At 37.7% G+C, this 57,367-nt stretch overlaps 11 protein-coding genes across 12 annotated transcripts; 4 read left to right on the top strand and 7 right to left on the bottom strand.

The window, feature by feature from the left end:
• Positions 1–4,354: 4,354 nt before the first annotated feature.
• Positions 4,355–9,809, bottom strand: LOC118435791. The gene is made up of 8 exons (XM_035852212.1): positions 8,451–9,809; positions 7,714–8,366; positions 7,508–7,640; positions 7,294–7,407; positions 7,139–7,201; positions 6,872–7,062; positions 6,632–6,791; positions 4,355–6,530 (listed from the first exon to the last, which is right to left on the bottom strand). The coding sequence occupies exons 2-8, from the start codon at positions 7,714–7,716 to the stop codon at positions 6,310–6,312; spliced, it is 885 nt and encodes a 294-aa protein (XP_035708105.1). The 5' UTR covers positions 7,717–8,366; positions 8,451–9,809; the 3' UTR covers positions 4,355–6,309.
• A 590-nt stretch (positions 9,810–10,399) lies between these two features.
• LOC118435790 (mycocerosic acid synthase-like polyketide synthase) lies at positions 10,400–11,964 on the bottom strand. Its single transcript, XM_035852211.1, has one exon. It carries the CDS (start codon positions 11,793–11,795, stop codon positions 10,542–10,544), a length of 1,254 nt encoding a protein of 417 aa, XP_035708104.1. The 5' UTR covers positions 11,796–11,964; the 3' UTR covers positions 10,400–10,541.
• On the bottom strand, positions 11,934–14,489 carry LOC118435789 (phenolphthiocerol synthesis polyketide synthase type I Pks15/1-like). The gene is made up of 3 exons (XM_035852210.1): positions 13,905–14,489; positions 13,316–13,813; positions 11,934–13,248 (listed from the first exon to the last, which is right to left on the bottom strand). Exons 1-3 carry the CDS (start codon positions 14,454–14,456, stop codon positions 11,971–11,973), a joined length of 2,328 nt encoding a protein of 775 aa, XP_035708103.1. The 5' UTR covers positions 14,457–14,489; the 3' UTR covers positions 11,934–11,970.
• A 63-nt stretch (positions 14,490–14,552) lies between these two features.
• Positions 14,553–18,705, bottom strand: LOC118435908 (6-deoxyerythronolide-B synthase EryA2, modules 3 and 4-like). Its single transcript, XM_035852426.1, has 6 exons — positions 18,550–18,705; positions 18,144–18,463; positions 16,922–17,000; positions 16,668–16,848; positions 15,713–16,600; positions 14,553–15,470 (listed from the first exon to the last, which is right to left on the bottom strand). The coding sequence occupies exons 1-6, from the start codon at positions 18,699–18,701 to the stop codon at positions 14,553–14,555; spliced, it is 2,538 nt and encodes an 845-aa protein (XP_035708319.1). The 5' UTR covers positions 18,702–18,705.
• A 5,723-nt stretch (positions 18,706–24,428) lies between these two features.
• On the top strand, positions 24,429–25,584 carry LOC110850447 (myb/SANT-like DNA-binding domain-containing protein 3). Its single transcript, XM_022097877.2, has 3 exons — positions 24,429–24,728; positions 24,802–25,045; positions 25,123–25,584. Exons 1-3 carry the CDS (start codon positions 24,429–24,431, stop codon positions 25,350–25,352), a joined length of 774 nt encoding a protein of 257 aa, XP_021953569.1. The 3' UTR covers positions 25,353–25,584.
• A 169-nt stretch (positions 25,585–25,753) lies between these two features.
• LOC110850448 (putative nuclease HARBI1) lies at positions 25,754–26,283 on the bottom strand. The gene is made up of 2 exons (XM_022097878.1): positions 25,839–26,283; positions 25,754–25,776 (listed from the first exon to the last, which is right to left on the bottom strand). The coding sequence occupies exons 1-2, from the start codon at positions 26,281–26,283 to the stop codon at positions 25,754–25,756; spliced, it is 468 nt and encodes a 155-aa protein (XP_021953570.1).
• Positions 26,284–27,479: 1,196 nt separating this feature from the next.
• Positions 27,480–28,193, bottom strand: LOC110850449 (ATP-dependent DNA helicase pif1-like). Its single transcript, XM_022097879.1, has one exon. It carries the CDS (start codon positions 28,191–28,193, stop codon positions 27,480–27,482), a length of 714 nt encoding a protein of 237 aa, XP_021953571.1.
• A 5-nt stretch (positions 28,194–28,198) lies between these two features.
• Positions 28,199–30,181, bottom strand: LOC110850450. Its single transcript, XM_022097880.1, has one exon. The coding sequence runs from the start codon at positions 30,179–30,181 to the stop codon at positions 28,199–28,201; it is 1,983 nt and encodes a 660-aa protein (XP_021953572.1).
• Positions 30,182–44,670: 14,489 nt separating this feature from the next.
• LOC118435816 (bone morphogenetic protein 1-like) lies at positions 44,671–45,752 on the top strand. Of its 2 annotated transcripts, XM_035852254.1 has the most exons (5): positions 44,671–44,790; positions 44,871–45,069; positions 45,143–45,260; positions 45,342–45,451; positions 45,523–45,752. In XM_035852254.1, the coding sequence occupies exons 3-5, from the start codon at positions 45,168–45,170 to the stop codon at positions 45,704–45,706; spliced, it is 387 nt and encodes a 128-aa protein (XP_035708147.1). In that variant the 5' UTR covers positions 44,671–44,790; positions 44,871–45,069; positions 45,143–45,167; the 3' UTR covers positions 45,707–45,752. The 2 variants fall into 2 exon arrangements, with proteins under 2 accessions (XP_035708147.1, XP_035708146.1); XM_035852253.1 differs by having other exon boundaries at positions 44,871–45,260.
• A 1,591-nt stretch (positions 45,753–47,343) lies between these two features.
• On the top strand, positions 47,344–49,604 carry LOC110850451 (interferon-induced, double-stranded RNA-activated protein kinase). The gene is made up of 2 exons (XM_035852387.1): positions 47,344–48,906; positions 48,980–49,604. Exon 1 carries the CDS (start codon positions 47,474–47,476, stop codon positions 48,581–48,583), a length of 1,110 nt encoding a protein of 369 aa, XP_035708280.1. The 5' UTR covers positions 47,344–47,473; the 3' UTR covers positions 48,584–48,906; positions 48,980–49,604.
• A 5,889-nt stretch (positions 49,605–55,493) lies between these two features.
• Positions 55,494–57,112, top strand: LOC110850452 (chymotrypsinogen A). Its single transcript, XM_035852428.1, has 3 exons — positions 55,494–55,502; positions 56,079–56,811; positions 56,939–57,112. Exons 1-3 carry the CDS (start codon positions 55,494–55,496, stop codon positions 56,977–56,979), a joined length of 783 nt encoding a protein of 260 aa, XP_035708321.1. The 3' UTR covers positions 56,980–57,112.
• The last annotated feature ends 255 nt before the right edge of the window (positions 57,113–57,367 follow it).

Consider the following 57,367-nt stretch of genomic DNA (forward strand, 5'->3'; position numbering starts at 1 on the left):
CCATAACTCAAAAACCAGATAGATTTTGAAAAAGTTTTACAGGGAAGAAATGTAAGTTGGACCGTCTGCGAGAGAGTTCTGCTTAGTTTTAGTCGCTAAAATGTAATGGCTCCGCTGCAGCTCCGGTTAGAGAATGACAGCGGAAATTTCGAAAAGTTTCATAGATTTGAAATTGGCACCAAAACCAAGCCATATATCGAAAAATGATTTATGAGACGAAATACCGCATACCTCTCAGGAATATCAATCAAATTATAATTTCTCGAAAACATCAATTTCGTTCGTGTTACCCCTGTCAGAATGAAACGACCCAAAAGTCGACATTTTTAATTTTCCCGCCTTTGCGAGGCGCTTTATGAAAAAATTTTCGACCAAAATTTGTAGCTACTACACCTTTGGATATAACCCTCTTGACCGTTTTTCTTTATCATACACCCAAATCATTTACGGTGCTATTTAGTGATTAATTTGCGTCAAGACCTCCAACGTCGATATTTCTAAAAGTTTTAAAAATTTCGAAAAACCGTATGCGTGCCCTATACCTATATTTTGGAGACCGTCATAAAGTTCATTGACAATATACTCCTATCTTGTAAGGTTTCGCCACACGACCAGCTTTTATTTAACATTGGAGTGTCTGCTAACATACTATACCTTTCACATACACATCCAGCTAGTGGACGTGAATGGAAAAAATAGAAAAATTAGTTGTCAAGTAACTACCTAGTTTCCATATTTAGTCGGGAAACTAATCTCTTGAAACTTTTCAAATTAAAACCTTTCCAAAATTACGACCATTGCAAAGCAAGCTAATCATTATTATTTAATAGTCCTTTCCGTATTCCGCCACCTTGTCGGATACCCTTACACTTACAGGGATATCCGCCCGGATTGAAAGCACCGCATTAACGCCAAAAATCCCAACGCCGACGGCACCACAGATTCTGCACAGGTACAAAATTTCTTCTATTGATGTCAGAATTCCGCAAAATTTACGTCTATAATCAGCACCATTTTCACTTATTTGCTTAAATTCTATGGAAAAGTTCCCAGTATGTCTGGAATTATGGAATCGGGCCGTCACATAATCTTCGAGGGCAGGGAAAACTTGGGTTTTCCGTCTATACTTAGCCGCCATGTAAGGTCCGAGGCTGAAAATATAAATCAGTAATTTACAAACTTACAAATTTACAAACTTATGGTACGCAAAACACTTATTTACAATTCTTCCGTCCAAATGGCCAACCATCTCAAATTCGGCGCCCACTTCAAAACCTCGCCAAACACCGAGCTCGCTTTAATCTCTAAAACCCTCAGATTTTCCAGCCATCTCGAAACACCAATTTCCACCTGCTCCTCCTTACGCGTTACATAAATTCGTAAAACTTTCAAAATCGAACTTAAAATCTCGTTTAATTCAGTGATTTCGAATTCCACGCGGAATCCAAAATCAATTCTTTTATTTCTCCCGCACCAAACGTCTTTAGCAGCGTGGTCACGAGATTTCTCGGGTGGTCCTTTGAAACGATTCGAAAATTAGTCCACAGTGTAGTCGAATCATTCTTAATTTTGTCAATATCGTCAATATCCCGTATGCAAATCTGGATCTTCTCCACCGCCGCACGACTATTAGTAAGTCCATACATCTCGCTTGATACGGAGCGCAACTGGACAATTGAATCGCCATCCAAATAATTTAGCAAATATATTTTCACCTAAACAACCCAGAAATTCTTTAGTCCCCATTTTTTAAATTACTTCCCAATATTTTCTAAAATCCCTAACATTTATCAATTCTGGCATACTATTCCAGTCGCAGGACCCACTCGACGCCATGTTAAATTCGTAACCCTGGTTGGCTCAAATTAAATTAAATTTAAATTTAAATTAAATAAAAAAATGAACCCATTAATTTAAATAAGATACAGAATGTGACTTTACAAACCCCAAAAATTGCGGGATGGAAATTATGTGACAAATATTCAAATTTAAATTACTTACTTATCAAAAATCAAAATACAATTTATTTACCGGTTTACACTAAAGCTCTTATAAATAAGACTTATAAATAAATAAGCTCTTATGCCCACTGTATAATCTGACGAGGACGACTGGTTCATCCTGACTGGCAATCTGCCTACTTCTTTTCTAACAATTCACTCTCGATTATGTTAAGAAGGCCTTCAGCCATGCACACATCAAGTAACGACCCCTCAGAAGTTCCCATAACAAGGTTCCTTTTCTCAACTCCAAGAAAAAGATTACCCAACAATGATTCCTTTCAAAGGAATCCTTTGTTTCGGCCATCAACGCAAGGTTCACCTTTTCCTTTGAGCCGAGCTATATGTAAACATACATTACCCAAGAAAAGGTCTAGCAAAGTTTTTCCGTTTATCTTATTTCGGAGCAGCATACACAGATATGGTCGGAGACTTACTTCAAAATATTTCGATAGATTTTCCTTTTCAAGGGGTGCTGCCGTGGTCGATAGGTTATGGTCCCTTCTTAATTCCTAATTTTCTGCAATTGTAAGCACTAAATTGTTTTGAATAAAGTATGTCAAAAAAATGTATGTAGTATTTGTCTATTTAGCCCGAGTCAGGGCTGTCACGTCCGTCGGTCTGTCTTTCTAACGATAACTCTCTCTTTAAACTTATCCGATCGGGTTGAAATTTTCACCATACGTTTATGGGATGAAAGGACGGGCCAAGTTCGCACATGAGCCAAATTGGTCCGGTGGTTGACCGGTGGGGTCATATAGGTGGTGTTGCCCCCACCGTGGGGGTATGTTACACCAAAATTTCAAAATAATCGTAAAAAGCTAAAATTCAGGTCAGAGGTCATTAATTAGTTCTTGAAAATATTTTCATCCCGAGGCACCATACGTGGTCATCCGTACTGATTTTTCAATTGAGCTCAAATTTGGTTTTTAGATTGCTAATGACTTGCAGATAAATAGGACAAAGTCAAAATCGATCCCAGTTGTCCTGGTGTGCGACCCATACCGATTACGAGAATTTGTTACAAAAAATAAAATTTGTTACATACTCGTCAAATGGATTCTCATGAAGGAACAGGAAGCTTAACTTGCAAAAATGTAGCGTTTAACAGTTGTCTGATGCAAAATTATCGGACTAGTCGATGAGATACACTCCCTGATTCTGCCTATCTAGACACTGCACCTTGTAGGTTTTTAAATTTATTTTTATATTTACATGCAGGACAAGTGTTCTGCTTTCAAGAATATTTACTTACCAGGGCAACTTTTAATTCATAATTTTATCTTTCATAATAATTTTATTTTGATTTCAGAGATATATTTCATTACGGTTCTACATCCCAATCCCTACCTCATTCTTCTTCCAATTCTTTATCTCCATCGTAATCAGCACTCCCATATTTACCATCACATCGTCCAACCATCGACCTTACGTCTACTGAATCCAAATAGGACTCGTGCATTTGATATATACCTCTCAAGTTTCAGGAAAAATCATCGTTCGCAAAAATAGTCCAATTGGACCATCCAGTTGTCGAGATATATGTATTTCGGAACAAATCTATGGACCAATTTCTTTTTGTCCATGGTCCATGGAACAGAATTAGTTTAGATGAACCAAAATTGGTCCATGCGAACTATGCACGTCTCAACTAATCACGTATTGCATTGATAAGGGAAAGAATTCCCGTTAAAAAACTATCCATTATTTTATATCGCACCAGAAACTGCCATTTTGTCACATCGCGAAACAATTTAATAAATTGAAAATTAATAATATTGCGTAGAGAATAGACATAATTGAAATTTTCTCCCAATTATCGGATCTGGAAATCAAGTAGGTCCGTGGAATGAGTTTATCTTGTCCAATTTACAGCTTCTACTCTGGCTTCGGCCGTATCTGCTAAATGGGAGACAGTCGCTTTTGAAAGCGAACTTGTTGTTTAGGGGTCGAATATTTCTGCTTTACTAAAAATTTCCAAACTTTTTAAATATTTAGAATATCTTTACAAACCTTTCTTCCCCGAGGAATTTCTTGGTATCACCTCCCCCTGACCTGATATATAAGGACAAAGCTGAATGCATGACCCCATCCTTCCCTACCAGCAAAAACGTGAAGGTTTCTTAACCAGTCGGTACTGGCACACTGGCGAAGGTAAACTACCGATTTGCCCCATTTGCCAGTACCGTTTGTGTGCCAATGATCGGTGAAGTTTCGGTGCCGCTATGCCATCACTTCAACCAACGCCGATGCACCGGTACCTGCTCGGAACTTCCAAATCATTACATATATGCACCAATTTCCAGATATCGTTACGGTGCAATAACATGGGTGTGAAATAATGCACAATTTTAAATGGTTTACATATTTATTATGTTAAAGAACAAATTCACAATTTATAGAGTATAAATATATAATCTACTTACAACAATCAGAATTGCATAACGGAACAATATACCCTAGATCACTATCTACTTTCCTTAAAAACATACATTTTCTCCTTAATTTTATAATATGAATTTCCACAGTTTCACATAATTTAAAAACTTTACAAACGCCTAATTTAGAACTTTGAGTTTTATACCACTTAATATCGCATACATCTAAATACTGTACACATAAAGGGTTAAGGCATTTAATAATACAATATCTGCCATCGTCTGTTAAATAGCAGTTATCTCTATCATTAATTGATAGAGATTTGCCTCGCGTAAAATTACCAGCAGCAGTTGTGTGATTAAAATTATTTCGAGTAATTTCTTCCAGACGCTTGACCACCTGGGATAAATGACAAGAATTGCTTCTTAAAAGACGCTTAATTTTTTGCATGAAACTCTCAAATTCGAAAGCACTAAATCTATCTAAACAGCCATGAATTCTAACTTCGTCAGTGATATGAGTTAAACTGTGAAAATTGTACACCATCATTTCTTTATAATATAGCTTTGGAATTAGTGAAACAAATTTATCTATTAATTGTTCTGCAAAGTTAAGCCATTCATTAGATTGGGTTTCAGTTGCTAATATATACATAGCTGTATGTAAATGTAGAAAATGATCGAATTTTTCTGTAGTCAAAACCCTTTTTAATGAAAATGGCCCTATGTACAATAAAAATGTTCGATATTCTGTAGCTTTGAAATGACGAAGTTGATCCAAACCTCTACATTTCCTACTAAAATTTGATGGAATATATTTTCTAAATGCCTCAAGTTTATTTGAAATCAACCTTACTTGTTTAACGGAAAGTTTGTGAGGAAGCGGTCCTTCCACCCAAACAGTTAACAATTTTTTCATGATTCCTAAGCAAACTAAATGCATGTAGTCGAGTGGAATCTGAAAAATCATGTCCAGTTTTAAAATCTCTAAAGGCGAGGTGCCCTTATGGTGAGATTGGTACCACCGTTGCCTGTACGAATCATTTGTATACGCATCAGCCTTATTTTTAATTGGATATGTTACTCTATTTCGATACCATTTCCCACGCCGGTAACATCGTTCGCATCCAAAATATGCGTTGTGCGTTTTTATGTTTTTCACAAAACTACGAGCAGGAGCATCGGCAACAATGCAGCGAATTCTAATATTAAAGAGTGTATTGTTAAATTGTAATCCGTTTTGTTCTAAACTATTCATTTCATTAACAAAGGGGCCCAAAAAACTTTCGATATTGTCTGGTTTTTTAAGTCCACAATATAAACTAATCACAAAAACTTGTGATGTTTTATCTTGGTCAATTCGTCCAAGAATGGGCCAAAATTCGTACGTTGAGCTCTTTGAAATAGGAAGCCCATCGATGCCAATAGTTATGGTCAATAGATTAGAACAATTTAAGCTATCAAATTTTGGCAGTGAAAAGCTGAACAAATTTTGTTGGTTCAGAAAGGAATTTATATGGGGAGTTATACCGAAGTGGAAAAATTCCCCAGCACCGAGAGGGACTAAAGTTATTTGTTTAGGGGATTGGAGAAGTGTTCTGGGGTCAACTGGAAAATTATCATTAGGAAGCCAATTTCTAATTAAACCTAATAAATCAGATAGAGCTGAGTGGGTAACATTATGTGTCAATGCCCAATTCACTAGTTGCGACTTTTTTGATACAGTTATAGAGCGGTATGCCTCTAATTCTATTCCTAATACTGGGCCATCAACTAAATCATCTGTAATTTGTTGGCTAATTAAATAATTAGGAGGTGAATCAGTTACACTACTACTACTTGAATCGTTAAAAACATCCACGCTATCTAAATTATTTTCGTGTGAGTCGATAACCTCCATACTGTCTAAATTATTTTCATGTGCGTCAACACTACAACAAGTTGCCTGCCTGATTTTCAGAAGTGACGCCTGCACCTTCTTCTGTATTTTCCTCTCCATGGTTCTCCTCGGTGTTTCCATCGCTGCTAACGTTTCTCCTAGATCCGCTGCCTCCTTTCCGATCAGGGGATTGTCGGAACCATTTTGCAATTATTGAGTTAATGTTCTTGTCGGTCGCGTCTTGGTCCTCCTCTCGAGTAAACTTTACCGCCTCTGTGAATTTACATGAATATAAATACTTTCATAAATACAAATACACAACACGTACAAATTTACAGAAAAACGCTAAACTATGACAAGATTATACTAATTACCTCTAACAAGTCTCGCCAATTCTGACCCTTGGAGTTGAACTTTTCCCGAAGCATCAGTCCACCTTATCTGAAGTGCTAACTCATGAGCAAATATCGAACCCAGTGTCGAATAGATATGGTTTAATAAAGATCCTCCACGAATCTTTGTCAATGCTTTGAACTAAAAACGTATGAAGGAAGTAAAATTAAATTTTTAATCTGATTGTAATTTTGTGTATAAATCGAATCAATGTAAGTAACCTCGGCAGCAAAATTTTTCGGATCTTTAATTAATTCGTCCACAGTTTTAAAATCCTCCAATGTTCTTAATGGCCATGTTGAAGGGGACGGAACAGTACCAGTTGCCGAAAGTACTTGCTTAACTAATTTTGTTAAATCGTTAATTCGAACCAACAATTCGGCTTGGTTATGAAGAGATTCCTCTTGGAATCCTAAAAGCAAATACACATTTAATGTATTGTTGATTCGAGGGATAATTATACGATTAACATTTTAAGAATTACTTACGACGAAATTCTTCTTGGAGTTGCGTAACATCCGGATTGTGGACTTGCAGAAAGAGTTTCTGACCTAAATATTGTATATAAATAATCGAATCTAAAAATTAAGATTTTCATACTGTACGTTTTGACAACAACAATTATTATGATAGTAAATTCTACCTGATCCGGGTGCTTCACTTAGAGACTGAGGATTATCGTGAACCTCACGTCGTTCATGCTGTCGACCTTCTTCCTGGTCTGATGTCAGGAAATTATTTAGTTTGGCCGATTCTCCTGAAATTTATTTAGTTAAATTAATAGAAAATCATATTATATAAAAATTATTTAATAAGCCTTAATTAATGTTAATATAATTATGAAGTTGCTGTCTTACCTAAATTTGAATCCGGTTCGATTATTTGTTCCGACGGTAATTGTGGTGGAATGTTACGTCGAGACTTCCTCACCTGTTCAATGTCACTAGTTTCGAGTCCTTTGACCACACTTCCAGCCTTCTTGTTATTTGTCTGTGTATAAAAAATTAGTAATTAAATACCAAAAATAACTAGATTACATGATTATGTGGATTTACGTTTTTACCATAAGTCTTGATTATCTTTATGTTCCACAATGGCCAAGCAGAATTGTAAGGAGAGTCAGGTGTAGATTGTAATTTTTGCAGCCCTTTCGGTTTATTTGACGGAAACGAACCACGCGTTTGGTCCGGGGTTATCCAAGTCGACGGGATAACTTCATAACTGTTTTCGTCGACGAAATGGACAACAGAGAACTTTTTTAAATCCATATTTATGGTTTTTATTCGCAACGTGCAATCTAACTCGTCACTGCAGATGATGGATTGAGACCCCCGCCAATTTACAGTCTCATCAATCCCTGATCGGTAACTGGCCGGTACGTGACAGGTACTCTTGTTATGTGTACAAAAATCAAGCTGCCGAGCCAGTACCGATTGGGTGACTTAAAAATCGTCACCGATATTTACCAGTACTAGATAGGTACCATATGAACGGTGTAGGCTGTATACCAACAAACCGGTGCCGAATTTATACTGAAGGTGTGTCAGTATTGGAGGTACAACCAAATATAGTACTTATTCGGTACCGAAGCGGTGTAAGTTTTGTTGCACCCATGACATCGGCAAGAAATCGGAATTTGCCAGCACGTTTGCCTTCATGAAATCGTCACTTGTGCGCGTAGGGTTTGATAATGCCTAATACAAGGTAGGGGATATCCTAGATAATATTTTTACAAACATTTTTTTGACCCGATTCTTTTTCGTATATCCTCCCTCTGATAAGCAAGGAAAATGCGATTACCTTAGGGTAAGACCTACTCCAATCCATTCAGTGGGCCTTGGGTTACCGGTAATTACAGCCATTATGGTAATTCACACTCGGACGCCACAGTAGAATTCTGTAGAACAGAAAATAATTATTATTATATTACAAATCAATTAATTTATAAGAGGAGGAAGATATCGCTTTGAATATATGTATAAGTCGTTATCTACAAACACTTACAGAATTGACATTTTAAGACAACACAAGCCAATTATGTAAACCTGACCATTACATAATTATTATATTCCATCGCGTATAAATTCCCTAGATATGTTTGTCAATTATCTGAGGTGAACATCAACTCGGTGCATGTATTACCCTGACACAGGTAACACTACACACTGCCCCATCGCAGACGGTATTACGCAATAATAATCCGTATAAAATCCAACCAGTTGTTAACAACGTCATAAGTCCACTAACAGAACAAATATCATCACAATGTTCCTCTTGCGATTATTTTTCTTTGCCACCTATTTCGCAATTGGTTTTATTCAAGAGGTCACATTCTACACGGGAACTAATTCTGGAGGAAATGCGTTTAGACTCCGAACTAAATAGGCCGATCTCACCCCACACTACTCAGAGTTATTGAGGGACGCCAAGTCTTACTGCTTGACTTTATGATAACGAATCCACTTAAATTTGAATTCAGATAACTTAAAAAAATTCAATTGAACTTATGCTCGACATTAATAATTTTCAGTTTTTTTTCAATTGACGTAACAAGATTACAGTTTCCTGCTTTGAACGATTTGGATGAAATTATACTGATTATCAGGGCCATGCAACGAATGAGTTTGTAGATGCCGATACATTCAAGTTGCCGAAAAATAATTTCGTCCACTTGGTGCTTTCCCGACTTTCTAAATGTCTAATTGTAAACATAAATACGACTGTCGTATATTTAAGCATCCATGTCGTCGCTATGTGCATATTATTATGATAAGATGTATGTATCTGTAAAAATTATTTTACCCTCTACCAACCTTAAATTTAAGCACTTCGACTATGAATATTTACAAGTGTACTAAATTTTTATTAAACCACTAGGTTTTATTTGTAATATATGTTTACAATGATTAGTAACGGTTTTACTGTAACACTTTTCTTAAGAAGAGACATTTAATCGCTATATTTATTTATAAGTCACCAAACCTTTCCCCAATATATCTAAAATACCCATGTACCGATAAAGCCCAAAAATGTCAAATTGTATTTAAAATTATTACTTATTAATATCACCTTATAGATGTATACATACTCCAAATTTACAGTTGGAAAAATTAACTCAAATATGAAGATAATCTCGCAATTATGGTTTCAACGATTGATTCCTACTCTCCAGTTGTAGGAGTCAACCCTTCCTTCATTGAGATTGCCTCGATCAGCTTTTCCCCCAGTTCGACAACAGTTTTGCAGTCTTTAACCGCATTAATGGAGATTTTAACACTTTTACCCATCATAGTTTGGAGTCCGTTTTTCATCTCAACTATGAGTAGTGAATCCATTCCAATTTCTTGGAAATTTGAGGAATCTAGAATCTCTTCGTTTTTATCCATTTTTAGCGTGATTCGAATAACTTGTTTGATAAAGGCGATAATAACCATGTTCTTTTCAGCAGGAATTTTACTACCGTCATACTCTGACCAAAAAGTGTTTCCGACAGGTACACCTGAGGTGGAAGAACTATACGATGACTGCTGAATTCCAGCAAGAAGTCCGCTAGTCGAAGGTAAGATGTTCCTTAAATTGGTAAAATCTGCTTCGTACGCAACCATATGGGTGTGACGAGACCTTAGGACGTATTCAAAAGCAGCGATACCTTGATGGAGGGTCATTGGTGTTAAAATGGAGTGCGTCATAGTTGCTGCAATACCCACCTCACCCCATTGACCCCATCTTATGGATGTTACAGGTAAGCCCTGTGAATTCCTATAGTCTGCCAAGCTGTCCAAGTATTGATTTGCGGCAACGTAATTACTTTGCCCAACAAATCCTAAGGTAGCTGATATCGAAGAAAAGAGAACAAAGTGTTCCAGCGGATATCGATTTTGTAAGCTGATTTTATGCAAATTCCAGGCTCCAGTGATTTTTGAACACGTTTTTGTATTTGGTCCATGTCTGATTATCATATGTTGAGTCGTCCAAAACGGCAGCCGCGTGCATAATTCCCCTGATGGGTGGCATTTTTTCAGCGCATTCATCAAAAACTCGAACAACATCTGCAAAGTTTCCAACATCACATTTCTCAACAAGGATTCTAACATCGTTTTCTTGTTTACAAATTCGTTCAATTTTGTCTTGGGCTGCCTTCTTCGGCTGGTTCCTTCCTAGCAGGACAAAATATCTCGCCCCTGAGGTGACCATCCATTTCGCAACTTCCAATCCAATTCCACCCAAACCTCCGGAAATCACGTAGGTCGATTTATTATTGAAAAGTGGGAAGCTAAACTTTTGGAGAGGCGCTGATCCCTTCTGTATTTCTGGCATTGCTACCACAATTTTTCCAATGTGTTTTGTTTCTCTCATGTGCTCAATTGCCTCCCTAATCTCAGTTGCATTAAATGTGGTGTATGGCAAAGGTTTTATGGCAAAGTTAGCCTCCTTAAATAAGTTAGCTTTCAACTTCTTGCCCAACAATGCCCAATTTGCAAGGGGTTGAGCTAAAATATCAACGATTCTGTAGAATACATCGGGCCTTATTTTTCCTACATCTGATTCACTCCAGACGTTCATTTTGCTCATTTCAATAAACCTTGCGCCTTGATCGCATAACTCGAGCGTGGTTTCTTTGAATCCCTCCCCAGTTAAAGAATTAAGAACCACGGTTACTCCCTTCCCGTCCAGTGCTGCCCTGATTTCCCGTCCATAATTAGTGTTTCTAGAATTATAAACATGCTCCAATCCCAGACTTCGCAAATAATTTCGTTTTCTTTCATTTCCTGCAGTGACTACGATGGTGCAACCGATTTGTTGCGCACTCTGTATGGCGCACAAACCCACACCACCAGACGCTGTATGGACAACGTCGTCCCTTGTAATTTTTGCTAATTCGTTTAGACAGGTTTCTACGGTGAAGAATGCCACGGTATATGTAGCAGCATCTGCGAAATTCATATCAACGGGGATCGGGATTGTTAATACTTCCTTGGAAACGACATGGGTCGGTAAAGCGACGCCACTCTTACGAAGCGTGATTACCCGATCCCCTACCTTATGGTTACACTTTGCTCCCACGTTGGTAATAATGCCTGCAATATCCATTCCGAAGTGATTGAATTTTTCGAAAACAGGATCAGGCTTGGTTACCATCAGCATGTCAAGAAAGTTTAGTCCGTAAGCTCTTACTTCTACTTCCACTTCATCATCTGCCAGATGCTCAGGGTCACATGGCTCAAATTTGAGGTCGGATATCAAATGTGAAGGTGGCAGTATGAGCTTGCTTCTCGGCGTGGATGGAATCACAAGTGATTTGTATTTCTTGTTCTGATAATTATATGGCCGAAATCTTGGCGCGCCGTGTCGAAGACCGATATGCTACCGTAACTTCGCCATCTGAAGAAAAAAGTTCGGAAAATATTTCTTTGGCGCAATTTGGTGACGTGATATCTATATCGACACATTTACAGGTTACGTCATGATTTTCATTCGCGACGGCTTTTGTCATTCCAATAAGTGGCGAAGACTTGGGCGAATAGTTCAAAAAATCGGAAGGACCGGTGGAATGGTTTCCAGTAGTTATGGTCATTAGTTTTATCGAACGTTGAAATCTGGCTAGAAATTTACAAATTTGCAGAAAGGGCTTACACATCTCGTCCATGGTAATATTATCCAGTAGACCCCAGAAATATATGATCCCTGAAATATTTCTAATTCCGCTTAATATTGTGTCTACTTCTTCTTTCTTCTCCAGTGTTATTCGTACAATGACGGAGTTAATTTCTTTCAGTCTGTTAATCACATCCAAGCATAATGGAGATTCATCAGAAAATATGATCCAAGTCAATAAGTTTGGCGTTAAGGGCTCACTTATTATTGAAGCCTCCACTAAAATACCTTTCTCCTCGTGTCCACTGCATTCCTTCCACTCCACCCTGGCCATTTTTGGATAGGGATTTCGTTGAGAATTAATTAACCCCATCATATTTGCTAGAGTTGTTTCCATCAGTTCTGCACCCAACATAGTCACTAGGATTTTGCCGTTGTCGTTAAAGAGATACGCTTCATTTCCAGCAGTAGGTTTAACTTTTACGTAGATATATCCGGAACCAGTGAAGCTCTCATGTATTTTATCATGCCAAGTGACAGAATCGATTTGTACTGGTACCACTAAGTGGTTTGTGCCGTTATTGTAATAAGTGTATCTATGGGTGACTGTTTGTGCCTGTAGCATTGCATCCAGTGCCCATGGATGCAACACGAATCGTTCCAAGTTGTCCATAACTTCGTGCATTTGAAACTTGAAAAGATATTCCTTATTTGTATCCTGGTTATCAGTCATGCTTTCTAAAACTTGTTCTTCCAGAATTCTTAATGATGGACCAAAGTTGTAGCCGTCGTGCATAAGGCTATCATACGGATATGTCCGCTTAATTGGCTTAGTGCCTCGAGACTTGATGCATGATAGATCAGGACAATCAGAATTTGAGGAAGCCTTATCGATAAAAATTGCGGTGACATTCTTAACCCATTTTGATTCACTATCTTCGGTTTCCAATTTTGTATTGATTGAGATTGCGACATCTCGTTCATTAGTCGTCGTTAATGAAACCTTAGAAAAGTTCGTTAAATAAGGATAATATCGACTTAAGTTGATATTAAAAAGTTGTTTCACTAACCTGGAATTCTGTTGGATTTGTCTCCGTTAAACATACAGGGACGTGAATAGCAAAATTCTTCACGGTTATTGCAGGATTACTCCTCAGCAAATCCTTCACGTTAGGATTACTAGTTGTGAGCCCGGCAGTGGAACACATATCGAGATATCCCGCACACGGAAAGATTATTTTATCTCCGATCGTGTGGTCTTTCAAAAACGGTATATATCGAATATTCATTTGATTCTTAAACATTGTAACTTCACTTGGATTGAGAAGAAATCCCCCGAGTAGTGGATGAAAAGGGAGACTACCATCGTCTTTGATATTAATCCAGAATCTCGTTTCATCAAAATGATAGCCTGGTAGGGTAACCTTCTTTGCATCGGTGTAACGGTGAAAACTTGACCAGTCAATGGAAACCCCATGTTGGTACAAATTTCCAAGCGATGTAAGCATTGTCTCCCAGTTGGGGGAATTCTTTCTTAGTGACGGGTATGCACCAATGTCGGGAACAAGCTATTATAAAATGCATATATATAGAACACATATATATGTATGTGAATTAAATGATACTCGCATAAGGTGTAAACTTAATAATTGTATGTACCTCTTCCAGGTTAGAAACCACTATGGCAGACAGGACGGGATGGGGTCCTATTTCCAAGAAAAGGTTGTATCCTTTCCTCTCAGCTGTGTGACAAGCTTCCATAAAACGCACCTTGTCCCTAGTATGTCTTATCCAGTAAGCAGCATCCACTTCTGAAATTGCTTTTCCCTCTACGCCCGATATGTAAGTACATTTACTGGCATTTTGAAACCTTACTGTAGACGCTACAGCTAAATATTCATCCAGTATGGAGTCCATCATTACGGAGTGGAAGGCATGGCCTGAATCCAAGAAATGAGTCCTTGTTTTGTTTTTAGCGCAGAACAATTTAAAATCCTGGATAACTCGTGTGGATCCGGCAAGAACTGTTTGATTTCTGGAATTAGTGGCAGCAATCGACAACCAATCCGTCGTTTTAGCAAATGCCATGTTCATCATCTCTGTCGTTGATTCCAAATCTTCTGCTATGACGATCATTGCCGAGTGTGGCAGCTTGTCAATAAGTTTACTTCTTGCAACAACTAATTTCAGGGCATCGAGCGGCTGTAGCATTCCAGCAGCAACAGCAGCACAAAATTCACCCGAGCTGTGCCCAACAACTGCATTCGGAGTTACTCCCCAAGATTCCCACAAACGGAGTAGGCACAGTTAAATGCAAAAAATTGAAGTCTGGCTATGCAGAGTTGATTTGAGCAGGTCGGCATTTTCATGAGACCAGAGAGTTTCCTTTATGGAAAACCCATAATTCTGAAGGAGGACAGAATCACACCAGTCAAAATTTGATCGAAAAACGACACTCTCTTGATAAAGTGTTTTCGCCATTCCAGCATATTGAGAGCCTTGTCCTGTGAAGAGGAAACAGAGGCTGGGTTGATTACTTGTTATTGCTTTAGGTTTTCTGTCCGATAGAGATGAAATTGAACCAAGTAGCTCTTCGTGGGTTGAACCTATTGCAACTTGTCGCAGCTGAAAGTGCGGTCTGCCAGTGTGCATGGTGAACTCAGTATCGTTAAGAGAAGTGTTTTTAACCTGGAGAAGATTGGCATAAGATTGCAGTTGGAGTTCCAAAGATTTTTTAGTTTTTGCAGAGAAAGTGATCTTTGGTGATCTTGAGTCCAGCTTGGTCGTAAGTAATGTTGGGGTTTTGTATTCTGGGGGTTCCTGTAGAATTAGATGAGCCTGTGCTCCCGTGTAACCGAATGAACTTATTCCAGCTATTCTTGGCTTTCCAGATTTCTTCCAGGGAATAGATTCTACTGGAAGTTGAGCAGGGATACATTCCAGATCTATTTCAGGGTTCAGCTTGTTGAAATGCAAATGTTTGGGGATTAGCTCGTTTTTCATTGCCAACACTGTCTTTTGGATGCCGGCAATGCCACAGACAGATTCAGTGTGACCAATGTTTGTCTTTACTGATCCCAATGTTAAAATGTTACTTCTCCCTCCAGATGAATATGCTTGGGCAATCGCAGCAATTTCAATTGGATCACCAACTGGAGTTCCTGTGCCATGTGTTTCGACAAAATCTATGTCATCTGAATTTACTCCAGCTCGTGCTAAAGCGAACTAAAGAACATACAGGGAAACATTATTATTTTCAAGAAAATGAATTGTACAAATTATATTGGAACAACAATAAATATATGCACCGTTAAAAAGTGACACACTTTTTGCCCAATTCCTACATTTAGTAACGTTAACATCATTTGTAGTAATAGCTGCTTCGGATTAAGTTACATAAAATCGGGTAAAAAGTGCACCTTCTTTTGGATAACATCTTTTTAGAGTGTACCATGAATAATGTTTACCTTCATCGCCTTTGCCTCAACATCCACAGTCGGAGTTCCCATGCTTCTGCTTGTCCCTTCTTGTACCACTGCCGAACCACGGATCAGCCCCCAAATTCGGTCCCCGTCAGCCACTGCATTCGAATACCGCTTAAGAATAAGAACTCCAATCCCCTCTGCTCTTCCAAATCCATCAGCAGTTGCATCGAATGCTTTGCATCTCCCATCCGCTGCCAGGAGACCATCAGAGTTTTCAAACATCTCTGTAGTAAGAATGAGATTGGCCCCAACCGCGACAGCTACATCACAGGCTTCGTTCCTCAAACTGTTGCACGCCGTATCCACCCCTATAATGGACGTGGAGCAAGCACCTTCCGCAGATATACAGGGCCCAATAAATTCAAAAAAGTGAGAAATTCTTGCCGTAAGCGGGCCAAGTGCGTTACCCATATAAGTACGAGTCAAGTACCCAGCATGAGTATCTTGTTTCTGCAACATGTCATTGTATTCATTCGTCCATCTACCACCGAACACCCCGGTTAAGGTATTTCTCAGGGAGTCAGGATTAATTCCGGCATCCTCAAATGCCTCCCACACCACGCGTAAGGGTAGTCGATGTTGTGGATCCATGTATGACATATATGTTGTACTCATGGAGAAAAATTTCACATCAAACATATCGATTGGACATGAAAGGTAGCCGGCTTCCATGTTTAGAATATCGTCCATGCGAACTGCTGTATCGGGTGACCATCTTCCATGCGGGGGGCGTCCTACTCCTTCCAAGCCCTTTTCCAATAATGTCCAAAATTCGTTAATTGAGTTTGCCCCAGCATAGCGACAAGCCATTCCGACAATAGCGATGGAATTTTTCAATTCGGTTGGTAGCAGATTGTTTCCAGTAGGATTCTAATATTAATAAGATTCAAATGTTTAAATTTTAAAAAACGTCATAACTGAAAATATAAATCCTTACTTTGCATAAATCAAGAAAAAATTCCGGTACCAGACTTGACACTAAATGAATAGCATCTTCATTAATCCAACCATCCTCCCTTCCCATCAAGCCATTCTTCGCGACCGGATTATCCAATGGATGACCATTAGTAAAACACAGCATTTTTACGTCCTTCCCCAGAAGTGGAGTTGGGTGATTACTTAGATGAAAAAATGTGTATAATTCTTTCAGAATCTGTTTCTAATGTTAATAATTATTTAAAACTTAGTTACCATTTGATATCCAACTCTAGGCAATAAGTGATTTCATCCAAATTTTCCATTTTATTATGATCGTCCAGAAAGTAATCGTCTAAAACCCAACAATTATTTCGAATATTGTAAAAAAAATTTAGATACTATATGTTACATCTTTGAGAGTATTTATGTACGGTTTGCACCTACACATAAGAATAAAAAATATCAGCTAAAATGTTGCTTAAGGACGAATATGTGAGGTTTTTTTCTTAGAAAGTTAAAATTTGGCACATAGATCTATGATATCTACTAGTGAAGGAATGTAAAGTGAAAGAGTAAAAATCTTCACTATACGGGGACCTCCACCGATTTACAAATGTGCCGTAAAAGTATTAAATTTGGTAGAGAGGAACCTATTTGGTTATAATTACAAAATATGATATTAAATGTGAACACATATAAGGAGAGGGACTCCAGAGGGTGACCCATACTGATTTTCAAATATTGTTCTAGAAGGCTGATTGTCTATTCTAACCCTTATATGTAGCAGTGATCCACTTGTCCTTTAGAGGAATTTAAACTTTAAAAATTTGATGCCAAATAATTGAAAGAATTTATTGGCTGATTAATCTGGATACCTAGTGCAAAATATTCCAATCTTTCATATTAGCATATAATCGGAGAATTTGATAGAAAATAGGGGACAAATTCCTTGGTTCAGGCTAAGCAAAGCTATACTGAGGAGGATAGCTTCTACAGTTTCCAACAACAGATCTTGTTGCCATTGGCATATGTTGTAGCTCTGGGTGTATATAGAATTTGTAATCCTAAAACGGTTTGATGCCATGATGCACCCACCACACACCTTTATTCTCAAGGAAATTTTCAAAAAAGTTGAGTTTGCTATAGGATATGATAAAGTAACTGCGTGGGATCAGAAAAATGTAAAAATTATCCCAATCCGAGAAAAATTAGATATTTGGCGACAGTTTAAATATGTGAAAAATGGGCTTTTTTCGTGTTTTTCATATCTTTGAGGAGGTGTGGCGGGCGCAAATGGGGCGATGGCAACCAACCGTTCTGGGATTACATATGATATGCTCACCCAGAGCTACAACGTATGCCAAGGGCATCAAGATCTGTTGTTGACAACTGCGGAAACTCTCCGCCTGCGAAATTTTTACTCTCCTTGTTAATCTTGCCAATTTTTCATGTGCATAACACAGAACATACTATTTATCTAGTTTTATAAGCTCACCGTTTTCACCTTCCACTACCATCCGCATAAGGGTGTCCTCCTCGTCAAATTTTCGTACTGAACTTGGAAGATTTGCAATTATACTTGCGAAAAATTGATTTTTATTGCCCGGGATTCGTACCCATTGCACTCCCCTTTCTCGGAACAGATCATCACAATTTTTGACGGGAACACAATTGCAATCCAAGAAGACCATCTTGTCCCCACCAAACTGCTTGAACATCTCCAGCATTTTGAGCTTCGCAGCTGAACGGAATTTATGATGTTGAGATTCCTCAGAGATAAAATAAAGCTTCTCAACTTCAGTTTGAAGGCGCATACTAAATAGTAAATTTCAGTTAATTATTTTCTGTATTCCATCAAAATTTTTAATAAACGAAATCATTCATTAGTTTCTTTGTCTTACCTCATTTCGCGAGTCACATGATTGCCCAAAATCGCAATTAGTGGTCTGGTGGTAAGAATCCGCCTCAATGCTCGCACAATTACTAAACACTTCCAGGCTTCGGTATCATTCTCGGCAGCAGTAACCCACCTTTGGGGCTTATCGAGACCCATTTCAAATGTGTGAGGATAAATCAGTAAAGAAACTAAAATGAATTAGCCACTATCCGCTCCTTTATATACTAACCGATCTAGTTAGTATATATAAGACAACAATATCAGCATGAAATATATAATCGTGAGGAGCACACATAACCAAAATAAAATATATTGTAAACAAAGTGTAAAGACTACCTCAACATTTTCCACATTGACTTAAGATAATCCAACTCATTCTATCAATACGCAATACATTGTAATAACTTGTTTCAATTTTTATTTTATTGGTGATAAATGTATTTTTATAAAACTCTACATTATGACTGATTTTTGTCTAATTAAATTCCAGATTGTCCCCTGAATGCAATTTATCCTCAGGGATGATGATAAAATGTACCTGAGTGGCAATCAAGTTATTACGTAATGCAAGGTACCTGAAATGGTTGATAAATATTTAATGAGCAAATGACCTGAAATTGGTTGTCCATCTCCAATATTCTATGTACTCCGCAGTAGAAACTCCAGATTTACTAGTGTCCAACCCCAGTATAAATCAAAGATGAAAATCAAGATGAGAAACGCGCTGTAACATAATTTTCACATAAATTTTTCACGTGAACTTCAGCCTGCCTTTAATTTTATAATCAACTTGTACAGAGAATTTATTATATTTCTAGCCTTGTACATGAACGATATTTATCTTCCACTCAAGGGTTTAGTAATCCTGGGTTTTCTTGGGATGATATTTATGAAAAACTGATATGCTCAGTTTATTGGGGTAATTATTTAAAGGAAGGGCATGACATAAATCGTGGAATGGGCAAGCAGGAGTCCATGATTCTGAGAGTAGGTGCTTAAACTTGAAATAAACTAGAAAAAATTTAATGTAAAAGTGATTATCCAGAGTTTACTTTAACCATCTTAAAAATTTGATTTGTAATTAACAGAACTTAGTACGTATAATAATTAAAATAATTAAAATATGTTATTAAAAATAACAATAATCCAGTCTATTCATTAAATGTGTATCCAAGTGAATATGCCCCATAATAAAATATGGTCCATAATGAACAAGGGATAGCTGTTTCCGAAAACAGCAACTGGATGTAATTTTAGATCAAAATGAGACGAAATTTTTCAGTAACAGTTACCCATAAAGGACTTCAGACAAGTTTTCATCGCAATTGGTGAGGAGCGTATCTTTGCAGCAATAAGCTGGTCAATTTATTTATTATTCATAAAATTTAGTATGTTTTTGCATACCTTATAAGTTAAGAAATATTTAATACTAGGTTATTTTCTGGTGCCCGTGGCACCAGAAGCGATCCCGTCATGTCTGCATAACATCTTGTCTACTCCTCCGGTTCACCAAACATATAATTTCGTATTTCATAAACCCCCATAATGTCAGATCCGCCTGTTTCGTCCGGAATATCAGCCCACTCCCATCAGCGTTAGTTTCCGTGTAGAATGCAAGTTCTTGAACCAAACCCAGCGAAAAAGAGAGGCAAAGAGCGAAGGACACCAATTTAAGCAACATTTTGACCAGATTTGTCTTTCAAGTTGACTTAATTTGACCAGAACTGACTCCTTTTTATATCTGACCCTATACCCAAAGTATTTGCGACTTGTACATAATACGTCATACATTTAATGTGTCCATTACCTGATAAGGGGAGGAATTCCTGATTTAAAATTTGTGGTTAGCCCACACACTAACTTGTAATTACAAATAAATCAATCGGGGAAAGCCGATCATCAATTACGTCAAATATGTATACATTTTATTGTAATATTTACCCGTTATTTTAATTGAACACTACGTGGGTTCGTGGAATGAGATTATCTTCTTAATTTATGTACACTGTGAAATGCTCCATTTATATTTATTAAGTTATTAGCTAATATTGTAGATTAGTTTGCCTTACATAGTTTTATTGCTTATTGTGTCATAGATTTCAAAACAGTTTTTGTAAACTGATATCTATTAACACTTTAATAAAGGACGAAATGATATGAAATGAAATCCATCTAAGGACCAAAGGGGATCGGCAAACAAGATAGCAATCGACACGTCTCTATAGCTCGCAAAAAAAGTGTCCACGGTCCTTCGTGGACCAAATATTAGCTCGCCCTGCATGGGAGCTATTTAACTTGTTGTGTCCTGTGCTCCGTATTCGATTCGATTCGGTATAGTTTATCCACGTTAGAAAAACATAAGAGTAAGATTGTTTCGAATCGAATCGTATACGGAGCACTAGTCGTGTCCATCTGTCTGTCCGTCTGTCCGTCTGTCTGTTCCTATGTTTTCTCCGCCAATTGGCGCTTTACAATCTTCCCCGTTTTGATTTTAGACAACTATTTAGCCTCAATGAATAAGAAAAATTGGAAAGAAATTGATGCAAAATAATTGAGAAAATCAATGGACAAATCATCAATAGTGCAAAATAATTGAAAAAACTAGGCATCAAATTTTGTAATTTAAGTCAATACACATTATACAAAATAGTAAAACTATGTATGTATTTTGAGTGGTTCTTCTGCACTGTGGGTGCGAAAGAACCATAACAACATAGCTAAACAATATTGACCCTCTTGCACGAATAGTGCACAAAAATTCTAGAATTCAAGAATTTTATTATAAGAGAGTATAGGGCGAGCTATTTCTAACGCATGCTACGGTTTATTTTTGGTCCACCGTCGATGGACAAAAATTGGTCCAGATGGACCACACGGTCCATGCGAGCTATGCACGTCTCAACTAGCACGCATTAAATTGATAAGTAAAGGAAATCCCGATAAAAACAGTACCTGTTGTCTTATATCGCACCTAAGACTGTCATTTTGTTACATCTCGAATCAATTTAATAAACTCAAAATTAATCATATTGCAAATAGAATAAACATAATTAAAATTATCTCCCAATTGAACATCAAGTGGGTTCGTGGAATTAGTTTATCTTGTCCAATTTACAGTTTATACTGTTCCATCTTACTAGGTATACTTTTTGCCTGATAGCTGAAATATGGGTCGCGAAATATTACGTTCTGTAGATAATATGGATGTTTGTATGGTGAAGTGACATTATTTTTTTGCAAAAGTTAGGTTTGGCCTCACAAATTAAGGACAAAGATTTAGCGAGCGGGCGGTCAGCTGACCGGGCCCCCACTCTCCATGCAGTGGGGGAGTTCAGGAGAAAATGAACTTGAAAAGTTCAATGACACGAGCTACTGGGGTCCCTCTCCGTCCGCTCGCTAAATCTTCGTCCTTAATTTGTGAGGCCAAACCTAACTTTTGCAAAAAAATAATGTCACTTCACCATACAAACATCCATATTATCTACAAAACGTAATATTTCGCGACCCATATTTCAGCTATCAGGCAAAAAGTATACCTAGTTAGAATGACGCAATGAGTATTAGGACAACATACAACCAATTGTGGACTAATTCATTCTCCCTAATATCATCTCCCGTCACAATGTTACCACTGCGATTCTTCCGATTTATTTAAGCCGAGAGGAGTAATATAAGTAATTTTGGTACAATCGAACACCGGCTAGGATTAGGTAATGTTTTAATTAATAGTTAAAAAAACCAAATTAGTTGCATTTAGAAAACTATAGAAATTGAGACAGATACCACGACACAATTCCCTAATTTGATTCGCACACTTCTTAACAGCCATTCATAGTAAGATTTCATATCAACTAACGGTAATTACTACCGGTAATTCACACCCAGTAGAATTTTGCAGAACAAATTTTATTATTATATCACAAAGCAATTAATTTATGAGAGGATATTCGCTTTGCATAAATAAGTCGTTATCTACAAATACCTACTGGATTGACATTTTACGATAACACGAGTCACAATTATATTACATAATTATATTACATCGAGTATAAATTCCATAGATATCTTTGTCAATTATCTCAAGTGAACATCAACTGGTCCAGCTATTATCCTGACAAAACTACGTACTGCTCCATCGCAGACGGTACGGCGCAACAAGAATTCCTATAAAATACAGCCAATTGTAGACGTCATTACATAGTCAACTCACAGAACAAATATCGTCACAATGTTCCTCTTGCAATTATTTTCCTTTGCCACATGCATGTTTTATCCAAGAGGTCACATTTTACACGGAAACTAATTCTGGAGGAAATGCCTTTAGATTCCGAACTAAGGAGGAGGATCTCACCCCACACTACTCAGAGTTAATGAGGGACATCAAGTCTTACTGCTTGACTGGATGGTATGCAATATTTAAAAAAAACGCAATTTTAAAACTTGGGCAAATTTGATTCGGCCCACCCATTTAAGACATAATTTTGCGAAACTTGTTTCCAATTTAATGAACGTCACACAAAATAGAAAAATAAATTCTATAATTTTAACATCTAATACTTTCCTAGGTGGATGGGATTTAATTCGACAAATTATGAAACCTCTCTGCTCTTCAATCAACGTGACCTGGATGGTACCACGGTGTGCCGAAATCTCACCCTTCCTGCTATCAAGTCTTTGCGACATGTCGGTCCTTTGGAAACCTCAACCCCTTCTATTTCCATATACAGCGGAATTAGTAACAACATTGCCGGTGAAGTAGAACTCACATTTACTGGCTTAGCCTCCACAAATTTCGGATTTCTTCCTAGTGGTGCCATCCTTACGGGACGGTCAAGTTGGACTGTGTTTGAAAACGAGGATTTTTCCGGAAACTCGACATGCATTGAAACATTAGAGTTAATTGAATACTTCTATCTAGTTCAGACGCCGGCACGATCTATTGTCAAGGGTTGTAACGTCAATTATCGGGGCGTGCATTTTGATAAATAAGTCCTTAGGCGTCAAGGTTCCAACGGACTTGCGTGTTGGATTTTGACCCAAAGTTACGCATTTACTAATATTTGTTGAAGACATTAAAAGTTATTTGCAATTAGATATGAACACACATTTGTATTTCATTTATATTTATCAAAACCTAATCACTCTTGTAATCATTTTGAGTTGATATTTACGACTAACCCTTAAGATTAATAACACATTTTCAAATTATTTTTCCGCCCAAAAAAATCGATTTTTAACTCGCCATAGCTTTTGGAATTTTGGTAAAAATTAAAGAAGGCTAAAAACAGGTATATGTATTTCGGAAAAATAAAGTAAATTTCACGGTTAGTACTACACGATTATAAAGCCTTTGAGCAAGTAACATATAAAAATGACATGTCTACAAATAAATTTTTAATGTATGTATAAAATTAATATGCATAACATATGTATTCAATACTAGGTGATTTTGTGGTACCCGTGGCACCCCATGGAATTATCGTAATACGTATTAAAATATTGTGATAGCATCGAACCAGTTAATTTATTCATTAACCGAAAATCCTTAAAATAAGAACAATACAGATCATTCACAGATTCCTTACAAATTAAAATTAAATCTAACAAAATAAGTATTGACATACATACTAATGGTCATATTAATAATGTAAAGGAACACCTCGACCTCAAGCCTTCCTCACGGGAGGATGAGTGGAGGACGAGGAGCTCCTTAAACTCAATTCATATAAACAATGAAAATTGCTCCCTTCCTCCGTGGAGGTCGACCTCAACCTTTCCTCAAAGTCAGCTGCTGCATATTTCTCTCCCGTATTCGCTCTCCCATATTTTTTTAAGGATATTTATTTAAATTAACGTTAGTGGATAATTATTTTAACTGCTAAAATGAGCCAAACCAGTCAAAATCTAGAGATTAGCGATACAGAAAGTGGATTTTCTGGTGCAAATTCTGTGAAAACTCGTCAAACCTTCACATCCTTTGAAACCGAGTTGCTGCTTTCTTTGGTAAATTCGGGGAAAAAAGTGCTAGAAGATAAGAGAACGGATTTTTTGAATTCAGACAAGAAACGAAAGGCTTGGGACAGTCTGGTTCAACAATTCAACTCGTCTGCAGAGGTTAAAAAAAGAACACGGGCGCAGTTACAAAAAAAATGGGATAACATGAAACGTCGGGCGAAAAAAGATGTGAGGAGCAACTTGATTTCCAACTGTTTCGATTTCCAAGATTTACATTTAATTTTACCTTACTATTCATTAGGTAACTACTCACAAGAGGAAACATAGAAAAACGGGTGGAGGCGAGCAGCCAACAGATATCCCCAAAATTAGCGAAAAAGTTATTGCAATCGTTCCCACGCAAATGCAGCCATTAGACAACGAGTTTGATTGCGACAAGTGGGTGGAGCAACAAAAGAAAGAAATCAGTGAAATGTTCGAAGCCGAAAATTCAACGAATACGGCTCCACCGAACGAATTGGTCAACACGGCTCCGGCTCCAAAAAGTACTTTTTGATTACATTTTGATTACATTTTTATTCATTGTGCTATATAAATACTTTAACCATGTTATATTTTTCAGAGCCAAGAAATCGTGACGCCCGATCTGCGCTAGTTGACTGGGAGCATGAAGAGCACCAGGTGCGAATGAAAACTTTGGCGTTAACTTTTGAAGCGGAACAAATTAGAGTTAAAAAATCAAGACTTGAATTGGAATTTATACAAGAAAAACATGAACTTGAAAAACAACTACTGCTGGCACAAATTCATAACAGCGCAAATTCTACAGTTTTCATTACAGAATCTACATAACACGGTAATTTGAAAAAAATATACATATATAATTATGCCAATCTTATCTGACTACCGACTAAAATGATTTTGTACAAATGCAGCCCTAAAAACCTTTCCCGATGTTGTGCTTCTTCTATTCGCTGCTGAACTGTCGTTTTGCGTGGGATCATCTCCGTCCTCATTCAATGTTCTGTCGTTGTCGAATATGTCAAGCCGCTTTCTGTACATATATATTTTATTAATGCTTGTCGTTTAATTTCTGCCTTTAAATAAATTTGTTACCTGCAAATATTATGCAAAATTGATACTGCTACAATAACAATTAGGCTTGTTTTTAGCTTTAATCTGAGCTTCCGCATACACTGAAAACGTCTCTTCACCACACCAAATGCCCTCTCTATAGTGTTTCTTGTCCTAATTCAGTCAATGCTTCCAATTACTCCTATAGTTTTATATAAAGATATATATATATTCAATTTTCTATAATTTGATTCGCAGTCAAACCTGGGAATCCTGCCAGTCCAAAGAAATCTCTACGAACTGCGTCTGCTTCATCTTCTGCTGGGAATCGAATGAAACGTCTTCGCAGCTTTGCAATTGAGGCCGAGACACGTTTCACAAGATTGCAGATTGTGGGCTGGGATAATGTGTGCAGATCAGCGTTATCCAACTGGAAGCAGCCAGTTGCATAAAAACGAAGAACAGTCAAAAATTGCACAACAGGGGGGACGTGAATACCCCGGCGAATAGGAGAAGAAAGCTCGTGCTGGATAAGCCCTGTGACGAATATTGCAGTATCTTTATACATGTGGTAGCGGAGTTTGAACTCGACGGCGTTGAACCACTCAACTGGATTTTGTCGATCTCGAAGTCGTCTTAGGGGGATAACCGCCACCCTCCTTTGACGTTCCCGACGATATTCAAAATTAGCAAGTCGCGAGAGTGACATTTTCAAACGTTTTTGAATTTTTTTAACCAAAAAACTGCTCTTAGTAAAGCTAAAGGAAGGTCATGCACCTTCCTCAAATATTGTGAGGAAGCCTCAAGTTTCTGAGGATGAGGTCTTCCTCAAATTTCATTGTTTATACGCTGACTTAAATTTTAGTGTGAGGTCGAGTTTGAGTTGAGGTCAAGGTGAGGTTGAGGTTGAGGAAGTGAAAATTTTCATTGTTTATATGAATTAAGGAGCTCCTCGACCTTTACTCAGGCTGAGGAGGCATTATTTATCGGGCCATACGTATTTACAAATGTCATAATTAAAGATCATTGGAAAATTTCTCTGAAAACAACATTTCGAGTAAACTGACGATCATCATTTAGCAAATTTCCTTGTTGTACGTTTCTCTGCATGAATACTCTCACCTCGTTTGGATTTCTACACCTTGATAATGCAACGTATAACTGTCCGTGTGAAAAGACTGGTGCCCTAAGGTTTATTCCAACGTGATCATACGACTGCCCCTGAGATTTATTGATGGTAATTGCATAAGCTGGGGTAATCGGGAACTGCCTTCGTCTCAATATAAACGGTAGTGTAGTATCCGATGGAGCCAAATCAATCCTTGGAATAAATACGATATCTCCTCGATTACACTCTGAAATAATCTCAGCCGTTATGAAGTTCCTATGCAAATTCCGCACGATAAGTCTTGTTCCGTTGCATAATCCTTTCTTAGGGTTTAAATTTCGCAGCAACATGATGATGACTCCTTTTTTCAGTAAGAGGACATGTGGAGGCATTCCCGATGGTGTCTGCTTATTAAGAAATTCAACTGGATAATTAAGTTCGTCACTGGGATCTTGTGAAGAAACTGAATCAGCACTGTAATATATTGAAGGGTCACCGGGCAATAGATCAATGATCTTCCTGTTTAACTCAAGAGTTTGCTCATTTGTTGGTGAAGTATAACCCGCTTTGCTAATTCCTCAACAGACAATTGATGAATGTTTTCCCCGAAGATTGATGTGATTAAATCGTCTGTCCCAATCATATGCTGAGGAATTTCAATGGTGTCGGTGTACGGTACTTCTTGATTGGGTTCCAAATCCCCAGTTCCAACTTTTAGAAGCCAATCGTTGTGCTCGTTATGCCCATCCGTCCTCATGTTGGTCGAAAGTGTTAGAGGTACGAACTTGTTCCAGATCTTACTCGCTTTTACAACATTCAAGGATTTGGGCGCGGGTACCTCGTGGAACAACAGGAAGGGTTTGACGAAAATCTTCTCCAATAACAATTACCTTCCCACCAAACGGTTTTTCTTTACAATTCGTAACCTCTCGTAGTAATCTGTCGATACACCTGAGTCCATGTTTTGATAACATTGTAATCTCATCGATAAGAATGAGTGAGCTTTGTCGAAGCACATCTGCATCTTTGGAAGAAGGTCGCAACCTAGAAACTGACGTGTCAATCAGTGGAACGTCTAGCTTAAATCCGCTATGAGCAGTTCTTCCCCCTTTTAGCAACGTAGCAGCTATCCCCGTCGTAGCAAACGGCAAGGCAATCTGGGATCTTCCGCGAACAAATGATAATAAGGTGGCGTAAAGGAACTTCTTCCCCGAGCCTCCTGGACCATCAATATAAAAAGCTCGTTCTGGGTCTTCTGGATTGTCGATGGCTCGTACAATTCTATTGAAGGCCTCTCGTTGGTTTTGATTCAGGATAGCAATTCTTTCTTGAGCAATCTGGGCTTCTATAATCGGATTAAATCCTTCCTCTAGAGGCGCGACCCCACTTGGTGGTGGTAAACCAATCTTTTCACACGATGACCCATGTTGCTGTAAAATTTCTTCTATATCGTGAAACGCCATGTTCAACGCAGCATCATGTTGGTGATTTCTTGAGTAGTCAAGAGTCATTTCAACTATAAACTTGCTCCATAAGTCCAAAGGCTTAGCCGGATTGCAAAAACAGCAGATATAGCAAAACGTTGTCGTTTTTCCCAATTTCCTTTCACGTATACGTAGTGGTGAGGAATTTCGGTATACAAATACTGTTGGGCATCATGATCTGTAGAATTAAGATGAAACCAAGATTCCAATTTTGTCCGGCCAGCTTCAGCAGCCATCAGCGCCTCCTCTTCTCGACCTTCTTCAAATTGTATTCTTTGTTGGTTTGGAAGATGAAATGGCAGTTTCATAACAGCATGGGATCGGTCGTGCATTTTAAACTCCAACAGTCTCCATATTGCTTCTGGTGCACTAAGGTAGCGACCGTTTATATAATTGTCAATTTCGTTGTACTGTAGTTGTTGCTGACCGTCCGAAGTTATTCTTATGCACGCACAGTCAAATCCTTTGTAAATGTATTTGTAAATATGTTTGACGGCCAGCAGCGACGTACAAACTTCAACATTGATGTGGGCATTGTATTTTAGAAGCAAATATGGGCTATAGGATACTACATATCTGTTGTCCATTGTAGATCCCCTGACCTGAACTGTTATCCCCCTCCGACGACGGTAGGTGGGGTAGCCTTTGTTGTTTGACTTAGTTACATCGTTGAAGTCTTTGGGAAACTTTTTCTTACATTCTCCGTCTTCCATGCAAGAGGCATTAGGTTTTAGATTGCCGCAAGGTCCATGTAACATACACCTGCTAACGATCTGATGAAGCCGAGGATTTTCTATTGGATCTGGAATCTCTGCTCGTACAAATTGGTCAATATGCTCCCCGCAGGTGAACTTTGCTTCGGATTGTAATGTCACCAAAATATGAGCATGGGGGAGTCCACGTTTCTGAAACTCTATTGTATATGCATGTGCAATAGATTTCCCAAAGATTCCATGGACTGTAACATCATCCAGTAAGGCTTTTAACTTGATTTTGAAAATTCTAGCAACCAAATCCGGACGATCAGATACTTGTTCCCACGAATTCAAGTTTTCTACTATCTCAGGCCAAGTTGGATTTGCCGTAAAAGTTATAAAGAGATCATGAGCTCCCCATTTTGCAAAAATCGCCATAGCGTCCTTGCATCTCTCTGCCATATTTCTTGGTGATCCTTCAAAACTTGATGGCAGGATGGTTGCAACTCCAGCGGGCACGTTAGCGTTGTTTGCTAAATTGGCAATATGATCGACTAATCCTTGGTACAATTCCGCCCGCAGTTTGTTTTGTTGAAATCTGGCAAAATTAAGGTTATTGGCTTCCACTTGGAGGTACGAATCAACTAACCACTGTTGAGTCAATTTCCCTGCACTCATAATAGGGTTAAATTCTCCACGAATAGCAGTCAGGGCAGCCTTATATTGAAGCATGCTAACATTGTTTCTTGCTGGATTCCGGTGCGCCCCGTCATATGATTCACACTCCCACCGTGGTTGCCAACCCGGCTCTCCATACAGAAACAAAATTGCATACGTCATTGGGTCCAGATTTGGGCTGAGGATATTGATGTTGATAAAAGGTTGATCAGGTTCTTGTGGATTCCGGGGGTAAATTCTGATGTCACGCTCGAAGGGTGGTTCTCCGTCATCATTCACAAAAACCATGGCAACTTCGTTTGATCTTGGTTCGTTGTATACCCTTTGGTCCAGCCGCCTATCTCTTCTAAATGCCATAATGACCACAGGGATGTCATCTCCTCGTTGAATTGCTTGACGACTTTCCTCAGCTTCAATCTCTCGCATCATATGATAACTTCTTGCAATAATATTGTGCTGTCTAAATAGACGATCAATTTGATCCAAGATGATAGGGTCACAGCTTTCGTTGGCTGGGTGGTTTTGGCGGATGTTTGTGGGTACTATCAAACACGTAAAGTTGTGCGAACTGAGGGGTTGAATCATCAATGGGTTCAATGTGTGAAGTTCTATGGTATGTTTGTCCGTGAACTTTGAAAACATAGGGACCTCTACCAGGCACATCCATAATTTTGGCACCCATAGATGCGAAAGACACTGCACTATTGTAGGAACGGATTAGTTCACGAAAATTGGAACAATTAGGATTATCAATGTCCGATAGTAGGGTTCGTAGAAAATCTGGATAAATTAACTCAATTCCACTTTCGCTCATTAGCTTTGGCAACTTCACCCTTCCCTTGCGACAGCACGAAGTAAACTTTCCGTCAATTGGCCGCTCGGATGCAAAATTCCGGGATCCACAAAATTGACACACACTGATCATTCCTCCGCAAGAATGTTCTTCGAGACTACTTTCGTCGTAATTGCTTGTTATGGCTTCAACTTGTATCCTTTGACTCTTATTTGCCAGAGTAGAATAATACCTAAATCACAGCAATTTCAGTTTAACTACGCTAAATTCCTATACGCCATAAATCAAGAGGTTAAAAAAGTTCAATCTTTTAAGTACCTATATAGTCTGATTGGTGTCGACGTTCTGTTTCTTCAAGTGTCTCCATTTGACGACTTATCTGGTGGGCCTGAGAATCTACTTCACGTCGTGTTGTTGACTGTTCAGGGGTCTCGAATTGACGTCTAAGTCGATGAGCCTGAGAATCTTCTTCACGGCGTACTGCTACTTCGTCAGGAGTTTCTACAGAAACTCCTGACGTTTCCTGACAGAAACTCCTGACAGAAACTCCTGACCTTTCTCTGTAATCTTCGCTTTGCTCGCTTTTCTTCTCGAATTCGGTCAAGTGTTTCCTGACTTTGTCTTGCTTCCCATCTTTGTTTTCTTTCTTTCGCCAGTCGACGTTTTCGATCTCTTGGATCTTCACAATGGTCCATCTTCGTTTGCAAAATATATCTCATTTATTTTATGAAAATTTAGTAGTATATTTTTTAATATTGGAAATCACTTAACATACCCTCTCTAAACAGAAGAGCTCATATGGAGAGCAAGGAATGATGAAAATGTTACCACAACTATACACAACAAAATCAAATACCCAAGTAGATGTTGCCTCTATTACGTAATCTCTACCTACTTAGAAAATTCTGCATATTCTGCGTATTCTGCGCATATTACCTATTCTACTTATAATAACAATAAGGGTTAATACTGGTATAATTTATAAATGATTTATTTGCATGCAATCAAATCAACCACGCCCCAAATCTGATAAAGGTTGCCCTTGATTTGATTGCGATCAACTCAAATCAAATCAATCATGCACCCAGTCAGATGAGGTTGCCTTTGATTTGATTGCGATCAAATCAAATCAAATCAATCATGCACCCAGTCTGATTACGGTTGCCCTTGATTTTATTGCGATCAAATCAAATCAATCATGCACCCAGTCTGATTACGGTTGCCCTTGATTTTATTGCGATCAAATCAAATCAATCATGCACCCAGTCTGATTAAGGTTGCCCTTGATTTGATTGCGATCAAATCAAATCAAATCAATCATGCACTTAGGTTGGCATGATTTGATTAAGATCAAAGCGTCGATACACCAAATCTGGTGAGGGTCGATTGGACTATATCGTCCTGGGTCAAGGAAACAAATCAATCCAATCAGGCGTTCGAGTCGACCAGGCTTGACCTAACTAATCACGGTCACTCTCCCGTCACGGTCAGTGTCCTATTGTCCTCATAAGAATAATCTATGTAAATTTTGAACGATCCCGAAGGTAAGCGACGTAGTTTGTGAATGATCCCCTCGTCCTATCCAACTAATGCTGCTAAGCTTAACATAGAAGGGATGCGTTCTCCAGACAGACAGACAGAAATGGGTAAATATATAAGTTAATTATATATAGCGATGACCGCATATTACCAATTTATCATGTTCTACCAGGTTAACTCAATCATTAATAAATATCATTGTATAATTTTTATTTGGTGGATTATTTTACGAGGGTAGCACATGCACATTAAACAATTCATTTCCTCCCAATAGTCATCATCGCTCTGAAAGTTCCCTTTATAATTCCTCTAATAAACTTCAACACAGTCAATCGGTTAATTGTGAACACACCGTCAGCCCCCACTTTCAATGGTCGACATGCCTTTCTCGATTTGGACAGATATTTCCTTTCCAATGTATTTCTACATTTAATTTCTTTCCAAGATTTCAAAGTTCTCTGTGACAATTGGAAAAAGTTCCCGGACACGTGGAGGAATGATATCCACGGGATTTGAACTACCGCGCTCCAGACTATGAGAAGTATCTGAGATAAGGAATTCAAAAATTCGATTTAAACATTTAAATCCCCCGCCTGGATTCTAAATTAATTTAACAATTCGTCACTTCTTACCCTGGTTAAAGGATTTAATTGGTCCCAATACTTGATAACAGAATAATTGCAAAATAATGCAAATTGCCCCATGAACGAGTGCATGGCAAGCAACCAGAATCCATATATTGACATGACCTGCTTGAATATTATCTGCAAGCAGATATACTCATGTATCAAGTTGTAAGGTTGTCGAAGTGATCGGTACGTCTTATAAGGTTTGTCAGCCCTCGCTTTTACATAAAATCCAGAAACCAACATTGTGTAGCCAGAAGCTGTAATATTTTAGCATATAATTTTGGCTTCAGATATTTTACTCAGGAGTTCATACGTGCAAGCGCCATATCTTGAAAAATACATTGTGCAAAGCAAAAGAACTCACTACTAAAAACATATGCAAAGTTTACATTTTTTAAAAACCTACTTACTTGCAAAAATAATCGCAATACTCGCATTTGAAAGCAACGATTCGTACACAATTGTTGTGTAGTAGGTAAGGTATAAGACATGAATTACATGTATCGGATACCAATTTTGCCACTTAATTGGCAGTAATGTTATATGAAATATCGGTGTATCCGGGAAAGACAGGTAGTAAGCGGTATTTGTCCAAAATAGTGAATTGCATGATACTGTCAGCAAAATACAGCAAATATCCAGCACTATTCCAGCCAGTGGTAGGGATCTCAAATCCATAGGATTGTATCCGGATATCGTCCAAATTTCTAAAAAAATTATCAAAATTTCTTTAAATCATTCCCAGCACGCCTAATCATTATATGACCCTTACTTTCAAATCTGATACAATAACGAGTCATCTGATTCAGGACGACGGCAACTTCCCTATTCGTCCAGAACATTTGAATTATCGTCGTTAATTCCATCACCGCCACGAATGAGAGGGCGTAACACACGTGAAAGTACGGGTGTCTATTTCCCCCCTTGTACCACCAGATTTCGCCTGTCCGCAATATGAAAACCGACGCAACGCTGATAAAGATTAGCATTGAACATAGCAGTCGCCGCCTAGATTTTGGCAGCGTATAAAATAGACCAGTTTTTGGAGAAACGTGCACTGGCTGGGCACCCATCAGGTTGGGAATGTAGAAACAGTAGTATAGAATTCTGAAGAAGTATTTGGTGTACATCACGTGTATCACGAATTAAATAGCTCGTGCATGTTTAAAACTGCGAATAATATTTGGAGAATGTAGGCAGATAGCAAATACTGTTTTTGCACAGTAACTGGTAACTAGACTATGGCGACTTTCCCCAAATTTTCCATTCACTTGGAGATATTCGCTTTAAATTAATCGTTTTTTTTTAATATCAAAGAATAAATATTAAAACCTGAATGGTTCCCAGATTGGAATAATGTTCCCAATTTTATTGGGTAATTATCCGACAATCCAATCATCACAATACCTTCTCGTTAAATCTTCTATGTAAATCAATCCGAAGTAAAGCACGCCATGGGTCTCAGATATTTATTTATGTATTCGAGTTTAATAAAAATCTGAATAATAAAGTTAAAAACTCTATAAGAATCAGTATGATTTGTTATAAGGGTAGAAGTTTAAAACTGCTTTTATGCTTTTACTCGTAAATATGTAGGCTGTATTACAATTTAAATCGATGATAAACAAACCAATTCCTTTTCATCGATCGTATAATATTTAATATGCCTGCCCTCTACGAAAGTAGTTCGTTATCATCATACATAGATTTTAGTCAGAATTAAAAATGACAATCCTAATTTGCCAAGTTAAAACGTATGGTTTAATATTTATTTATGTATCTCGTCAATTTCAATATACCTGCTCCAACATTTACTCCTCAAGGAAGCGAAATTGACCACAAATATTTGCTCGGAATAATAATGAATATCAAATTCTTGCAAATATGATAAATCAAGGGCCATTTTGGTATAATAGTAACTGAATGTTTCCATATTAGTTTCCTTGTAAGCTTATATTTTCTGTTTTTTTCTTGAAACTCGATAACCCAGTTATGCGACACTTATTTTGAATGGGAGTAGTCGACAAAATTTAGCATGATTAATGTATTAAATAAAACTCCCAGTTTTTTCCAGATGTTTTTATTAATCAGCAGCTCAAGATAATAACATCCCCATTTCAGAGGAGCAGCAAGCACCGCAATCAGGGTTGCAAGTGGTTTAAACCACTTTTTGCCAGACAGTGGGAAAAAGTGGGAAAAAGACACTTTTTCCCACCCACCAAAATCAATGGGGAATGGAAAAAAGTGGGCAAAACGTAGTTCTTATGTAGATTACGCTAGATGGCGCGCCTGCATACCGCTAGGTGGCGATCCGTTTTGTCCAATTGCCCAGTGGGCAAAAGGGGTGGTTTAAACCACTTTTCCCCACTGTCCTGGGAAAAAGTGTTTTGGACGGGAAATATGCAACACTGACCGCAATATTCCTGTTTTACTGACCAAGATGGAAACATAATTAGCTGACCATATTGAATGAGATTATAAAAAACACTGAAGTTTCGTAAGAAGTCTAGGGCTTCGGGACAATAATGTAGACAACACATTTATTACAATTCCGCTATACAATTTTATATTTTTATAGAGGTAAAAATCTTCTCCAATCCTATTATTTAAAAGAAAAATAATTTTAAAGGTTTACTTTCTCGAAATTTAATTTTATTAGTAAAAGAGAATTTTACCGTCAGAAAAAAAACTGATTGGAAGTAAGTACTTACAATGGAAGGTCCCGAGGCTATCGACGCCAATTTTGACAAAATTGGCGTCATTCGATCACAAATGTTCTGAAAACGAGAATTATTCATGGAACTATCGGCAAATGGTCAGTAGGTGTCGAGAAAAGTTGACCCCAAGAGGTCACGAACGCACATGAAGGCGCCATTTCTCTTGCCTGTGTTTCTCGCTCGCTCATTGTCCACCCAGGTCACCGCTCCACTGCACACTTTTCAACAGATCTGTACTTATCTCTACATAGCTTTATTTCATTTTTCATTAATATTTACCGTCGCAAAAGCATTTGGCACTCTGTTTGAAAGCCAAAATTTTACGAACTGCGTTTCAAGTGCAGAAGAAGAAGAAATTGCTAAATTTTAGGGAGAAATTGACGAAATTGAAGGAGATTTTAATTTTTGATTACATTTTTGTAATCAAAAAGAAGAAGAAAATTTTGAAGGGAAATACGAGATAAGATTATTATTAGCTTGGAAAACATAAACCATACTTTTCTGCATGTAGATTCAACGATTTGTGTAAGCACCAGCTTGGTGGACGATAAAAGTGGTGTAATAATAATAATAATAATAATAATAATTAATGATTTTAGTATTGGAGGGGGTGATTTCTTAAACAAATTTTTATTTCATTGAGATTCATATTCTTGCTTTAACGGAATATCGTTATTGTAACTATTTTCGTATATTTCAGAATTATGCATAATCTTAAAATTTACAGGCGACCCCCCATCAGTGTTGCAAGTGGTATAAACCACTTTTTACCGGACAGTTGGAAAAAGTGGGAAAAGGACACTTTTTCCCACCCACCAAAATCAGTGGGAAATGGGAAAAATGGGAAAAATTCCATTTTTGGGCGGCTTGAAACAACTTCTTTAAAAACCAATATTTTGAAAATCTAACTACATATTCGTGTTCTCCATGAAATTCTGAGAAGATAAGTGGGTAATACGGTTTAAATTGAATAATCTTGAAACTAACATTGTTCAAATGGAAAAATTGTAATTTTTACAACTTTCATGAAAAATGTTCATGTCGTATGTCAAAATGCTCAGAATTTCATGGAGATCACGAATATGAAGACGGATTTCAAAAATATTGATTTTAAAAGAAATTAGCTTTCTTCATAACTAAATACATGGGCCACGTTTTTCCCACTTTTGGAAGGTAAAAACTACTTTTTCCCACTTTTTCCCACCTGTCCTGGGAAAAATAGTTTTGGACGGGAAATATGCAACACTGCCCCCCATTGTCTACCCTTCGTCAGTATTTAGATGATGGAGAAGAAACGCAACAAGTTTTTATTATACACCCAAACGAGAAAATGGTCACAGAGGCCACATTTAGTATATATTTGTAAAAAAGAAACAGATATAGATTTGTGTCACTCGCTGCATTAATTAACGTCGATTAACACTAATTAAGCATCACACATAATAATTAACAGGCCCCGTGCCAGCACAATTTTTTACCTGGGCAAAATATAGGTCGGCGCCCCTATCCGTTCGCGCCTTCGGCGCTCGCGTTTTTGTGTATTAATGATACAGTTGTAAGTCTTTTGCAATAAACATATTCGTGAACTCGTCATCATTCTGAGCATTTTCATGCGTAATACGTCCATTTTTGAAAACTTTTAGTTTTAGCATGTGTAGCTTATGTAATTTCGAAAGTTCTTCAAAAATGGTCGTATTACGCATGAAAATGCTAAGGATGATGACGAGATATATGTTTGTTTGTTAGGAAATGTCAAAATTCAAAGGGTTGTTCCGATTAGCCCCAATAAAATCACAAATCATTTAAATCACAAAAATCAAAGTGTGATGTGATTATAAGCTCTGTGATGTGATTTTAAGCTCTGTGATGTGATTTTAAGCTCTGTGATGTGATTTTAAGCTCTGTGATGTGATTTTAAAAACCCTGACATTAGCCCTTAAACAATTCAGAAAGGTTAATTTTTTGCGATAGTTATTCCATGGCGTCAGTATGGAATAATTTTGTTATAAACAATAGGTATGCAGATTTTTGTTTGATTTAATAAATTGGATTTTATCGGTAACATGAAATAACAAATTGCTATTAACAATACTAGCGTTTAATTTATTATTAACATTTGATAAATGGAAATAAACAAAAAAAAATGGATTATTTATCAGTAATAATAACCATATAATCTTAATATATCTTAAATAATAATCTTAAAGCATATTACCTGACAATATGAAAAAATTATATGTTAATTCTTCGGGATTTGCGTGTTGCAAAGTCTCCAATGACATCCGAAAAGTCCGAATTTGTTGGGCGATGTCATTTTCAATCGACAAGATAGCCAATCCGCTAAGTCGGTCCTGGCTCATTGTTCATCTCAAAATAATTTTTGATTAGTTTCAACTTGGAAAAACTTCTCTCACACGAAGCAACCGTAACTGGAAAGTGAGAATTATTCGAAGGACAATGAGCAAATTTGGAAACGTTTCATATAAATCTGATTTAACTAGAAATTCCAGTAAATTGATGGGAGATTTGTTGAATTCAAGAGGGAATGAATCTTGCAGTAAAACGAATTCTTCAAAAAGTTGTGACCCACTAATATCGGAATCCTCTTGGTCTGTGAGAATGATTTCAATGTCCTTACAATGACGCACTAAAATATCCTTAGAAATGTCCTGTCTGAATTTAGTATCGTAGAGGACTTGAAAATTTTGCAAATTATTCTTCATCATATTGAACCTTTCCTGCATTGAATCTAACGAAATATCCACTAATTTCTCGAAACAATTTTTTTCCAACCAACCTCGGCTGATTCTGGCACAGGGTTGCCCATATCGTCATCGTCATCAAAGTGGCGCTTCTTTGTCCTTACCCTCTTTTCCTTGAAAGTCATCTTTGTCTCGTGTAAATCCAGTTGAATTCCCAGTTCTCCTGCAGTTTTTTTTGAAGACTCAAACCCGATATCTCTGAAGTTCTTGAAATACGCTTCTGTATTTTCCAGTAACTTTATTGCAGCAGAAACATCAATTTGCTTGGGTAGCTTGACTCACAATATTAACATGGCTTAAGATGTCGTACCAAATGGCCAGCATTAAAAGGAACTCATATTTTTCGATTTGGGTTATAAGGTTTGTTGCCTCGAAACGTGTGTCGGCATCAAAATTTTTTGAACTCGCAATTTCTTCCAATGCGTCACGTACTTCTGAAATTTGGAAACGGAGCGCCTTAACACTGTCGATCCTAGATTCCCATCTGGTGGAAGAGTGTGATTTTAATGTAAACAATTTCACATGTTTTTGAAAATATCCCAACGATTACTTGAGCCAGATCCAAAAGTGTACAATTTTTGGACCACCCCAAAAAAACTAATAGCTTCGACACACGATTTAGCGACGTCACAAACAACAAGATTTAAAGAATGTGAGGTGCATGCAACAAAAAATGCTCTAGGATTTTTGTCAGTGGCGCAACTATAATTTGGGGGCCCTTAGGCAGGTTTTAAATATTTTATAGGCATTCTTGAAATGTTTTTTACGTATTTTATTCCATATTTTCATACAAAATATAATAACACAGAGTATCAACTACATAAAGCTATAAGATTTAAAAATTCAAACCCTACAACGTATATGTCCAGTGTTTCTGCTGTTAAAAAACACCTGCATAAAATTAGTGCATAAAAGTGTTTTAAAACGTTTAAAAACACCCACCAAAAATCCGGAAAAGTGCACAAAAGTGCATAAAAGTGCACAAAAATATAAAAATGTACGTAAAGCAGCAATTTTACATTTTTTTCGACATATTTGATTCATTAAAACAATTTTGTGCTATTTCCCGAAATTTCTTCATCAATATTCTTAAACCCACTTATTTTGTTTGACGAAGAACAAGAAGATTTTATTATCCGATCAGCAAAGGATTTCGTAATCGCTTAATCGTAATGACGATGTGACCGTTGACTTGGAAAGACTGTTGCGTTGCTTTATTTCGTGTTTTCACAAGGAAAAGGACAAAAATATTTAGGTGTAAATCAAGAAGATCTATAAATATATAGGTGTAAAAATATTTAATTTTTTGCAACTTTGAGTTTTAAGTTTCATCTTGCTACAGTGGTTTGGGCAGCTCGACACTTGTACGAATAAAATAAGATTCATAATGACTTTTAGAGTTTTTAAAGTCATATTGTACCTAATATTTAATTTTATGCACTTATATGCATTTTTAGGCATTTATTTAATGCATTTTTAGGCATTTTTATGCATTTTTATGCATTATGCATGCATAAAAATAATTTTAGGCGCCTAAAAAGAAACACTGGTATATGCCTTTACATAACTTTCCTTCACAGCATTAAATATTCATAATAGATTCTTATACAATTAACACTCTCCTAGTTTTACTTGCTGCAAATTTTGAAATCAATTCTTCAATGTCAAGGTTGGAATGTCTTTCTTGCTCAATATTTAAAATTGCAATATTTGACAATCGATCTTGTGACATGGTTCCACGTAATTTTTGATCAGTTTCAATTTTGAGAATGATCTCTCTGCGGATGCAACGGTAACAGGAATAGTAAGAAAGATTCTTACAGCAGTCAAAATTTCAGGAAAAGAGACGACCAATCCCAGTTGCAAAATTTTCTCTCCAAGTGATGCAATATTTTTAAACTTGTCCTTTTCCTTGTGAAAACACGAAATAAAGCAACGCAACAGTCTTTCCAAGTCAACGGTCACATCGTCATTACGATTAAGCGATTACGAAATCCTTTGCTGATCGGATAATAAAATCTTCTTGTTCTTCGTCAAACAAAATAAGTGGGTTTAAGAATGCAAATTTTTCTGATATCGAACGCATCCCAGCAAATCGTTTCTTTAAACTCTTAATCACTATTTCGCAAACAGGAATAAAAACCAGCTTCTCATAAGATGATTCCAAGTTTTTGTCGAGAGCAAGCTCATCAAAATGTTGTTTACGGAAAAGTGTTCTTCTTTTCTCGAATTCAGTACTGGTACCAAAACGTTTAGCCAGAACGATTGCAGCATGGTAAACTGATTGATAATTTTGCTTAATTGTACAAGTATCTTGAATTGATGTCTCAAGCAACTTGCAAGCTACATTTAGATCACAGGTTGCTGAATGTACCGTTTTTGAAAATATATTGGACACTTGCAAAATCCGCTCCCAGAATACCAACGAAATTATGAACTCGAACTTATCCATCATCTTCTTAATAGAGGCAGCCTCACACCGTTCATCCCGTTTAGTACATGTTAATTCAATTCTTACGAGTTCTTTCATCACAGTTTCAAATTTTGTTAGAAGTGAAAATATTGACCTGTGCCTTGCTTCCCACCGCGTTGGACAGTTTTTTAATCGATTGTTTGCATCCATCTTTGATCATACCAAGCGACCTCCAGCGCGGTCCGCTTAAGGCGAAGTAAGTATATACTTTCTGCACGGTCTCGAAAAACACTTTGATTTTCGGCGATGAATTTGCAGCCTCACATAAGGTTAAATTGTTATTTTGTGCCGCACAATGAACCTAATGAGCTAAAGGACTGGTTACTAAAATTCGTTGCTGTAGACCGGAATAAGCACCTCTCATTACGCTTGCACCATCGTAACCTTGACCCCGACAATTTTGAAAAGGCAGCCCTATGTCTGCGGTAATACTACGGAGAAATTTCTCGTAGGATTTGGCGTCTTGTCCATTTATTTCGTAAAATCCCAGAAATGTTTCCCTTATTTTTAGTTTTTTGTTCGTAGTTTATGTCCACGTACCTTAAAGTTAGACTCACTTGTTCTACTCTTGATACATCCTGTGTTGAGTCAAGAATAATTGAATAAAATTTGTTCCGAATAGTTTCTGATATTAATGACTGTCTTAAAAAGTTCCCTAGTAAGTTGATAATTTCGTTTTGAATAGAAGAACTTAAGTATTTTATCTTCTTGGAGTCATCATTTATTAAAGTTTTTAATGTTTCGTCAAACTTGCTGAGTAACTTAACAATTCTGAAGAAATTTCCAGTATGTTTAGAATCGACAATGGAGTCTCGATGTCCACGAAGCGCCATATTTGCGGAAGAAATTGTCAAGATGATATTAAAAATCCGGCGTAAAGCAGAGCACCAGAAATTCTCTTCAACTTGCATTTGTTTGAGTAAACTCAATTCTAACGGATTTATAAGAAATTGATTTTTTGAAATTATTGCTAGAATGTGGCTTTGACAAATTTCATGGGACTGAATTTTTCCACAAACATTCTTGTCTGGAATTATTCCGTCAATCCAATTCATTTTGAACAAAGGGTTTGATCTGTCGGCAAATAGCCAACAAGTTTCACAATAAACTACATCGTCCACAATTGAGAATGCTAGCCAATCTAGTTTAATTTTCTCTCCATTGATAATTTTGCTGTAATAATTTTCAGAAAAGTGCCTCCCATCATCCCCTTTCTTGAATGGACCACATGGTTGACATCCTCCATATAAAGAAATAGCTCTCTTTAAGTCAATTGAAATATTAAAAATTTTAAAAATTGCTTTATCTGTAGGATTCTTAAGTGTTAAGTCGAGCTGGCCTAAATTAGAATAAATTAAAAGTACTTAAATAGCCTATCTACAAATTTTAAAGATAGCCAACAAATTTTATTAGTACCATTAATTTCCATTGACGATAAAGTGTCCCAATCCGCTAGTTGCTTAGTTGGTATCGTATTTTCTTGTATTTTGTGGTCACCATTATCACCGTATTGTTCATACGGTTCAGTTTCTGCAATATATGAAACCAGTCGAAATTTTTGCAATAAATTTTTGTTATCCCAATAAGCGCTGTAAAAATACCATTATCTTCTTGTAATGATAAATTCTCAGAGATGGCCGGATATTCAGAAAGTACTTCACTCTCTAGTATGGGATCATCGTTCTTATCGGATTTCCCATCCTGTACAATCTCTGCAATTTAAAAAACTAGTTAAGGTTTATGCAGATTTATGCAGTCAAAAAACGCTAAGAAATATTGAGTCCACAAATTCTTAGAACTAAGAATATGAATTGATTTGTTTATTATCCCCGACACATACAGTAAAATTGAACTATATTTATATTATTGAAATATATATATTTACCATCAGCAATAGAATTTGTTGAAACTGGTTCCGAAGATTTGATGTCAAAATGATTCCGCATGTCAATATCTCTAACAAACTCAGCGTCTTTCTTTTTCTTGTCGCCGGTCGACTTTCGTTTTTTAAACCCGCTCTGATATGACCTTTTCATTTTATGGTAATTCGAAGAAATATTTTTCACAAGTTTGGGCCAAGGACAATAACAAAAAGGGAAGCAATCTGATAATAACTCAAACATGATTCCCGCTTCAGGTTAAGTTCTTTGTGCCCCATACAATATTTATGTGTTTCATGTTTCATGATTTTATTTTGTTTGGTCAAACCAACAAATTTAATATTTTAAAATATCTAATGTTTTTATAAAATACCAACTGTCCGGGGCCCCCGCTGACGCGGGGCCCTTAGTTTCTGCCTACCTTGCTTAGGTGCTAATTGCGCCACTGATTTTTGTCCAATATTCTTCTCTGAACTCCTTGAATTTTGCCTTTCATATTACTGCCGTTGTCGTAAGATTGACCGCGGACGTCTTCTAACTTCAGAGAATGGTCTTGCAAGTACAGTACAATTTTTTCCGTTAGCCCCAGCCCCGTTTTGTCTTCTACAGGAAGAAATCCAAGGAAGCTTTCACAAATTTTTGTTTCATCTCTCAAAATTGAGACGTAGCGTAATATCACTGACATTTGTTCTTGGTGTGAAATATCAGGGTACAATCAAGAATAATGGAAAAATATTGAGACTGATGGCTTAAATAATGGGCATTTCGTTGAGGTCCACTTGCATAATCCAAATGACCCTGTAGAACTGGATCAAATTTTGCAACGAGTTCCAACGATCCTAGAAAATTTCCATTTCCTGGTGTTCGCAATTTTTCCGATGATCCTTGAAATGCCAAATTTCTTGACGCCAAGAACTTGACCACTTCAATTATTCTTCGAAGAATCTCCCTCCATCGAGTTGTTTCTTCGTGTATTTGGGATTGTATTTGCGAATCCACGCCGGCCGCCGACTTTAGATTTTGCTTGGTGTCGCACCAACTGAGGCATGATTTTCTGTGATGATGAGATGTCTCATGCAGCTCCGAAATGTGCTTCCAGTCTTGGCAGCCCCCGTCCTTCAAGGAAATCTTTTTTGCTGAACTGTCAAACAATTTACAGACAACACAAAATACGGCGTCCAAGTCTTCAGAATATTGAAGCCAACGTCTTTCCATCCATTCTCCATTCGCTAATTTCTTCTTGAAGTGTTGTTCCGTAAACCGTCGTCCGTCAGTTACTGGAAATTGGTAATTTGGTGTTGGCCTCCGCGGACCGTGTACAACCAAGCAATCTCTCTGCTTCTGATTAATGTTTTGTGGCCAGAGTCCTGGGTCTACAAAATAAAACTTGTCGCTGAATTTCCTGGATATTTTTTTGATTAACGAGTATCTGAATTGAAATAATTTACCTAAATTTATGGTCTGTAGTTCCTCCAGATCTTATTGCTTATCCTCTTGGCTTCGTGAAGGGCACGCCGATTTCAGAACTGGAATTTATATAAAAATTTATTCAATCATGAGTTGAATCAAAAAGATGCAATTGGATTAAAAAATCCGTGAGATAATAATTAAAAATAATAATTCTTACGGTTTTGGAAACTGGAACATTGAACAGGATCTGCTGGTAATACTGAGGATGGAAATTCTGCTGGAACGGACGGCACCTGAGTAATCGCGAAAAACTTGTCAATTTTAACTAAATTTGGCAGCTTCCTCAATTTTTCTTTTCTTATTCTCTGCTCCGGATAATTTCTTCCCAGGAAGCGACATCACGGCGACGGAATTATTATTTAACTTTAAAATATTAATTAATGTGATGCGGTGGCAGAAAAAACATGTGATCGAATGGATATAAATCAAATTTGCTCGCGGCTGGGGAAACTGATCCATGATGCACGGTGAGACTCCTTGTTGCCTATGAAATCAGAGTCGGCCAAAGAGCTATCAGACTAAGCGAAATAAGTATACATAATTATTTACTTTGGTTGTAATCGGCCATCTAACTCACTCTCTGTATATTTCTTACAAAAATTTCACAATTTATTAAATTTTTGTGGCGGCGCCCCTTGGCGCCCCCTGGCGCCCCAGCGCCCTGGGCAAGTGCCAAGCTTGCCCACCCATCTCACGGGGCCTGATAATTAATTCCAAATTATCATATATATGTGGCATTGTTATAAATGTCTCTGTAAGCTGAAACAGTTCATGAACTATTAATTAAGAAATTATTCCAAGCTATTCAATTAACCTTACGTGTGTTTCAGAATATTGCATATTACGATCCGTGATTAACCAGCAACTCCAGAGTTTAATGTACGTTTATTGATATATCACGAAAAATTCATCCCAGTGAAAATTTCTTAAAATGCATTTATCCAAGTACACTAGTATGTTGACCCTATTAAAATTTACACTGTTTTTTGTAAGTTTTTTGCAAATATTTATCATTAGTATTCACACATACGTGTATTGTAACTAATTTATTTAATGCATTTAATAAAGTATTCCCAGATTATGTGCTCCACTTCCTTTAAAACCTTTGGAAGTGGTTTGGATGGGTCCAAACCTATAGAGAAAATCAGTAAATTGAACAGGCTTATTGTTCTTATTGCAACTGTCCCTACGCTTGCACCTACAATTCCTACCACACCAGTCACAACGTTCCCTAAAACCCTTAAGCCTGGCACAAGTTCCTCAATACGTATGGGCTATTCGTTTAATTTAGAGATTTCAATGAACATTGCATAATCAAAGTACCAAATTTTCATTAAAAGAGACTGGAGTTGGTTGCGGGACAAAATGAACCCAAGGGATGTGGTCAAGATACAGAGCAGCAACGTTGATTTAAACATTCCATATCTTCCCAATGACGCCTGCACTTGGAGATTCATTGTATGAAATTACCAATTGAATATGCTATGTATAATTATTTGTGCAATTTAATATAAGTATTTTATACGTATAAATTATTAGGGAAGAGAGTGCACTATATCTGCAGAATGTCCGTGCTTTGACGTTTCACCTTCATTTAACTGCATTGAAGACTACTTAAAAATCCTCGACCTGCCATATTATCATCAAAAGTAAGTGCTCCTAATAAAAATTGATATCCACTTTTTATGAACAAAATTCTACATGAATAAGGATGTTATAGGTTCTGTGGGATCACTAAACCCAATGGACCTTATAGGGCGTCCACTGACGTATTTTCTATTCGATTTCGGTCTAATGGAGGGGTGTCTGCAAAAGGATTCGTCTGCTTCGTCCAGTGTACAGCTCCAGGAGAATCAGAATTTAGTATTGCGGATGCCGCTTTATTGGCGTGTTCCAATTTCTAAGAAATAGCCGATTATTGTAGATTTAAGCAAAACAAATTAATAGAAATAAAATATACCACCACATTTTTTAGCAATATATAAATAATCTAGACCATGATTGCTTGACTTTATCTTAGCAACGCTCCCAATAATTAATAATATTTGACAGTTTATTCTCCAATCATGTTACAACAAATGGTCTCTTTGAAAAAAATTCATTTTTGAAAAACTAAAATTTACCATTAGTTACGCTACATAATGCAATAAAATAAATTTAGATTTCTTCCAGATTGAAAAATGAAATGCGAGCTAAGATAATGATAGGGAGGATTCTTGCTGAGAAATGAAATTATTAATGGAATTAAGAAAATCTAGAGAACTGACTCAAGGGAAACTGAATTAGCGTGCACCCCATTATAACATATAAATCCTGAAAACTTAAGACGACGGAAGTCGGGGAATGTTATCCAAAAGGTGTCCAAGATAAAATTAGTCTCGAAAATCTAGCCGAAAATATGTGATGACTCACCTACTCCCGAATGTCTGTATGGCGTTTACGAATACGAGAACGAACCTGAGCACGATGGAACAAGCAATGTCACGATCAGGGTTGCCAATGAGACGAGATGGGCCCCGTTTCATCTCATCTCATCACCTGGTAAGATGAGATGGGCCTAAAATTAGCTCATCAGGATGTCGTCTCATCTCATTGCCTCTCATCTCGTCTCATCTCATCTTACTTTAATATGAATTTACTCAAATAGCCATTTACCATGCTTATTTTACATTAAAAATGTACTAGCATAATGTAGTGTAATCTCTGCCGCACATTTTATACTAAGAACAATTCTAGCTTAATAATTATTTATCTGGTGTACTTTAGATAGTTACTAAGATGGTTTTATCTAAAAATATCTTATATCACGACAACTCATCTCATCTCACATTCATTCCGTCTCACTCATGTGCCATCTCATCTCACCTATTTCCAATCTAATCATGAGATGGTCTGATCTCACCAGCATCCCTAGTCACGATTAATGGGAAGATTTTCCTCATCATGTTGCTCTTATACGGCCAAGCTACCAAATAAGATGATCTACACGTTGAGCCATGACCGTGCTAAGAAGGCGTGGACCAGGCTGCCAAAATACGAACTGGTGTGTCCCCACAAAACAAATTATTTTAGTAATTTCCCCAATACGTTCTATGTATCTGTAGAGGAACAATGATGAGCAAACGAGGAAACGGAGGATGCCATTTGGAGATCGAAACTTATTAACTAGAAACGTCATCCATAATAAATTCATTAATTAAGTAAATCAAAATAATAAAAATAATTTATTCCGGGAAATAAAATGACGAATATTAGGTTTTCCTATTTACTCAAGTTACTGATACGCTCTCTAATATTCATTCATCACCGCATTAACATTATCACCACTGGCCTAAATAATTCTTTGCAGTAATACCTATCAATGTTATATTTCAGATCACATATCTACATCTATACACAGACTTACACCATTGTGAAGTTTACTCTAATACGGGTACATATCTGTGTACTGTTTAATTTATTCACCTCAGGTATGTATGTCACGCAAAACCTGCAACTCCAGCTCACCCGTGAGCCAATTATTTTATCAAGTTTGATAACACCTGATAAGATATTCCTCATTCTCACTATTGCATAACCATCCTACTCAAAACCAAATTCATCCTGTACCCACCACCATTTCCAAAAATATTCTCCTTCTTAAAAATAACGAACAATATAACTTTACCACCATGACGACCGTCCCAGACTTTTTAGAAACCGTTTCTACCTACAAATCCTACCTGGGTCACGGCTCCTTCGGATTTGTCTTATTGGCAGAGCACAATGACAAAACTTCCTCCGCTATAAAATTCATCTACCCGACGGACGACGCAAAGAAAAACGTTCAACACCAGCGCGAGGCCACCTTAACCAAACCACTTCGGAGACATGAAAATCTGGTCACCGTCAAGAATTCGGTGTTCCAGAAAACTCTGAATCCATCCCAATTAAACGATATTTTTAGCCATTGCTCCCACACGACCGAAGCTACGTGGAAGGACCTCCCAACAAAGATACAAAATTTGGGTTGGACTTGCATTCAAATGGCGCCCTGTGGCAAAAATTTGTCGCGCTGGCTGGATGATCCCGATTCCAATATCACTTCAGTTTTCGTCCAGCTTAAACAAATTCAAATTATCCACGGTCTCGTTTCCGGGCTGAGGTTTCTACACAGCAACAAAATAATACACCGTGACTTAAAGCCGGGCAACGTCATGTTCACAAAAGAATATCAACTCCCAATCAAAATTGGAGATTTTGGCCAATGTCGCATGGTCCCAGGTCATGAAGACCATACCTTTACCAAGAGTGGCATTGGAACTAGGCAATACACAGCGCCCGAAGTTCTCGACAGGAGAGGTAAATACTCCTATCAATCGGACTTGTTTTCTCTTGGATTAATAATTTGGGTGGTGGTTCTTAAAAATACTCAAGTCCAAAGTCTATTCAATCGATTAGTTTATGATGAAAGTGCCGAATTAGTCAAAGATGATCACCCCCTTATTGGAAAAATTGCTAAGCAACTTGTTACAAGTTTAACTAAAAAAAAGGTCGAAGAGAGATGCCAGAATATGGGTGATGTCGAGAAAATTATCAGCAACTGGGAATCCGTACAAATTACGGAGAAAGAACTACACTGCCGAAACGGGGAAGATTTAATGCTATGCTTGCCATTTGTGTCTCCCGGGTCGACCATTCTCTTAGAAAGTATCGTGCACCAAGGTCAGTTCACATTGATGACAGATAACGTACGCATTGTGGGGAAAGGAGTGCGTCATAAAGTCGCCAAACAGTTTTAGAATTTTTGGAAATGGCTGTTCCATTTCAAACTTGTGTATCTCGCCAACTCCCTCGCTCGACTTTTCCCTTCTAATCTCGGGCTCTGGTTACACGGTGGAAAACATTACTTCCCGTGGTATCAATCTCCGCGGGGATAAATGCACTTTGGCCAATATCTACGTTACCAAGGCCAACATCGGAATCAAAATTTCCGGCAATGGGAATAATATTCGATCCGTAAAATTTGAAAACATTGCCAACACCCTGATTGAGCAGGATAACTACACACAGAACTCCATTTCCGATATTACTCAACTAAATTGTGGCGTTCCATTTGTGACACGTAAGAATTATTAAAACAATTTTATTGTGGCTAAAAAATTATTTAATTTTTGCCTCAAATCTTGTATGATTAGGATTGAAAAGTTTTAAAATAAAGCAGCCAAAAAAGTCTGGACACCTTGTAGTATGTATATATTTATGAGATGATGATGAGATGAAGTGTGTGTGATGATGCAACCGAGTTTTAGATGCACTAATAGTTAGTTAAATATATTAGGGATTAGTTAAATAAGTTAGGGTTAGTGGGATGGGGTTTTAGTTGGTTAACTAAGAGTGTGAAAGTGGGGTTGGTTTTGTGGCGATGGGTCCAAGTTAAGTACCCAATCTCACATTGACCCACCGCGAGTCCCAGTAGTTCTAGTAGTTCTTTCTCTCTCCCTGTTTCTACGGTTCCTGGAATTTGGAGGTGACGCGGGGACGAGAAGCAGATCCGAAGGCGAGAGGAAAACAAGTCGTAAGTCGTAGCAGGGAAGAGACGTGGTCATCCGGTCTCTCTAAAGTTGTTGGGTGTGGACATCCGGCTCAACAACTAGATAGGGTTAAAGATTTATACGGGGGGCCGTATTTTCGTTTATAGTTTTTCAAGGGAGTAACTCGGTCACACGCAAAAGTAGTTCGTCTCATCATCATCTCTTGGGGTTATCTTTTTGTGAAAGTTGGTCTGCTCAATGATTAATAAATAGTTGTTCAAGTCAGTTATCATTGTGTGTGCGGTCACCTCATTTTAGTTGATAAGTCAGTCATTTAGCAGTAGAAACGAACCGGGTGCGAGTTAGGATAACTCAAAATGTGGCAGTTGTAGTCGGGCATAAAACTATACGTCACAACCTTAGCTGAGAAAGTGTGACTGGACGGATTAAAATATATTCTTAAAATTTGCTTTATTTCAATTACAAATTTAACAAACCTTAATTACTGGAGAAACAGATTTTCAGATTTTATTTTATTTCGTCTAGTCACATTTCTCTACTTAGGTATGGGTGTGGTTTTGTAACATTGAAGATTACCATCGTGACGCCTTTTTTTCCTGAAAAACAATTATTATCGCATGACATGGTTTACTTTCATAATGACGAAATCGCTGAAAAGCCACACCCACAGGGGGTGTGGTTTTCAGAAGTGGGGGATGACCATTGTAATGGTTTTTCTCCCCGAAAAATTATTGGAATCGCATTACATGGTTTACTTGAATAATGAGGAAAGCGCTAAAGACCACACCCACTTGGGGGTGTGGTTTTTCATTGTTTAAGGTTACCGTCGGGATGGCCTTTCTCTTCAGGGAAATAATTTGTGTCGCATATTGTACTTTCCTTATCTATTCCAAAAGTCGCTGAGAGCCACACCCCCAGTAACCCCCATTAGGTATTATTTTATTTTAAACTGTAATTACTAAAAACGCGTTTAAATTATCTTATTGCTGTAAAAAATGTTGTTTTGCATAAATATTTGGCTTTTTAATTTTGAAATTGCACATAAGTCATTTTACTGGTTTTTATTGTGCACATAAGTCATTTTAAAATTAAGCATCGACGTCACATAAGTCATTTTAAAATTAAGCATCGACATCACATAAGTCATTTCAGAATTAAGCATCGACATCACATAAGTCATTTTAGAATTAGGGCGACGATATACACTTTTCTTAACTGAAAACTTTAAAAATTAAGTAGTAAATAAGTATGTCGACAATATCACAATTGCCGTCCATTTTGCACAGAATTATGGTTTAAGAAAAATTAACAGACGGTCAGGAAATTTCAAATTTTCTACCGTAAAATCTGCGATGTATATATCCACAGATGAAGATATTCGGTAGCGCTATTCTAGTTCATATCAAACTATTGCATACAAAATCATAATCAATGTTATTGTAAGTGTACTTTGGAAAGACATAACTTGTTACAAGAATCGCATGCATTAATTTTAATACCCAGTCCCAACCTGGATTAAAATATTAAAATATGGATTACGGATTACGTATGCACACTGAAAACCAAACAGCTTCAATAAAGTAAACTCACTACTTTCGATAAGGAATACAATATCAACATGTACCACTCTTCACATAGATTTTAAGCACATTAATTAAAAACTTTATAGTTTTTATGATACTGCGTAAATAAATAAATATGTCCTCTTTGCATAGAAAAGTGTGCTTAGCCACTGCCATCAGTTGCAGACTTTTCTTTTTCCATTTCTTAAACTAAAATAGTTTCAGCTTAATTATCCTAATCGGTTAGGCATGCCAGCACCCGACTGGAAACGAATGTTGTCTTAACATTGCTACAATGTTATGAACATTGTGCTAATATCTACTAATGTTACATTTGGCCACTTTTTTTACCTCACATTAACGTTATTTTAATATTTTTAACGTTATACTAACATCGCGGTAACGTTTCCAGCTAACGTTGTATTAATATTCTCCGGATAACATTCACCAAACGTTCATATAACATGAAAAATTTCGCTAAAAGCAATATTATATCAACATCATAAATTTCCCTCGGGCGTAGATAAGCAAATAATCACGCTGTCCATATCCCAACCCCAGATATTATGTACACGATGCTTTGATACCTTGTAACTTTGAAAGGTAAAATTATATTTTAATACTTAATTAAATTCGGCCAATTCATCACATGCTGCCCAAGGGTAGCAAAGAGATTAAATCGAGTGCGGCGTGGCAGCTGTCAAAATTTATTTCATGTAAACTGTGTAGTGGTTCGTAAATTTATAACATTTATATTTTACAGGAACAAATTAAGTTTTTGTCAATTTTTAAGTAGTTTTAAGTACTGGCGACCAATAAGGAGTTCACTAACAAATTTTAACTATTTAGAATCATCATATATATTATTTAAATAAACAAATTATGGCTCTTAAAATTCTAAAAATTATGCAAATTAAATACAATATGCAATCCATTTAAAATACATGCCTCCTAATCACAACTAATTCAATCTTTGTTCATATTATCGTCCTACATTTTTCAAGCTTGGTTTTTACATTCTAATTTACAGAATATAAATTACATAATATTTTAATTATATTTAAATTTGTGCATGAAATATGGCTTCCACATAACCCGTTTCCGGGTATAGAAATACGTAAAAAATATAGAAGTTGTCCTAAATAAATATAATATTTTTAATGATCGTTTCTATAATTTTTGTGGACAACTATCTATAACTAGGCTATTTTCTGGTGCCCGTGGCACCAGGACTACTCCCGTCACGTCTGCATCAAAACTTATCTATTATTACCGTTGACCAAATTTATAATTTCGCATTACCCCCATATTTTGGTTTTTATTTATTTATTTTTTTAAAAAGTTCCTTATTATACTATAGTCAAGTAGTTGACTTGGTTTGGTTGCGACCAAACCACGACCAAACCAAAACCAAACCAATACTACCATCAGCATGGTCCACCATATAGTTGACTTGGTTTGGTCGCGACCAAACCACGACCAAACCAAGAAACATGGTAGTTGCAACTGGCTCACATCTTATCTCTTCCATGCTGTGAGTAATACATTGAAGGGATCCGTTTGCGCCAGACAGACAGAACTGGGCTAATATATAAGTTAATTATTTGCCTCTCATTCCCACTATTAACAGATACCTAACCAAAATTTTGACTAATTGTTCCATACAATCTGCTCCACATTTGGTACATGTTTTGAATTATTATACTAATTACTTCAATAATTAGAGACCTTGCCCGCCGGCTGGCTATTCCAAAGACATTCTTTAAATATCCTAAGCCCCCCAGTACTCTCGTCTTCTTTTCCTTCCTCACAATAAGTTTCCCGATTTCACCCACATAACAAATTAAACCCACAAGTACCCCCACGCCAAAGATAATGAAGCATATTTTCAAATTATCCACCTCCACCGCTGCAAAGTCCCCGCTAAACTGATTCTCCGCCAAGAAATCCTTCCCACTCATCACTATAATTCCATAATAATTCAAACCGCTAACATTACCTAGTTGATCGCTAGCTTTCAATGCTACAATAGTCTTATGGAAGTAACTATTTCTCCTCCAATTTTCATAAATCCCGCTCTCCCACAACCTCGCCAACCCCTTCCTGATCATCCCCGTGTACTCATTACTATCCATACACCAGGGAACCTGACTCACCAAGGAGTTTATCCTCCCCTCCATTTTCTTCTCCTGGATCACATAATCAGTATTCCGGCTCACCAGGAACTTCATGCTGTCCGAAACCCCCTTGGCGTTTAGGGCCGCAAAAGTGTCGGGCATTTGAATCAACCCGCGATCAGTAGCGACAGGTTTCCCCCGACTAAAATTTCCCACGACCGCCTCCACGTCTCCCATTTGTAGGATCGTGCTCGCATTGAGTCGGTTAAAAAACTGGGCCAGCGGACCCTCACCATCGCCCAGATCTGACAGCACCTCATTCTTCAAGGTGGAGAATACCTCCTGGTACACCCTATAGCGGGTATTCGTCGTAATCATGACACCCGACCCGTCCAACGCTTCAATCGAGTCCGGCGTCGCAGGCGGAGTTTCCAGTACAAAGTAGGAAAGCAGGTCGCCCTTATAGCAGGTCGAGATTATCGCTAACGTCAAAGTCCACGTGGTAATCAAAACCGTGACCTTATCCGGTAGAATCTTCCCCCTTTCTGGTGCTGAATGCTGAGACTGGTCCAGCATCACGGAGAAAACTTTGAACAGAGTGCCCCCAATATTCCCCCGCTCATCGGACAGTCCTAAAATAAAGACGAATGTGACCACGAACCCGACCACAACGCCTAGCCAAATCCAGGTATCTAGTGGTTCCACCAGCCTCCCGAAATCAAGACCCCCCCCTCTTCTTGGTGTAGATTACCAGTCTAAACTCCAACGTATATATCGCGTGATTTAGCAATTGCACCTTCATGATACTCCTGGCCGGAAATTTATTCTTGTAAAACATTCCCCGCGCCGGTTCACCAAACATGACATACGCCAAAAACTGCTGCCCCTTATACTGCCTAACTAACGAATAGTTGAAGTGGGTGCTCAACACGTATGCCGTGCATGTCGGGAAAAACGTCGCTAATCCGGAATAACGGGCTGAACAGGAAAGTATTTCTTCACTGAGAGATTCTGGTTTAACGCTAAGGTGTAAAATGTGGGCCAACGATTTCTCCAACGGGGGGAGTATTCTGATAGTACCGCGACTACTTTCCGCCAATGTGGCCGGCAGGATAGGAATTGGTGCCCCTACCGAGGTGCACATGCGGAAGAGGGCTTTCCTAGGTTCATCCCAGAGGAGGATCGTGGACGTCACGTAGTACGAATATACTCGCATCGAGGGGAGCAGATGATATCCGGGCCAACGGGAATGGATAAGGATGAAGTGGGGGTCCAAATCTTGGTCGGCGAGCCCGTAGAGGACGTAGAACAGGTCGGGATACCAGGGAAGGGCGTAGAGATCCACGACGAAAATAATGCAGGGGTCCGTGCGCCGGGCCGCCATCCAGATTAAATTGATCGGAGAAGTGTCCCTCGTAACGCGGAATCTGTGCCATGTCCCATTAGTTTTGTCGAGTACGAAGGAAGTTCCAGTTTCGAACTCGCTCGGAAAGTAATTCTTTCTGAAATCTGATAAAATGTTGATAATGCAACCATCGAAGATCTTGTGGTTCATGATGCTAAATAAGTCTGTTACTGCTTCGATTTCAATAGGGATTTGTAAGAGTAGGAGATAAATAAATGATTGTAGTTTCCATTCCATTTTTCTGTAAATAAGATTTATAATTTTTTAACTCATTATTTTTCGGAAATAAATAAGGGATTGAGATTTACCGAAATATTTCTAAACCTTGGAAAAGCAAATTGCGTAGGAGAGAACAGTAAGAACTAAATCCAAGTGACGCTTAATCCAATGGGATTCTGACGCCCACACTTTTTATTTTCTAACAGCGTTTCACAAAGTAAAACCAACTTTCCCAACATATCTAATTAGCAAACTTTACCGATTCTAATGGGCTCAATAACAGGAAGGAGACCAATAAAATTACATTCACGTGCCACGGGCAAATAAGTCTGATTTAGTGGCTATTCTACAAAATTGCAAAAGTTATTCATACAAGAAATTAATATACAAACAAAGTGAAGCATACATACACATATTTATCTTCAAAAACAATTTGGGCATTCACATTTCATTCGTTGTGATGCCTGCATTAAATAATTTAATTGATTCAGTTTTCTTAATGAATGCATCGATTACTTCCTGCAACAAGTTACGCATATATGAAGGATTTACAAAATTAAATACTATTTGTGTCGCAGATCACCTCTTTGGAAGCAATAATTGGCCAAGATTACGGGGTTTAGTTTCATCGGTGACACGCCGTCACCAAACAAAATTTATTCCTGATGAACTACTAACAGATTTTAACACAATTTTAAAGTATAATTAAATACTCCATGACGTCTAATTTTAAATATATGATTTATCATTGTATCAATACCTCAGAATGTATGAATAATGAGCTGCAATAAAGATATGCAAATAATGGCCTTCTATCCTGTGATGTCAGCAATCTATTATAGTTCGCGTATGCCATGCCAGAGGTATTTATGTATATTGAGCAGATTTAATTAGATTAGCAAATATCGGGACATCTACATCACAGGTGAGGTACACAGAGAACCAGGATTTACAGAAATTATAGATTCTACTCACTGAATTATTCATATTTAATGATTTGTCTTTGATCTAATAAGAATTTTACATAACACATTCTCGACATCACCCAATAGTCAATTGTCACGAAATAAACCATATGTCTTCACTACACGTGTATAAATTGACACTTAATTCATATCCACATCTCAGAATTCCCTACAATCTCCCTCATTACACAAGTACTCCTAAATCATGATGGCTAGTTCACTTATTTGACATTCTTCCTAGTCATCATAGGATATATTTCCGCTAAAAACTTCTCCGGAAACCAGACTCTTCCAGAAACCCGACAGTCATCATGTTCCTGTGGAGTGGTAAGTTCCCTTGGAAAACCAAATTGTACAACATGCGATAACCTTAAATCCGTGCCCCCCAAGCTCTGGGAATTTCTAGCAAATAAAAATCTCTGTTGTAACTAAAACCTGTCATAACTAACTCGTCCCAATCCTTGTCTTATTTAGTCGCGGATCCCGAAAACTACCCGCGTCATTAACGGATCCCCCGCCGTCCCCTCCGAATTTCCGTGGCGTTGCAGCTTACACATCAATGACAAAACCTCCTTCATGTGCACCTGCACCGTCATCTCTCCCAGCATGGTCCTCACCGCGGCGCACTGCCTCAGCGGGATTAGCACCTCGAGTCGTCTTCTCATCAAAGTGGGTGCCATCGACAAGGGGGCAACAACCGAGGGGGGCACAAGCGTCTGGATGTCCACCAAGGGATACGTCAAGTATCCCTTGTACGACGGGAAGCAGAAGCACGACATTGCTCTCGTCTACCTGGCCACGCGGCTCACATTCTCGCCCTCCATCCACCCCGCATGTCTTCCATTTTCATTAAGATCCAGAAAGTTGGAGGGCAGCGTGGGCACCATTTCCGGCTGGGGACTAACTCAGTGGGGCGGATCCGCTTCGGAAAAGTTGATCAAGGCTGATATGCCCGTCCTGGCGGAGGACGTGTGCCGCAAGATGTATGGCAGTTACTGGCCGGAAAATAATCTTTGCGTTGGTGGGCAGGGGAGATCGGCGTGTAAGGGGGACAGCGGTGGTGGTTTGGACATTGTGGTCAATGGCAGGTCGTACACAGTTGGGGTGGCACAAGGCGTTGCACCACAATGTATGACCAACGTGCCCAACATCTACATGAAGGTGGCTAATTATTTGGATTGGATTTCCGGAATTTCGCGTCTTGTCCGTGAGTTTATTTAGTAGAGTGGAAACTTTGTATAGCGTGGTGTACAAAGCTTCCACTAGTAATTTTTTATTATCATATGATCATAACCAACTTGAGAATTGATAGTTGTTGCATTTTTATTTTTTAGGATGGAGAAGAACTCTGTCAACTTTGAGATGTTGTGGATAACATTCAAAATTGTATGCCACCAATACCGGGAATATTTAAATGGATGAATAATGTACTTCTAAATAATTTATAAATTCGTTAATTTGTAATTGAGCTATTTAAAAAATAATAGATGAAATTATTGCAAACATAATTTTGTTACTAAAATGTGTAATTGACACCGTTATTTTATCAGAAGATAGTATTTCTTTACTGCATGGAGAATTTAAGCATGTCTTAATACTGGACATAATTTTTAAACTAAATGTTAAAATACACCTCCGCAAAATTCCCAATGGTGGGACTCCCTCGGTTGGTGGGAGCAACTTCCCATTTTCGAGGCTGGGGTTTTGTAGCCCTTCTCGTAATACAGGATGCAATTACCAGATCAGTTACCTCAGTGTAGGCG

The sequence above is a fragment of the Folsomia candida genome, unplaced genomic scaffold (genome assembly GCF_002217175.1).
Source record: "Folsomia candida strain VU population unplaced genomic scaffold, ASM221717v1 Fcan01_Sc005, whole genome shotgun sequence".
NCBI lineage: Eukaryota > Metazoa > Arthropoda > Collembola > Entomobryomorpha > Isotomidae > Folsomia > Folsomia candida.

What these genes read in the sequence shown, in the direction of transcription:
- LOC118435908 (XM_035852426.1), bottom strand. Translation starts at nt 18,701, where the DNA reads ATGGGTCTCGATAAGCCCCAAAGGTGGGTTACTGCTGCCGAGAATGAT. An exon ending in GGTAGTGGAAGGTGAAAACG is followed by an intron (nt 17,001 to 18,143) that starts GTGAGCTTATAA and finishes GTTGGGTTTTAG; the next exon opens with ACGATTACTTTCTGGACGAT. An exon ending in TTGAGGCAAAGGCGATGAAG is followed by an intron (nt 15,471 to 15,712) that starts GTAAACATTATT and finishes TATGTTCTTTAG; the next exon opens with TTCGCTTTAGCACGAGCTGG.
- LOC118435791 (XM_035852212.1), bottom strand. An exon ending in CGAAAAATTTTGCTGCCGAG is followed by an intron (nt 6,792 to 6,871) that starts GTTACTTACATT and finishes ATACGTTTTTAG; the next exon opens with TTCAAAGCATTGACAAAGAT. An exon ending in ATTGGCGAGACTTGTTAGAG is followed by an intron (nt 6,531 to 6,631) that starts GTAATTAGTATA and finishes GTAAATTCACAG; the next exon opens with AGGCGGTAAAGTTTACTCGA.
- LOC118435816 (XM_035852253.1), top strand. Translation starts at nt 45,168, where the DNA reads ATGAACCCAAGGGATGTGGTCAAGATACAGAGCAGCAACGTTGATTTA. An exon ending in CCTGCACTTGGAGATTCATT is followed by an intron (nt 45,261 to 45,341) that starts GTATGAAATTAC and finishes ATAAATTATTAG; the next exon opens with GGAAGAGAGTGCACTATATC. An exon ending in CTGCCATATTATCATCAAAA is followed by an intron (nt 45,452 to 45,522) that starts GTAAGTGCTCCT and finishes AGGATGTTATAG; the next exon opens with GTTCTGTGGGATCACTAAAC.
- LOC110850447 (XM_022097877.2), top strand. Translation starts at nt 24,429, where the DNA reads ATGAGCCAAACCAGTCAAAATCTAGAGATTAGCGATACAGAAAGTGGA. An exon ending in AACGTCGGGCGAAAAAAGAT is followed by an intron (nt 24,729 to 24,801) that starts GTGAGGAGCAAC and finishes ACTATTCATTAG; the next exon opens with GTAACTACTCACAAGAGGAA. An exon ending in CACGGCTCCGGCTCCAAAAA is followed by an intron (nt 25,046 to 25,122) that starts GTACTTTTTGAT and finishes TATATTTTTCAG; the next exon opens with AGCCAAGAAATCGTGACGCC.
- LOC110850452 (XM_035852428.1), top strand. An exon ending in CGGAATTTCGCGTCTTGTCC is followed by an intron (nt 56,812 to 56,938) that starts GTGAGTTTATTT and finishes TTTATTTTTTAG; the next exon opens with GATGGAGAAGAACTCTGTCA.
- LOC118435790 (XM_035852211.1), bottom strand. Translation starts at nt 11,795, where the DNA reads ATGCTGATGGTAACCAAGCCTGATCCTGTTTTCGAAAAATTCAATCAC.
- LOC110850449 (XM_022097879.1), bottom strand. Translation starts at nt 28,193, where the DNA reads ATGACTCTTGACTACTCAAGAAATCACCAACATGATGCTGCGTTGAAC.
- LOC110850448 (XM_022097878.1), bottom strand. Translation starts at nt 26,283, where the DNA reads ATGTCACTCTCGCGACTTGCTAATTTTGAATATCGTCGGGAACGTCAA. An exon ending in TGGACTGGCAGGATTCCCAG is followed by an intron (nt 25,777 to 25,838) that starts GTTTGACTGCGA and finishes ATAAAACTATAG; the next exon opens with GAGTAATTGGAAGCATTGAC.
- LOC118435789 (XM_035852210.1), bottom strand. Translation starts at nt 14,456, where the DNA reads ATGCTACAGCCGCTCGATGCCCTGAAATTAGTTGTTGCAAGAAGTAAA. An exon ending in TGGTTTCTAACCTGGAAGAG is followed by an intron (nt 13,814 to 13,904) that starts GTACATACAATT and finishes ATTTTATAATAG; the next exon opens with CTTGTTCCCGACATTGGTGC. An exon ending in CAAATCCAACAGAATTCCAG is followed by an intron (nt 13,249 to 13,315) that starts GTTAGTGAAACA and finishes AACTTTTCTAAG; the next exon opens with GTTTCATTAACGACGACTAA.
- LOC110850450 (XM_022097880.1), bottom strand. Translation starts at nt 30,181, where the DNA reads ATGTTTTCAAAGTTCACGGACAAACATACCATAGAACTTCACACATTG.
- LOC110850451 (XM_035852387.1), top strand. Translation starts at nt 47,474, where the DNA reads ATGACGACCGTCCCAGACTTTTTAGAAACCGTTTCTACCTACAAATCC.